This window comes from Rana temporaria, chromosome 4 (genome assembly GCF_905171775.1).
Source record: "Rana temporaria chromosome 4, aRanTem1.1, whole genome shotgun sequence".
Taxonomy (NCBI): Eukaryota; Metazoa; Chordata; class Amphibia; order Anura; family Ranidae; genus Rana; species Rana temporaria.
Genome location: NC_053492.1, coordinates 85,684,777 through 85,756,865, shown reverse-complemented (window position 1 = coordinate 85,756,865; position 72,089 = coordinate 85,684,777). Strand labels below are relative to the sequence as shown.

Below are 72,089 nucleotides of genomic sequence, written 5' to 3'. Positions count from 1 at the left end.
CCCCCACATAATGCAGCCATGTCCTCCACATTCCAGCCATGTCCCCCACATAATGCAGCCATGTCCTCCACATTCCAGCCATGTCCCCCACATAATGCAGCCATGTCCTCCACATTCCAGCCATGTCCCCCACATAATGCAGCCATGTCCTCCACATTCCAGCCATGTCCCCCACATTCCAGCCATGTCCCCCACATTCCAGCCATGTCCCCCACATTCCAGCCATGTCCCCCACATTCCAGCCATGTCCTCCACATTCCAGCCATGTCCCCCACATGCAGGGAACAGCTTTCGTTTGAATAGCTGTATCCCCGCCGCGTATAGACACTCCCCCTTGCGCGGGATTGGACAGATCATCCGTCCAATCCCGCGCAAGGGGGAGTGTCTATACACGGCGGGGATACAGTTATTCAAACGAAAGCTGTTCCCCGCACGCTGATTAACAGCGGCGGCGGCTTTGCGGTTTGCGGCGGCGGGGGAGGGAGGAGAACAAGTATTCTATTTTAGTATCGGGGGTATTTGCGGGAGTACGAGTACTCCCGCAAATACTCGGTATCGGTATCGGTATCGGGACAACCCTATTTAGAACACATGACACCTGTCACATATATACCCTTCCCCAGCATGCCTTGCGAGGAGAAACTTCTCTAATTGGCTGCTGGGGAAAATTTTCTCTGCCAGAACCCCTCTGGTGCCAACTGCTGGCCAGGGATGATATTGCATCCCTGGACCACAGACTGACCCAGTGGACATTTCTGGAATGACAGAAGTCCCAAATTTAAACACATAGTGAATGGGAGCAAGGTAACTCTCCCATTCCCCGCTAACTTTAGCGTAGTGCCCATACTGAAAGTAAGGGGGCGCTACATACTCCCCCCACTTTAATTACACTGTCCCCAGTGTCCTAAAGCATTCGAGCCCGAATGCTGACCTGATACCGGCTAAAAAAAATAGAAAAGGAGGAAAAGAAGGAAGGACAGAATTCACACATGGTAATACAAATCCTTAAAATGGCCTAAGACATACAACATACACAACCCTGCTATCTATCTGCCCATTCTCCGCAGTGTTTGATAGTAGGTGGGCCCAGAAGAAATCCTGAATAGGAAAAAAAACACAAGAAAACATACAAAATGTACAATATACTTTCCAATATATATAACTTCTGAGGTTGGGATTTGAAACTGTAAGCCCACGTCTGGGACGCAAAGTTTCCTTCCCTAAAAAGTTCTAGATTGCAAATGCTGTAAGAAGAAATATTTTGTGCAAGAAATATCAAAGTTCAAAAGTCAATAGCATTATCCTGCAAAGGAACGGTGCAGAACACTGCCCCTAGTGGTCAGTGCGCTGGTACTGCAACAGTCACAAATTCAAAAGTGCAAAAATAGCAGCAAAGGGAAGTGAACGAGGAAAAAAAAATTGAAAAAAAATAGTACTTTCCAAAGCTGCATAAAGAAGTTGGCAAGGTCCCCACTCTAACTGACTGAACCCAACACCCCCAAGAGTTCTACACAAAAGTTTATGTGGTTCTGGAGGAGCCAGGGGGAATGGGGAAACCGGGAAAAAGACAAATTCAAAGGGAGTGGGGGCATACTTGTCCGTAACCTTCCCCTATTTGGGTGAGTGCCCAGGTCAGACAACTCATCCGATCACACACACGAGACCCGACAACGGGAACATTAGTCACCCCGAACGGGACCGCATGTCTCAGGTTGGAGGAGCGATGAGTCTAACAGGAAACATCACACAATGGACTCACCCGCTCCTCACGGTAGACATGGGCCACTTGGCCCGCAAGGTGCACTCTGGGTAAGGGTGCTTCTGCGGACGGGTACATCTTCCCCAGGCGGGTCGGAGTCCGGTACCATCTAGTGAGAAATTTATAGGACATCCCTTGTATATAAGAACTAATTGAGGAATGGTGTGTTGTCTCCATCAATCTATCCACTTGTTCTGTCGTAAAATTATGGCCCAATTCCTTTTCCCACTCACGAATGTAGTAGGGAGTTGTATGACCGTAAGCACTCAACACCAACTTATAAATTTCAGATAACATATAGCCCAGCTCTGATAAATTAACACACCACTCCTCAAAGGTGTTCAATGGATTTGCGTGTCTCATCTGATGTTTCCATTTATTAAACCAGTCCCTCAACTGACCGTATTTGCATTCCGCCATTACTACCTCCCCCATATTCTTTACTAAATCCCCCAATGGAAGAAGTTTCCCTTGTGGTGCCACTCCTGCACAGTTACCTTTCCCCTCCCCACCCCAGCACCCTAAACTACCTCTTTCCTCCCCCGGAGGAAACCAGGGAAAACCCTCCAGGGGTGTCAAGGGTGATATCGGGGGAGCAAATCTTCCTGTCTTATTCATTCTATCCCATACTGTAAGTGGTGCTTTGGTCAGAGGTGATACATATTCCGACAATCCCCTATGAACGGCCGGTATCCATGGTGCTCCTGCCAAATTCCTTCCTGCCAGCGTTTTCTCCACTAATACCCATCCTTTACTATCTGTATCATGGCACCAGTTCATAATACGAACCAGGGCCATGGCTCTGTAGTAGATCCCTATATCCGGGAGGCCTACCCTTCCCTCCCCCTTTGGTCTCCTCAGCATCACATATGCCAGTCTGGGGTGTTTATCTCCCCATACAAAAGTCGTAAGGGCACTCTTTATTTGCTTGAAAAAATTCTGTGGCAGAGTTATCGGAATGGCATGCAAGACATAGATAAACCTAGGGCAGGCCCGTCGCAACCCGACAGGCAAACCAAGCATTTGATTGGGGCCCCGAGCTGGCCTGGGGCCCCCAAGCAGGGCCCTTGCCTAGGGTGACCAGGCCCGGACTGGCCATAGAGGGCACACTGGGCAAATGTCCGGTGGGCCGGGAGCTGACAGGCTGAACTTTCTGGCCTGGAGAGGGTTAACACAGGCCGTTGTGGAGGCTCACCTCCTGCTGTGCGGCCGTGCCTGTGTCTCCTTTCCAGGCACTCATGCCCTGCCAACAATGTCATCTATCAGCAGAGCAGGGGCGGGAGGAGCCGGAGATCTGTACACTGACCAAGTGCAGGGATCCATGGTTGCTATGCAGCAGGTCGGATCCAATCAGAGCAAAGATTGCTGTCCGTGCACGCGTTCTGCTGCTGTAGCTAGGCAATGGGGACGCTGCCAGGGCTTGGGCCGATGTTGTCATGGTAACATATGACGTGTGGAGACCCCACCCACCAAGGGAAATTACGTCCATTCAAAAAACCAGGGGAGTGAAGGAGACACGTGAAATGTAAGTGCATAGAGACTGAGAAGTGAAGACATCACATCGGGAGACAAGGGAAGAGACACAGAAGGAAAACAGGTAATCAAGAAACGGCAGACTATGGAGTAATGGAGGACACAGGGAAGTGTAAATAGATAAAGCTGAATGGTGGCAAAAAAGAGATAAGAAAGGGGGGAGAAGAGGGGAAGGAGGCAAGAAGAACAGATAGAAAAAAAGGGGAATATATAAAGACAAAAAAAGGAAAACAGAAAAAGGAGAGGAGAGGAAAATAAGAGAAAATAAAAGGATAAGGTGCGTGCAACTGAGAAAAATGTATGAAAGTAAACTTAAAAAAACAAGTAAAGAAAATTACCTAAGTAAGAAATAAATAAAGTGTGAAAAATGTATATAAAAATAATAAAACAAATATAAATATAAATAATAAAAATAAAAGAAGAAATAAAAATAAAAAATAAAGGATAAAAGAAAAAGAACACTAAGAATAAAAAAACGGAAAAAAAGAAAAATGGGAAAACCTAAAGTATTATAGGTGAAAAACGAAGAGAACAAAGCACTGTAATGGGGGGCTGTGATTGGTAGGGGCACTGTGATATAAAGGGTACTGCACTGTAAAGGGGAACTATAATCATTACAGTTTCCTTTACAGTGCAGTTCCCTTTATATCACAGTGCCCCTACCAATCACAGCCCCCCATTACACTACAGTGCGGAGGACCGACTCTGTGATTATCCCGTCACCACCCGTCCTCGCGAACTGGCGGTTGCTGGAAAATTGGCTGTTCAGTTTAAATTGCCTGGGCCTATTTTTTGTCCCAGTCCGGGCCTGAGGCAGGAAACTGAATCTCCTGCCACGTGGTAAGGTAGAGGGGCTGTAAAAAAAACATGGGGAGGGGGCTTTGCGTGAGGAAAGGGCCTCCATGTCCATTTTGCTTGGGGCCCCCAAATTCCTTCAAACGGCCCTGACCTAGGGATTATATTCATTTTAAGCGCATTTACCCTCCCAAACCACGTCAGAGTGTGGCCTCTCCATTTCTTCAAGTCTTGTATTATCGAAGCAACCAATGGACCATAATTTAGATCGTATAACCGTTTTTTATCTGGAGTTATATAGGTCCCAAGATACAATAGGGCGTCTGTACGGGGAAAGGGGAAAGCTCTCTGTAACTTTTTTCTCATCCTCAGGGATACATGAATTGGATACCGACTTTTCAATATTTATTTTGAAATTTGATAAAAAAACGAATTTCTCTATCTCCTTCATTAATTTCATCATGGATTAATGAGGTGAGGAGAGGTACAGTAATAAATCATCTGTGTAGGCTGATATCTTATGTTCCGTAGATCCTATTACTATCCCCTTGATCTTCTTATTTCCCCTAATTGTACATAAAAAGGGCTCCAGCACCAGAGCAAATAACAGTGGGGACAGGGGGCACCCCTGCCTAGTCCCATTCCGTATCTCAAAATAATCTGATAATCTTCCGTTTACTTTTACTCTTGCTCTGGGATTTGCATATAATGCCATCACCCATCCCATCATCCTTTCTTTCGGACCCATCGCCCTCAGAACTCTGACCATGAACCCCCAGCCCACTCTATCGAAAGCTTTTTCCGCATCCATTGAGATTACTACACTCGAGTCTTTTTACTAAACAGGTTTGAAGAATTGCAGGTAATAATGAATTCAGCGTGTTGTACGTGTCATGCTGTTTTTGTCATTGACCTGCTACAATTCAAGGGACATCATTTCTTGTCATAAACTCCTGTAAGTTTCTCTGTAGAAAAATATATTCGCATTCGCGCTTAAAAATTTGCCACACAAACCAGCGTGCCCTTCAGCTTCTGACCTGGAAATTACATCATCGTGTTCACCCGGAAGTAATTATGCTGATCTGGATAACCAGATAGGTGAACATGGCAAGGCCCCTCTTTAGCAAAGAGGAGATGCAGTTCATTTGCTTGGTAAGTGCAGGATATATACGTGTGCTTACTCAGTGTGGGGGAAGATATGGTAGTTATATTTGGTGTGGGTGTGGTGAGGTATTTGATGCGTTAATTTGGCATCACCACACATCACTTCCTGTTAACAGGCACATTACACTTCCTGCATTTGTACATGCTGTTGTAAATCAGTGAGGAGTGTGCATGTATATATAATTCACAATTTTACTTGTGAAACATGCAACATACTGCTATTTGCTTGCAGTCTTCCTTGGTATGTACACTGAGCTGCGAAAGCGCCTGTGTGCCATGATGACTGCACCGCTGCATATGCGCAGGAGTGACATCATCTCACGCCAGACAAAGACGGCCACAGCGTTGCATGATAATGACATAATGTCATTTTTCACATGGCAAAAAACGGTCGTGTGTACGCGGCACAAGTGTTTACACAGCTGGATGTTCAGATTTAAAATATCTTTAAAAGAGGATTAAGCATCTCACCTTTTTCAGTTGCTGTTCATTTTATTGTTTTATTGGATTACAATTAAGTGCACCACCATACAATTCAAGACCACTAAGCTAGCTGAACAAAAGAGACTGGAACAAGATAACACTGCCATCAATTTATGGTTCACTAGGCCGCATAATTCATAGCCCAGGTCACATTAAACTGCACTCTAGGGGGAGCCATTTAGTAACCTAAGGTGGAAACATATGTTCTAATCAGAGGCGTAGCTTGAAGCTTGTGGGCCCAGAAGCAAATGTTGACCTGCCCCCCCCCCTCCACTTTCAGAGCGTGCAGATACACCCACCGCACAGCAAGATACTCAAAGTGGCTTAAGAGTTTTGCATTCCCAGAGATCCTCTTTACATCAGAGGATAGGGATAACCGCTGGAGAATCAGAGGACAGGGATCACCGCTGGAGAATCAGAGGTCAGGGACCCCTGGCAGGTCACTGGGCAGAGCTCCTTTCCCATCCCAGCACTGTATACAGCTCCCCCACACTACTCCTTTCCCATCCCAGCACTGTATACAGCTCCCCCACACTACACAGGGCTGAAATCACATTCCTTTATACACAGTCTGTCAGAAGTTACTGGGTGTATCTGGCTTTTATATTGCCGTTCTGACCTGTGAAATTCTCTGTTTGGGACGGCAGTGTAGTTGCAGTAGGCAGATACACCCTGTGCAGATGGTGGCTGACTGGCTGTGTTGTAAAGGAATGTGATTTTAGCCCTGCGGAGGAGGAGCAGTATAGCGTGCTGTAATGGGAAAGGAGCTCAGCAGCTAGGCATACCATCCAGGTTGGAGGGTGTGATCGGGGGCAACTTATCTGGGGGGGCAAAGCCATGTGACACAAAGTCTGGAGCCTGCAGCCCCTCAGGAGGTGTTAACGGAATTTGTTTTAGCAATTTCTGAAGGTATCTTTGTCAGTGTTGGCAGGTGCTGGAGGAAGGTCACCTTCCGGAGGTGTGGTCAGGGAAGTGGGGTAAGTGGACATCCCAGCTGGTGACTAGGAGCTGGACTTTGTGGAGGATATGATAATATGACACAGAAGCTGCAGGGTCCCCCTGGAGCTAGGAGAGGGGTTGCGATTGAGACCCCTGCAACCCCTTATGCTACGCCCATGGTTCTAATTATTGTATTCATTGCTGTTTATTGATTTGTGCGCTTGGCTCATTTGTGGGGAGGTGGTCCAGTACAATTACAGAAGTAGTGGGGGACCAGTTCCACTTTGTCCTGGTCCACATATCCTTTGCCTAGTTGTTTCAGGGTAAAGTGATAGCCATTGCAAGCTTGAATATACCTTTAATTTTATGCTAATTAATGCTAATAATTCATTTTCATTTTCCATTGAATGTATATTACGTTTTAATTTTTTTTTTTTTTGCTCCAGTAAAGTTCTTTGTGTGATTCAGAAATCTTGATTGAGTCTATTCTAATTACTGTGATACAATTACAATGGAACCCAAGGTGTCAGAGGTAAGAAAGAATCTGCAGAGTCGGGATAGCCTTTGGGGTATAGAGTCAATCAGCAGCCCCCACGGGGGTACCGCTACAGTTGCATGTTTCACAAGTAAAATTGTAGCAAAAGCACACTTCTGATTTTACAAATGAAACCCTGTGTATACACAATACCTTAAACACATTAACCAAGTCCAATACTGGTACCTAATGCATGCAATTGTTGCACACCACACACTGTAACCTATAAGGCCCCTTTCATGTGTGCACAGAGCATGATGGGACTGTGACGTCATAAGAGGCCTATATAAATGGGTGCGAGTCGCGCACACGGCATTACAGCGGGAGGAAGCGACATGTCAACATCGAAGAAGAGAAGAGAGGCAGAAGGCGACCGAAGCCCGGGAGGGGGCCGCTGTAAAAGAGCTAAAGAAGAAAGCGCCCCCCGACGGAAGAGAACCAGATGGCGGTGAAGACCGGGAACCCCGCAGAAGACATCAAAGAAGCCCCCCCCCCTCGTAAAAGAGCTAAAGAAGAGAGGGGGGGCCCCGGAGCTGACTAATAAATTACTTTAAAAACTCTGTGTAGTGTGTTTTTTTACTTTTTTTTTTTCGCCAGGTGAATGGGTAGGGGTACGATGTACCCCATACTCATTCACCTAGGGTGGGGGGCCGGGATCTGGGGGCCCCCTTATTAAAGGGGGCTCCCAGATTCCGATAAGCTCCCCTCCCGCATACCCCGACAACCAACGGCCAGGGTTGTCGGGAAGAGGCCCTGTCATCGTCAACATGGGGACAGGTGCTTTGGGGTGGGGGGGCCACAGGGCGCCCCCCTGCCCCAAAGCACCTACCCCCCATGTTGAGGGCATGCGGCCTGGCACGGTTAAGGAGGGGGGGCGCTCGTCCCCGACCCCCTTTACTGACCGGCCGTGCTGCTGCTCGGATACGGGTCTGCTATGGAATTTGGGGGAACCCCACGCCGTTTTTTCGGCATGTTCCCCTTAAAATCCATAGCAGACTTAAGGGCCTGGTATGCTCCTGTAGGGGGAACCCGTGCCTTTTTTTATTTTAAATTTGGCGTGGAGTTCCCCCTCAAGATTCATACCAGACACAGTGCTTGGTATTGGCAGGGATCCAAGTCGGATCCCCGTTCAATATCGTGCCGCAGCTAAACGCAACCGCAGCTAAAAGCACTGTACAAATGCAGCTAATCGCTGTGCCTGGAGTCTTGAATTCCAGCAAAACATAAACATGCTTTTATCTGCGGCAAAACAGCCGCCCGTGTGAAAGGCGCCTAACTGTGACATTTTTGAAAGGCATGTAAACCCATAGCCTTGAGTCAGCACATAGTTTTTTACATAATTGACTATGTAAAACAGGTTAGTCTACTATTGCATAAACTACAAATGCTTTGAGTGGTGGTAAACCCTGTTACACCAATTTAACCTTTAGGTAAGCCTATAATAAGGCTTACCTGTAGGTACCGTGAATATCTCCTAAACTTGCACAGTTCAGGAGATATTCACTGTATCCGCATGTGCCGACATCATCGGCACATGCACACTAAAGAAACGCACAACTTATCATGCGCGCGGAAGTGACTTCATCGCGGCTCTAGCCAATCACAGTGCCAGAACCCACAAACCCGGAAATAACTTCTGGAAGACATGTCGCTGGCCACATCGGTGCACGGGGACCGCTGCAACAGCTTTGTTCTAAGGTAAGTATTTCATAATGAGCTAGTATGTGATGTTCAAGTGCATCTTCCCATTACCCATTTTTCCAAAATATCGAATTATACACAAACTAGCCAATCAGATTGCATAGTGCATGACCATCTTAAGTCCTACATTTGTAATGCAGATGTACCATGACCCACTTGTATGTTCCAAACAATATTTTTTGCACATGCAGCACTTTTGGGCAATGGTGGAAACATTGCCACAACCGGTGGCAGACATTCCGGACAATGTTCCACTTGCCAGCATTGGTTTTGTGGCCATCGTAGTTCTTCCGAAGAAGGATCTGTGGGGGGGGGGCGGAAGTGACGTGATCACGATCCAACTTCCGTGTTTCGTCATCAGACGTCATCAAAATCAGTGCTATCTTGGTACACCTAACATCTCTTTATACAGTATGCAGGAATCGCTAAGCCAGCCCCATAGGTTGTCTGAAATGCTCAAAAGCACAGCGGATTGGGGGGGAATTTATCATTGAACGAGCACTGAGAGTTCTCACAGCATTATTCCATCTAATTGCTTGGTTAGAATAACATGATCCACATAAGGACTAAGTAAATGTCGTGCCCCAGTGGACAAAGTCTGAAACTTCCAGACACAGCCGCATACTATACCACATCAAGATATTACCTTGTAAAACTATAAAAATATATATATATTTATAAAAATATACAATAGAATCTGAGGGAAGGACAAAAGGACTTCTATTCTCATAGATTCAGATTCTCAAAGTTTTACAAGATAGTATCTTAATGTGATATAGTTTCTGGACGTGTTTGGAAGTTCTCCACTTTGACCACTGGGGGCACGGACGTTCATGATTCGTGGATCATGTTATTATATTTATAATTAGTTAGATGGAATAATTCTCCGAAAGTGAATACGTACACAGGAAGTAGGTGTGTGTGTTTTGAGCCAAAATCATTTATACATGCACACATAACCCACACAAATACCACCCCATGTAAAAAAAAAACTAACTTACTTTGCAAATCAGGGTCAGCTCTTCCAGAGAGAAAAGGGAGGGGCGTGATGTAATTCCTGTGTGCCGCTCCTGGGAAACAGATATGCACCACAGGTACATACATATGCGCACACATCGGTCGCATATCTAGCTGCAGGACCAGAAGTTTATTGGCGAATAATAAGAAAGCAGATGCAGATTTCCATGACTGGAATAACAAATGTTTCTATTGAAAGGCAAATGAAGTTTTCTATTGAACAAGGTCTAAATGGGCCATTGACATGCATGTGTCTTTGCAAAGTCAAAATAAATTGAATGTTTTATTTTTGGTTGGGGATAGAGTGCAGAAGTATTTAAGGCTTGGCAGTTTTTGGGGATGTCTGCACCCCTAATAGGGAGAAGACCTCACATATTTAAAGGTTACTCCTTAACCACTTCCCGACCTCCTCATGTACATTTACGTCGGCAGAATGGCACGGACAGGCACATCAACGTACCTGTACGTGCCTGCCTAGACGTGGGTGGGGGGTCCGATCGGGACCCCCCCCCGGTACATGCGGAGGTCGGGTCCGCTCGGGGAGCGATCCGGGACGACGGCGTGGCTATTTGTGATCCCTTTTATAGGGGAGACTCGATCGATGATGTCAATCCTACAGCCACACCCCCCTACACTAGTAAACACATACACAGTGATCCCTAAATGTTACAGCGCCCCCTGTGTTTAACTCCCAAACTGCAACTGTCATTTTCACAATAAACAATGCAATTTAAATGCATTTTTTGCTGTGAAAATGACAATGGTCCCAAAAATGTGTCAAAATTGTCCGAAGTGTCCGCCATAATGTCGCAGTCACGAAAAAAATCGCTGATCGCCGCCATTACTAGTAAAAAAAAAAAAAAAAAAAAACTATCCCCTATTTTATAAACGCTATAAATTTTGCGCAATCCAACCGATAAACGATTATTGCGATTTTTTTTACCAAAAATAGGTAGAAGAATACGTATCGGCCTAAACTGAGGAAAAAAAAAATTTTAGATATGTTTTTGGGGGATATTTATTACAGCAAAAAGTAAAAAATATTGCATTTTTTTCAAAATTGTCGCTCTATTTTTGTTTATAGCGCAAAAAATAAAAACCGCAGAGGTGATCAAATACCACCAAAAGAAAGCTCTATTTGTGGGGAAAAAAGAATGCCAATTTTGTTTGGGAGCCACGTCGCACGACCGCGCAATTGTCTGTTAAAGCGACGCAGTCCCGAACTGTAAAAACCCCTTGGGTCTTTAGCCAGCATATTGGTCCGGGGCTTAAGTGGTTAAAATTGATTGACAAAGTCCAAGATACCTAATAATTTGGTGTGTGCAAAGTGCTAGAGTGCAATTTGCCAAATGGTTGACCTGTGTGTCCCCAAGGAAAGACAATGGTAGGGTTTTTTTTTTTTTTATATAATCTTTATTTTGAAATTTTCAGAGAAAAAATACATACATACATACAGTCAGCCAACATGGCTCATAAAAAGGAATAAGACAAATACACTGCATGTCACAACGGATCCTGTATCGGGCATTCAAGTGCAACACAGTGGCAGAAAACATTCAGAGGGTGTGCCTATACCTGGGAATACGTCAGGGGGAGTAATTAGCAACATATGAATGTCACATTATAAACCTGCTCCATCGTGGATCGCCCCCAACAATGGTAGGGTTTTACCCTCACTTCCTGTTTGGCTATGTGACAGGAAGTGGAGCTAATTTTCAGACACAAAGCCCAACCTAAAAAGACAAACAGGGGTTCTAACATTCACTTGGTTTCACTTAAATGCCCACAATTAGAATAGGATTGTTGAGCTCTTTTTGAGCTAGATTTTATTTAGTTCAGTGCTATAAAGCAACTTCATTTTAGACAAATCGCACCTTTTTTGTTTTGCCATGCCAATCAGCCTATTTAAGCTGCAACTGGGAAATCTGGTCCAGGAAAATTACTTGGATTGAACATGCATGTGCAAAACAAATAAATCCCAAAACACATAAAACACAACATTTACCGGTAGTTAAAAAATGTATTGGTAAACAAGACAGGACCTGGAAAAGAGATTGTAAATGCAGAAACACATGTATGTTAATTCTTGGCAACAGAATATGGTTTTGAGGTCTGACCATTTTTCACAGGAAATTAACAGGAGTTAAAAGGACTGCTCCTACAAGCTGACAGTTTAACCCCTTCCTGACCAGCCCGCCGATCCTAGTTCTCTCAGGGGTGAGGAGACAGATTGTGTGTTCATACTAAGTATGAACACCTCATACTAAGTATGAACACCGATCTCTCTCTTTCTCCTAGTCACTCTCACCCCCCCCCCCCCACAGTTAGAATACACCTAGGGGACACAGTTATCCCCTTGATCACCCCCTAGTGTCAATTTCTTCCCCGCCAGTGACATTTTTACAGTAATCAGTGCATTTGTATAGCACTGGTCGCTGTATGATTGTCACTGGTCCCAAAAATGTGTCTGCCGCAATATTGAAGTCCCGATAAAAGTTGCTGATCACCGCCATTACTAGTAAAAAAAAAAAAATCCATAAACCTATCCCCTATTTTGTAGACGCTATAACTTTTGCGCAAACCAATATAGGCTTATTGAAGTTTTTTACCAAAAATATGTAGAAGAATACATATCAGGCTTTTTTTTTAAATTGGGATATTTATTATAGCAAAAAATAAAAGATAGTGTTTTTTTTTTTTTTTTCTAAATTTATGCTTTTTTTTTTTAGTGCAAAAAATAAAAAAAACGCAGAGGTGATCAAATGCCACCAAAAGAAATGCTATTTGCAAGCTTTATATAACATAGGTTTGTGTGCTAATGAGGCAATTCAAAACACATGCACAGTCCATTAAACACACAAAATGCAAGATCACCCAGTGTTGAGACATTACTTCAAAGTGGGTACACCTGTTAAGAATGTCCTTAAATTACTAACCCAAAAAACACACTCTCTGAGCATGCACAGAACAACTCAAATGCAGTTCACACACCAAAAAAACAAAGTCCAGGAGCATGACCAGAACAATACAAGTGCAGCTAGCACAAAAAAAAGCCACCCCCACCCCCAGTCAAAAATTAAGCACATCATCCAGTATGCTACAAAATTACAGATGGGACAAACACCCCACGGTCTGGGGTGCAAACAAATAGCCTAACATGGGCATGTTATGGGCATGGGCAAAAGTTATACAACAAACACCATTGCAGTCTATGGGAACTGACCTGTTAATTTTGTTAGTCCCCACTTGGCTGGCTTATATTCTAGTTATTGGCCTTAAAATGGGTACCCTGAGGGACATACATCAACATCACCAATTTTGACAACCCCAAAAACGAAACAAGGAGACGTGCCTTTAAAAATGCCAAATTGTTTTAAAGCTAGTAACTTGGGAGGGGGGCTGTACTCTGCCTGTAAAGTGGTGCATCTGTAGCATGTATCTAAAATGTTGCTTCAAAGATGTACGGCTATAATAAACTTCAAAGTCGACATTACAGCTGTAACAAAAAAAAAATGGCATGCCAGGCCATGTGGGTCTGTTAAGGCTTTATATGAGAATACCACAAATGAAAAAAAAAGCCCCAAGCCAAACACACAGCAAGCCAGCCCATGAAAGGGGGTGGATGCTTGGAGGCAAGAGGGGCTCGGTCACCCCAAAGGTCAACCACCTTATTCCCATATTTAGGGGGACAAGGGACTCTTCCACATAACCCTTGGCTGCAGACAGGGGGCATTGTGAAATGTGGAAAGCCCTTTTAAGCTAGTGGGTAAAGGTGCTCTGTGGTTGGTATTGGGCTGAGCCCAACATGCCCCAAAGCCAGACAGCTATGTTGAGTGCATGTGGCCTTATATGATTCAGGATGGGTTTGGGCACTCGCTCTTCTCACCCCTTTCCTAGCTGGCCCTGTTGCATGCTCTGGAAAAGGATGTGGTTTGGATTGGTGAAGGCAGTCCACGGCCTTTTGAGAATGGAGTAGTGTGAAGTTTCCCTTTAAAAGCAACAGCTAGGTGGGAGGCAAGAGCATTGGAGAATGTAGTGGAGTGTGGAGTTCCCCCTTTAATAGCAACAGCTAGCCCAAAAAATCATATGGATTAGAGGGAGGAGACAAGCATTGGAGAATGTAGTGGAGTGTGGAGCAACAGCACAGAAACAGAAACAAAATGACAAGCAACAGCACAGAAACAGAAGTGGGGGGCTGAAGATTGATGTGTATCACATTGTCTAAGCGCTCAATCAAAGCCAGAATGTTTTGTGAGCTGGGTTGGCCCCTGTATTGAAAGAGAGTATGTGAGGTATATAGTGGTCAACCGACCATTGGTTGTTTTGTGCTAACTATAATTACTAACATTAAATACTCTGGATAATGACAACTACATAACACAAGCAATGGAATTCAGCTCGATTCTATTCTTTGCGACACAGGAAACATGGACATCACTCAGCTCTGGCACCTCAGGAACAATACCATGTTCTTGGATAGTATGCATTAATTTCCTATGAGGAAAGAAGACATTTTCAAATTTATATTCCCATACCAGCTTTTCTCTAATAGTCTCTTTAGAGCGTGACTTTTCTTACCAGTGTGCTCTTGACATAACGTAAGAGAGAGTTGGTCGCTGAAATCCATTGAATGCAGAAGAGCAAACCACGGTGTAGGCACCCATGTTCTCAAACAGTATCCAGTCCCCCACCTGCAGCTCCGGTAGGTCACTTTGTTCAATAATCAGATCCTGCCCATCACAAGTTGGACCCCAAATGCTGCTAGAATAGAGTCTCTCGTCTGATTTGGATTTCTGCAATTAAAAAAAGGGAGAGGTCTCTGGGCTTATGCAGGAATCTGGATATCCAATCTTAATTCCTCTACCATGTATAGTTTTACATTTAACTGGACTAAAGGGTTGTAGGCAGATGCATTTTACTGTCTCTACTGCATGTGAACTCAACAGATACTGCTTCATCATCAGCTGTTGGAAAAAAGCCCTAGATGGTTGTTAGCCACCAGCCCTGAAGATTATGGAATCATTGAAGCCATTGACCACCATATTCATACAGGGGACACCCCCTCCCCCCCCCAATCTGGGAGCGGTACCTCCACATCCCCCAGCTTTGTGCCAAGAGTTTAAGGACTTACTCAATTTGCTACATTTACTACACAAATTGTCTTAAACAGGGACTACTGGTAAATTTAGCTGTGCTGGGTGGTAACTAATCTGACTGATTTGTAGTCTTTGTAATCATTTGGTTTTTTCCTAAGCCTGTGTAGCAAGGCATCACTCTATATGTGCTTCAGAGACTACCATTTGCAGGTATAGAAGGAACTCAGCTCCCTCCGGTGGCCAATTGTTGGATAGCCACATTCTATTTAGTTTTGCACTGATACCACAAGGGAGGTTGGGAAACAAAGTACAGGGAGAAAGAGACTCCATTGCCCTGGTCAATCTATAGACTACACTACCCAAAGAGCAACTGTGCAATCCCAGAATGATTGGTACTCCGCACAGCCTGCTGGGGGAGATAATTTAAGGAGGAGGACATGTTTGGCGCGCTCTCTCTGGACCGCCTCTTCAACCCAGGAGGACGCCTGTGTGAGGTATCTCCCTTGAGGCCCATTCACGTCTGTGCGGATCACCATCAGACGGAGAGAGGATTCCTGAGGAAGTGATCGGACGGTGTCCCAGTGCAACGGTGACCTGTTGGGGACGTGGAAGGTGTCGGAAGGATCGTGGATCGGAGTTTCCAAGCGGAGCCATCCGGAAGCACAAAGCCTAACTTGGTTGGGTGAGACCACCTTCCCTATTATACTGACTGTATTGCAGGAGGGTGGATCGTTAGACTTGCCGGTGCAGTTTGATTACCTGGTTAATCTCCTCAGTTGTTTGTTCCCGTTTGGATTACAAATTAACCATAGTGCACCAACGCATGCAACTAAAACACGTGTGAACAGTTAAGAACGATCATAAACGTTTGGTCTGATCAACCAAACTACCTTAGTGAAGTATAGTATTTAAAGACTGCCGGATAGGTAAAATAGACTGTTAAAATCTATTTATTCACTTTTTGACTAAGCGATTGATTATATTAAGCTGTACAGTATTGTTATCAGAGAGCTGTGTGAGGCCTGGCTGAGGGGTGCTTCAGTGTGATCATCTTGCTGAAGGAATCTTTTTGCTGTGTATTTACACAGATCCTCATAATTAAAGCGTAACCTGCGTTTAATTGATAATAATATTTCTGACTCTTACAGGGACCTGTAAGCAGTCCACTGTTGTCTCATCTTTGTCCCTTTTGCTTTTACGCTTATCCAGTAAAGTTCCATTGGTTAAGTTTAATCTGTGTGCAGTTCATCTGTCTTACTGGGAGACCAGTGCAACCCAAGGTAACAATTTCTTTGCATATTTATTGTGGTGTGATATAATATTGTGCTTCCCAACAACCATTGGGTTCCACAATCCTTACTAATACTAGTTGTGCCAAGGGGGGTTCAAGCCAGTTTCAGGGGTTTATAGCCAGAGCGTAGACCAAAATCAAACCAGCACCTCTTTCGGGGATAGTTCTACACCTGGTTTAACTGTGGTTCCACCCTTCTGTCAATAGGTGGCACTGGTGCCTTTTGCATTAGTATGATGAGCTGCAGTGAGACTGAGTTATGAATATGAATATCTCTTTCATCCAATCCGTAGTTGTTCCAGGCAACTAAACATGCTGGAAGAGACTATATACTTGGAGGAAGTCAGTCGATCGAAGCCTTGGTCTGGAGTGTATGTGTGAGGAACAGCTGCGTTGGGTGAGGCCGGGAGTCTAAGGCCTGGCCATGTGCTTGAGGCTCTGCCAGAGATAGCCTGTTTGCAGCCTGGAGACATGGGAGAGGTTCTGCAGCCTGGGGCATGGTAGAGGTTCTACCAGGGAGAGCCTGGGGGCATGGGAGAGGTTCTACCAGGGAGAGCTTGTTTGCTGCCTGGGGGCATGGGAGAGGTTCTGCCAGAGAGCAAGACCCTCATGTTGCCTGGAGGCAAGAGGAAAAGGATGGAGTTCGGAGATGACGTACCAGAGGTTACTCTTCATGAGCCGTGGACTGTGGGGAGACTGGGAAAGTGTCAAGTGGGACTCTTGGGCCATTGTTCTGCATTGATCTGTCTACCTACCGTCCTAGTGTGATCTGTGCCCTAACCCTCTTTTTCTATATTTTATTATTGTGAGCAATAAACTCACTTTTTTTTTCATTCAAAAAGTGACTAGCGTCCATTTTTTCTGCAACTTTCCACACCCATCATGGCGAAGAATCAGAACCCTGAGGTGAAATGTCAGCCGTCCCTGATGCCCGGGGTCAGGGGGGTGCTACACTTCTATAAGCATACCTTTTTTCTGACTATGCACATTTCCATCTTAAACCTTGAGATTATGTTGAAGGAGCCATGGATGCCATCATTTACATAGTACATGAGGTTTTTTTTGGAAGCATCATCTTCATCTAAGAATAAAAAAATGTATCTGTTAACATGAGCATGGGTGACGGCAAGTAAGACTTAAAGCATGCTCAGGATGACACCAGCAAGTTGTATCCATGTGCACTACATACCATCAGAGCCCGTCTGTTCAGTCAGCGTGACTTTCTTGGCGATAATATTGACAGCCAGTGTAAATGCGGATGCCACATAGTATCTCCCAGGCTCTGCAATAATTTGCACACCCGAGCTAGCAGGGAAATATTTATCCAATGCTGGATTTATCACTGATGTCACCTAAAGAGAATTAAATACAATGAGCACTGCGTTTATACATCCCCCTGCATTAAGGTAAAAAAAAATCCCAGTGGTTGTATGTCTCCCCCATACCCCCCACCTTTCTATATACTTTCCTATCCTGGTCCAGCACTGCACCTTTCTGCAGCAGCAGACAAATCCTGTGAGGAGGGAGTGGGGCCAAGCCCTGCTGTGTGTGTCTATGGATGCACACAGCCAGACTAGGAAATTAACCTGCAGGTGTGCCCCCATAGCAAGTAGCACAGAGCAGGTAAGCATAACTTGTTTATTATTTTGATTGAACAAATGTATCCTTTATAGATGCTTTAAGTTTCTTAAGAGGCAATTAAAAGTAAATATAACCATACTAATATAGAAGCAATTTCTTCAACACGATAAAAACTACTCCATGCAAAATGCAGAAACCCCTCTAACTGACTCTTTCCAAACGCCATTTAGTTAACACAAGGATTTGCTACATATATTTTAAATTAGACACACGGGGGCCAGATTCATGAAACACTTACACCGTTTTTTTGGTAGATGCGCGGCGTAAGTGCAGATTTGCGCCGGCGGATCGCTGCGCTGTACCCAGAGAACCAGATTACGCCTCCAAATAGACTTCATCGCCTCGGTGTAACCTTTCCACGCCGGCGCGGCGTTGGCGCAGATTTACGCTGGTCGGATCTGGCGCGGCCATGGTTTTTGTGTTTTAAATATGCAAATTAGGTTTTTGGGCCGATTCATCAACTTAAGCTTGACCGGCGCAGGCTACTCCCGATGCGCGGAGCTGAAATTTCCAGCGCCAAGTTACACCTCATAAAAGCAGGGGTAACTTTGCACCAAACTGCTGGAGAGCAGCTAAAGCAGCAGCGTTACAAACGAGCTGAGCAACAACACTTGCTGGACAACACATCTGTGTGCCAACATGCCAGGGGCAGCCACTCTGTGGCCCATAGAGGCGGTCCCCATGTTGGGAGAGGCCCTCAATAATTACAGCCCTCTCCTCTGGGCTGAAATTGGTCATCCGCCCACCTGAGGATTCCTCATCAGCCATAACTGCCCCACCACAATGCAAACAACCTAGCTTGGAAAAAAAAAAGCTTCAGTACATTTGCACCTGCAGGGCGGAAGTCTGGGCTGATTTATGGACTGGGCGTTGGTAGTGGGCCGGCGTAGCTCAGGGGTCACGCCAGGGCGCAGTTCTGAGCATGTGCAGATTGGGGCATTTACCCCTGGATGTCACTGAGCATGTGCGGTCTAAGATGCGCCCCGGCGTGACCCCTGCGCCACGGTCGGCACTTAATTAGCATAGGGTGACTCCCATTTGGCCTTACCCCGCCTTACGCCGTCTAAAATCCGCCCCGCTGGGGCATCGTAGACAAAAAAAGTTTCTTGAATCACCTAACTGCCGCTCCGCGCTGGACCAATCTGCACCATTGTACATGAATCTGGCCCACTGGGAAAGTTGATGTCCTCATCCTGCTGGCAGGAGAAGGAGCATTCTAGGTAGACTAGAGGAATAGGCATAAGATGGTGCCATACAGATCAAAAGAGCAACCATTGCGCATACATAAACAACTTAATCGTCATTTTACATATTATAGAAGGTTGCAACTTTAAGGTCCATCAAGACAAAATATTCTTTGTTTATTACAATCTTAAAGCGGAGTTCCACCCAAAAGTGGAACTTCCGCTTTAAGCACTCCTCACCCCCTTACATGCCACATTTGACATGTAATTTTTTTTGGGGGGGGGGGGGGCTTCGGTAGGAGTGGGACTTCCCGTCTCACTTCCTCCTTCCGCCCAGGGACCGTCTTGGCGACTTGTGACCTTAGGCGATCTCCAGGGACACGTGACAGGTCCCAGGAGATCCCATGTCCATTCATAGAGAGCAGCGCGACTCGCGCATGCGCAGTGAGTGCCCGGCCGTGAAGCTGAAAGCTGTCACGGCCAGGTGCCCACACTATGCATGGAGGCGCCGGCCGGAGAGGGGGGGGGGGAGCAGAGCTCCAGGTGGCTGCACCGCGGAGCAGGTAAGTGTCTGTTTATTAAAAGTCAGCAGCTACACTTTTTGTAGCTGCTGACTTTTAATAAACACTAAAAGGCTAGAACTCCCATTTAAGCTAAGCAGGGAGGTAGGAAGCAGTCTACTTGATGGCACAAAATAGACTGATCACTCCAGCTCACTTTCCTAAAATTGGAGTGCATTATATTTCCAATTACACCAAATGTATGACCTTAATCCCAAATCACAAACATAAAAGATGAAATCCTGTGGTTTAGCAGTTTGCGCACCAAACTTTTGTACTTTATGTTTTCCCAATGTGCTTATGTTTTTAGTTTAATAAGGACACACCGTAATGTTACTAAACTCATAGTCCCCAAGTATTCAGATGAATGACTACATAGTTCTCCCTTTTGCACATATGAGGTTAGGTAATAGCGCAGACCACAGAATTACAACATATATGGAACAAAATAAGAAGATGGTTCATATCTATGTAGACTTTAATTACTTTAGCATATGTAGAGCGGCACTGGTAGATTAAAGTCAAAGAGGTAGTAAGAATTATAAAAATATATCATTTTAAAACAATCTGTACATATACAAAACATCAAGTGAAAATGGTGTGAGACAACCATACATGAATATTGGAAAGATTAGATACAGACCCTAACGCATTTTGGGACTCCTTCTTCAGAGGTGTCTTCAGTATACAATACATACAACTTTCCAATTTTTTGAGTGATAAATCATATTGTGAAGCTTAAGAACATGCATCAGCGGGCCATGCGTTGGTTATTCCCTGACACCCAGCCCGGTGTGAACACTCGGAACAGGCCCACAGAAATTCCCCTAGGATGCGGTTTGAAGAGACGGGGACTGTGTGATGATAGAAGATGGATGTAACCCCAAATGGGAACTTGGATCAGTGGGACCACTGTATAGTGCAGAAAATCACTGCACCGACATAGTCCAAACTGAAGATAGTCCTGAGGCAGTTGTTTGTTAATGAAGCCAGGTGGTATGATGAATCCCGCTGATGCATGTTTTTAAGCTTCACAATATGATTTATCACTCAAAAAATTGGAAAGTTGTATGTATTGTATATTGAAGACACCTCTGAAGAAGGGGTCCCAAAACGGGTTAGTGTCTGTATCTAATCTTTCCAATTTTCATGGTTGTCATACACCATTTTCACTTGATGTTTTGTATTTGTACAGATTGTAACAAAATTAGATATTTTCTTACTACCTCTTCGACTTTAATCTACCAGTGCCGCTATCGTCCCACCCCTTGAAGGATTTCTCAGTTTCCCTTAATTACTTTAGTAAAGCCTGTAATCTGCTAGAAGTTTCTAAGTTCCAAACATATACTTAGCCATTTAGCTGTCATTAATAATAATATCAGTCCATGTTGCCCCTAGCTAACTATCACAATAAAGAACATTTTTACCTCTTCAAACTTAAGCATGAAATTATTGGATCCAGGGAAGCCGCCACCAATGTCAAGTAAGTGCATGTTGAAGCCAAGTTCAGCTCCCATATCAAAGACACAGCGAGCATCAGATATAGCTTGTACAAATGTTTGTGGATCTCTGCTGCCACTGCCAACATGGAAGCTAAATAAAGAAAAGGGATATCATAAGACAGGTGCTGCTAAATGGTGGATCGTGGTCCAGTAGCGGAGCGAGTGTCAGTCCTGTCAGGGCCGCTGCTGTACCACTTAGCAGCCATAGTGGACTTCTTTCCTGTGTATCCTTACCTGCCTGCCGCTGCTGCTGTTAAACCCGCAGCAGGGAAAAGGGGGGAAGATACAGAAGGTCTACACGTAGAGCGGGAGCTGCCCAATCTTTAAAACTAACACGTGGGTTAATGGTTGCTAGGAAGCAAGAAGAGTTGGGCAGCTTCCACCCTCAGTGCAGACCTTCCATATTTCTCACCATCTGCCCTGCTGCAAGTTTAATACCAGCAGCAGCGACAGCAGGTAGGCAAGTACATACAGAAGAGGAGTCCACCCTGCTGTGCCTTCCACCCTGTGCCCTGTTTTTTATTTAAGGTAGGACTGTGTAGGGGAAGACCTGTAACTGCACTGGGGACTGTGGTTTAAAGGGGTTGTAAAAAAGGTGGAGTTACAGGCAGAACAGGAAGTGAAGATTTCTTCTGAGAAATCCTCACTTCCTGTTCTGCCTGTAACTCCACACAGTAATGCGAGGCTTTCTCACTGGTGTGGAGTGTCGTGCTCGCCCCTCCCTTGAACTACAGGAGAGTCACGACGCCCACTAACATTCAGCTCCTTTCACTATCTGCAACATAGACAGAAACCTGACTCTCCTGTAGTCCAAGGGAGGGGGCGAGCATGACACTCCACACCAGGGAGAAAGCCTTGCAAAACTGTGTGGAGTTACAGACAGAAGAACAGGAAGTGAGGATTTCTCAGAAGAAATAAAGACATTTATAAGCAAAATCGAAGGATGAGGTAAGTGAAGGAGGACTGCACTAAGGTAAAGGAAGCTATTTAGGGGAATTTTTTTTTACCTTTTTTACAACCCCTTTAAATCACAGTCCCCAGTGCAGTTACAGCTCTTTGCCTACACAGTCCTACCTTAAACAAAAAACAGGGCACAGGGTGAAAGGCACAGCAGGGTGGACTCCTCTTCTGTATGTACTTGCCTATCCGCTGTCACCGCTGCTGGTATTAAACTTGCAGCAGGACAGATGGTGAGAAATATGGAAGGTCTGCACTGAGGGTGGAAGCTGCCCAACTCTTCTTGCTAACAAGTGAGTGATTGGTTGCTAGGAGCGACTAGCTTCCTAGCAACCCTTAACCCACTTGTTAGTTTTAAAGATTGGGCAGCTCCCGCTCTACGTGTAGACCTTCTGTATCTTTTTGTACCTTTACAACCCCTTTAATGGGGTGCTGTCATAGTAAGGGGGATGTGTTTGGGGGAGTCTGTGATGTGAGAGAGGGAATCTATGATAAGAGGAGTGGAAGTTGTGATTGCAAGAGGAATTGTGATGTGTGAAGGAGGGCTGTGATGTGAGTCAGTGATGTAAAGGGGGGGGCTGTTAAGTGAGGAGGGGGGTCTGTGATGTGAAAGAGGGGGCTGTGGGCACCGATGTAAAAGGGGATGTGATGTAAAGGAGGGCGTGACGGTGCTCTGCTGTGATGTGAGGGGGGTCTGTGGTTGCAAGTGGGGGCTGTGATGTGAAAGAGGTACTGAAGACACTGATGCAGAGGGGGCTGTCATGTAAAGGGGGGGAGGGACTGTGATGTGAAGGATCTGAGTTATAGAACAAAAATAGGATCTGGACACCTGCAGGAAGAAAAATATACTGACCGGACCACTGTAAATTTTAATTCAGTACCCCCGTCATAAGAATTTGAATTCATAATACTCCAGACCAATCTGTACAACATCTGATACAGTGTAAAAAAAGCTATTAGCTATTCATCAAACAGATTGTGATTTAGACTACATGTAAATTATTACGCACCATCACTCCTGAGAGCTTTCAACTATTACACCATGAGCAAATATATTCATTCCTTCCTCCTTCCTTCTCCATAAAATGTCCTAAAGTATTATCAGACCTTAACATTTTATATTAACAGCTTAAGTTTTTTTTATCTGTGTGTTGTTAAATTTAAAGAGGGACGTTCTAAAATATCCATACCTTACGCCAATGACATCAATGTTCAATTCTTTAGCACGCTCCAGAAGCAACCTGCTTGTTTTAAGAGTGGCACCAAACTTCATACTGAGCTGACATACAGCCTTGGAGTCATCTGTTGCTATACGCAAAACAAGCCTGAAAAACAAAAAGGCAGAGAACTTTTCTTCTTCCATTATAGCCACAGAAAACCTGTTAAACATCCTACTGTTAAGCTTTTGAGCCAAATAAAATAAAATTGACTTGTTATGGTACAACATAAATTCTTCTAGAATTTATTAGTATTTCTCCAGCCATTTGCCAACATAACAGCTCTAGCATACCACAGGAGATCAGGCCTATGCCAAATAAGTATATACATTGACATTCCCAAAGCAACTACTGCAAAATGTAATAAAAATCATTAGAAAGCAATAGAGCTGCACGATTAATCGTTAAGAATCGTTATCGCAGAAATCACGGGGGCCACACGCTAGGATGGCGTGCACGAGCACGTGAGGAGGCGGCGCGCTCTCAGGTGGGGGGAGTAAACAGCAGGGAGATTGCCGGGGATGAGGACGGACCACGCTAGAGGAGAATGGTGACGACAGCCCCCAGCCGTATGCCACACACTGCACACCGCCTTCCGGAGGCAACCTCTCAAGCAGCACTGCGGTGAATCGGGGGAGACGGATCGCTGCATGGACCGGCACAGCGCCTATCACAACGCGCTGTATGACCGCTCCGGAGCTCACAGCAGTTAAAGACCTGGAGACGGACGGGAGAGGAGGGAAGAGTGCATGCAGCTGGAGGTCTGTATCGGCTTTGATCGAATGGAAGGACGGTAATTTACACCCACACACCCACCATCACAGGAGATAAGGTTGGCTCTTACCTTTTTAGTTTTTTTCTTTCTCCTCTTCTTGCCCTCCCCAAAAGCACTCAGAGGAAGTGAGATACGTGGAGGCAAAGTATAAAATATCTCCAGAGGGAGATGACAAGGAGGTGGTGAAAATGATGTTAACGCTGTAAAAAGTAGTTAAAGGTCTGGTCTTACTCAAGTAAAATTGGCTGCTGTTTATTCATATGGAAGTAAAGACATGCTAAGATACTGCTAAGGTGCTAAGGTGTTCTCAGGATATGATAAAATCCAACCATAAAACACTAACTGACAATCTCTTAAATGAGCAAACGGGTCTGCATTGTTTAATAGACTTGGTGCATTGGGGTACGGTGCGAACGTAAAGGTCTCTTAAGGGAAGAGAACCAAGTACCTAGGGGGGCAAGGCGGTAAAAAGCAACTAAATTAAAAAAAAAAAAAAAAAAAAAAAAAAAGTGAGTTGCATTGCTGCCATTAAATCATCAGGAGAAGCAATATCTGCACAAAATGCCCCCTGTACCAATGACAAGCGACAATAAATAACCCGCTACCCGTTACCCGTTACCTTATCAAGAGAGACTGTCTTACCTAAGGTATATCACAAAACTGGTCAAAGGGGACTTATATTATTATATTACTTGTAGTTCTCTTCTTAAAGAGATACCCCCCCTCTGCATACAGAAGCACCTCAAATGGTACTCATATGGTTCAGATAGGGGGACCTAACGAAGCCCCCCTCCCCCTCTTTCCCGGCGGTCTTACATTATATTTGGCTGGACCGGGTCCTGCAGCAGTTAAAGAGCAGTAAACGGAGGGGTGAGGTAGATTACGCGGTAGGAAAGTTTGAACTGGTCTGGATCACATGAAGGGACGGTAAAATTTGGATATCGGTATAAATTCATATTTTCAGGAGTTAAGCTCGGATTTCTCCCCACAATCCCTTACTTGCTTGGAATTATTTCCCGGGAAGTGGGACCGGCAGAAGCCAGGCTGAAGTAACGTCTAGAGGGCCCCGGGAAAACCGTAGCTGGAGGTGCGGCCCAGGGTCTGTACAGGGACTGGCAGAAACTTGATATAGGACAAGATACCAAATACCCAGAGGACCCCCCCAAATCTCCTAGGTTGAAGTAGACAACTATACATACAACAACGTCTCGCCCTGCCTCCCTCAGGGTGGGGGGTAAAATTTTCACTTGGTTTAACCCTTATTATATCAGTACCTAAAGTACCTTATCCATAGTACCTGAGGGACATTTCGAAAACCTTGAAAACCAGGAAGTGTTTAAAAAGGGAACAGGTATCTCACCTAGTATTTTCCCCTCGCCATCTGGAAGGAAGGGGGGGACTTGGTGGAAACAGTGAGGGGACTGGGGGGATAGGAAAGGAGGTAGCAGAAGGTCAAACTGGGGAAAAGAATCAGGAAAAGGGCGAATAACATGAGCAGAATGACGAGCAGGTCGACAAGGGGGGGACCCCCGACAACTCCGAGTAATATATCAACAACAACAAGTTCTATTAGACCTTTCATGACCAAAGGAGCAAGCCCACAAACACAAGGGGCCCAGGGAGGAACAAAGCAACAACAATCTAACAAAGATCAAAAGTCTGTAAACAAGAAACCCCAGGGAAGAAATATCAGTGACACATCAATAGAGTCAAGAGAAGAAAGTAGTACAGAGCATGGGCCTGAAGGTAGTGGGAATCAACCAGATATGCAGCCCCCATTAAACGGAGAAATCGCAGAGATGCTGCGAAGGATGGAAAAGGCGATCAAGGAGGAAATTAAAGGGGAAATACAGAACCTACGTATGGACCTGGGACACTTTATATCCAGAATTGAAACAATAGAAGAACGAACAAAGACGGCAGAACAAGAAGTAAAAGTAATAAAAGACCAAATTGACCAGACACAAAGACAACAGAGACTTATCCTCTACAAAATAGAAGACCAAGAAAATAGAAGCCGTAGACAAAACCTGAGGATAAGGTCAATTCCAGAGGAAAGGGGAGAAGACCTCAGGAAAATAATGCGGAGGATATTTAATCCCCTCCTGGAAAAACCAATAGAAGATCCCGTCAGGATTGAAAGGGTCCATAGAGTAGGAAACCCACAAAGAGCCAGCTTAGAGCGAACAAGAGACGTTATAATCAGGTTCCGGCTCTATGAGGACAAAGAAATAGTATGGAAAAAACTGAGGGGTCAACCCCCGATAGTCCTCGATGGGATAGAGCTACAGATATTCTCGGACCTATCGGTTGAGACCTTGGCAAGGCGACGAGCACTGAAACCCCTTCTAAAGCAGATGATAGATCTAAACATTAAATACACTTGGGGGCACCCGGCAAGTCTAATTGGTACAAAAGACGGAAGATCGGCAACACTTAGATTCCCGGAGGACCTAGAAGAATTCTGTAAAAAATTGGATATTCAGATCCCCGATTTACCAGGATGGGAATAGAGGAACTGGAGATGGGGGAGGAGAAAGAGGAATTAATTCACAAGGAGCTAATTTCCAGAAAATCTGTCTTTTTCCAGCCTTACTCTCTGTGGTGATGTTCGGCAAGATGGGGGATTTATCCATCCCCCCTCTCCCCCGCTCTAGGATTAGAGCGGAGGGGAGGCAATCCCGGGACCCCACCTAGAGGAAACTGGACCAGATATGGAAGATGGTTCAGAGGCCAATAATTGGCCAAAAGGGGAGGGAGGGGGGAGGGGGGGAGAGTGGGGAGGAGGTGGGAGGGGAGGGGGGAGAGGGGGCGGGGAAGGGAGGGAGGGAGGGAAGGGGGAGGAGGGGATCTATCTCACCAAAATAATCAGAAAAAAGGGAAAGACCAAAGATGCCACAAATCAAATGTATATCTTATAATGTGAAAGGTCTCAATAGCCCAACTAAGAGACATAAGGTGCTCAAGGAATTGAAGAGATATAAAGCAGACATCTCCTTCTTACAGGAAACTCATATCACACTAGGTTCGAATATTAGATTATACGCCCCAGACTTTCCCACTTGGTACTATGGGGATACGATCTCCAAAAGAGCTAGAGGGATAGCTATTGGAATCTCAAAAAGGGTACGGTTTGAATTAACCGATAGACTGACAGACCCAGAGGGGAGATTCCTTTTTCTGAGAGGAAAATTGGAAGGACTAGAATGTACTCTAGTAAATGTCTATGCCCCAAATGATCTACCGATAAAATTCCTTCTGGGAATACTAGGGAAATTAACAGACTTTAGGAGAGGAAGAGTAATCATGGGAGGGGATTTTAACTTATGCTTAAATCCAAATATAGATAAGACAACCCAAACATTGAGGGATCGGGGTGTACAGTTAAGAAAACTCAGGGACGCCCTATTTAGGAGCCAATTGATCGATGCTTGGAGAGTCTTCAACCCTGACCAACGGGATTATACATTTTTCTCCCCGGTCCATGGGACTTACTCAAGGATCGACCATATATTGGTGGATCACAGGACCTTAGATATTGTGGTAGAGACAAAAATAGAAATCATGACGATTTCCGATCATGCACCAGTAAGTGTCATAATAGACATCTCAGGAAATCAGAGACCTGAACAAAACTGGAGATTAGACGAAAATTTGTTGATAGATGAGACCAGTTTAACAAGGGTTAAAAAAGAGCTGGAAGAGTATTTTACGTTAAACGAGATGGAGGAAGTTTCGGGGACAATACTATGGGATGCCCATAAGGCTGTGATAAGAGGAACCTTGATCTCGGAAGAAGCAAGGAAAAAAAGAGAAAAAAATAGGAAAAAAGAAGAATTAATAGAAGAGATCCTCCACTTAGAACAGGAACATAAAAAAACAGGGAAAAAATGTGATCTGTACCTAAAACTGATCAATAAACGCAACGAACTGAAAGATGTTATGGACCAAGAAACCCGAAAGGAATTTAACTCAATTGCCAGGGAAAGATATATGTGGGGGAATAAAACTAACAAACATTTAGCAAGAATGGTGCAGAAAAAGAAATAAAAAAACTATATAGAAAAAATCAAGAACGAAAAAGGAGAGACGATGCATACAACAAAAGATATTGCGGAGACCTTCAGGCAATATTATGAGAGACTCTACTCGGTAGAACAAAAGAATGGGCTGGAGGGAGAAAAAATAAATAAAACTGTAAATTTCTTGAGGGAAGCAGGACTACCAAAAATAAGTAGAAGCGAGGCATCAGTTATGGATAGACCAATATCGGAAAAAGAGATAAATATCGCATTAGCCGGTACAGCATCAGGCAAAAGCCCGGGGCCCGACGGCTTCACCATTTTGTATTACAAAAAGTGTAGGGAGATCCTTCTACCAAAAATATGCCAATATTTTAATGGATTGGGCAAAGACTTTAAACTGAGCCGGGAGGCCTCAGAGGCCACTATAACAGTCATTCCCAAGGAGGGTAAGGATAAAGGAGATTGCTCAGGATATCGACCAATATCTCTGCTAAACACAGACGTAAAACTGTTTGCAAAGGTCTTGGCCGAGAGAGTAAAACAAGAAATGGCAAAGATGGTACACCCAGACCAGACAGGATTCATCCAGGGAAGAGAGGGGAGGGACAATGGAGTCAGAACATTATTGATAATGCAAAAAATGAAAATGACCAGGGCCCCCAGTCTGCTCTTGTCGATAGATGCGGAAAAGGCATTTGACAGAGTAGACTGGGGGTTCATGTTAAGTACCCTGGAGGAAATGGGGTTTGGACAAAGGATGAGGGAGTGGATAACAACTCTCTATCAGGAACCAAGGGCAAAAATAAAAATAAATGGTAGCCTATCCCAAGAACTGATAATGAAAAACGGAACTAGGCAGGGATGTCCCCTGTCCCCACTCCTGTTTGTACTCTCTTTGGAGCCCCTATTGGCCAGGATACGCAAGTGCTCCGACATAAGAGGAGTCAAAATAGGAGAGGACGAACACAAACTCTCTGCATTTGCAGATGACGTTCTCTTCTATCTGTCGGACCCTAGAACCTCAATCCCTAAATTATTAGAACTATGCACACGATATGGAGAAATATCAAACTTTAAAATCAATGTGGCCAAAACCGAGATTTTGAGTATTAATGTTAACGGACGGGACAAAAGAGAGTTAAAACTGAAATACCGCTTCTCCTGGGTAAAAGCACTCAAGTACCTTGGTATTTTTCTTGTAAAATCAAATAAAAAAATGTATGTTAAAAACTTTATTCCCCTGCTAAATGAAATTAGGGAAGAAATAGGGAGGATAAAAAACAGACCAATATCCTGGATAGGACGAATAAATTATTGTAAAATGGTAATCTTACCAAAGATTACCTATAAGTTCCAGATGATACCCATAAGTTTGCCTGGAATACTCTTCACAGCTCTTAAAAAACAGATTATGAACTTCATATGGAGAAACAAGAAACACAGAATAGCCTTCCAGACCCTAAGACAACCCAAAATTAAGGGGGGACTAGCAGTACCAGACATTAAAACATATTACGAGGCGGTGGTATTGTCTAGGGTGGTGGAGTGGGCTAGAGTCAGCAAGGAAAAGAGGTGGGTGAACATTGAAAATGAAATGTCAAAGGCACGCCGGGACAAGATTATATGGAACCCACCCCAATATAGGACACTTGATGAGAATACACATGAGATAACTTAAAATGCACTAAAAATTTGGGACACTATGTATAAAAAAATAGAAAAGGAATTGAATTCACCACTATTGGCACTAAAAAACAATGATTACTTTGCACCGGGCAAATCACAGATTGGAGGAAATTGGATAAAAAAAGACACGACCCAATTAAGGGACGTAATAAAAGACGGGCACATTGCAACACTGCAAGAATTAAGGGGAAAAAATTGTTTTTTGAAAATTGACGAGTGGAGATACCACCAGCTAGCCCACTTTATACAAAAATTGCCGCACCCATTGAGGTCAGGGGAGCAATTATCCGATTTAGAAAAACTATGTACATCGGAAAAGGTCAAGGGAACTATTTCAAAACTATATAAGATCCTGTTAAAAGTGGACGAGCGGATGGTCCCTCCTTTCGTCAAAAAATGGGAGAGGGAACTTGGATCTAAAAGAGATAGGACCACAATAGAAAAAATGCTGACACTGGCCCACTCCTCGGCAGTAGATAGCCGTACAGCCGAGATGAGCTATAAATGTCTGACTGGATGGTACATGACCCCGGACAAACTATCCAAGTTTGACGATGGTCAAACGGGAGAGTGTTGGAGGGGATGTGGGTCCCCTGGTACCATGGCTCATCTGTGGTGGAAATGCCCTAAAGTAGAGGAATTCTGGAAAAAAATTCTGGGGTGCATAGAAGAGATTACAAAAAGCAAAATTAAGTTGGACCCCTGGGTAGTATTGTTCCATGGGGGAGAGGATGAAATTAAAAAATATAAGAAAACCCTTGTCCCACATCTATTAAATGCTGCTAAAAGGACAATACCGAGAAAATGGCAGGAGGAGGAATGTCCCTCAATTTGGGAATGGATAGACTCAGTGGAAGAGACCTATAAAATGGAAGAACTGAGAGAAGGGGTGGAAGGTAATAATATAGCCCAGGATAAGAAATGGGATAACTGGAGGGCCTTTAAGAAATCGTGGAGTTATGTTGAAAAACTCAGAGTTGAGACCTAAAGACAAATTAAAAACAGATTTGAAGGCATCAGGAGGTACTTGGGATTGTTTATGGTGAGATAGAGGGAGGGGGGGTGGGAGAGGGAGGGAAGGGAGGAATTGGGATAAGGCGAAGGAATCGAAAAATCTTTTTTGTTGAGATTACTAACAAAATTATAAAAAAAAAAAAAAAAATATATATATATATATATATACGGCAAGAAAAAAGAAATCTAAGAAAAAACCACACTAATGATGCGAAACCTGATTAGAGACGCTAAGGGCTGGCAAACGGAACATGAGCGTATAAACGCATACTCTATGAGGTTGAAGTCTGAAGTAAGAAAAAAAAAAAAAAAAAAAGAATCGTTATCGCGATTTTTTTTCCCCCTTTGCGATCTTGACAAAGTATTTCCTGATTCTTTCTATGCAGAGAAGTCTCTCTGCTCTGCTGAAGCCGACAGGCCTCAAAAGAAAAAAAAAATGGGCAGCCTGCCAAGTATCACAACATTATTTAGCAGTGGAAGCAAGTATAAACATTGTAACGATTTGTCCTTTAGTTCAAAGGAAGGCCCCTTCCACACGGGGCGGATCCGCTTGCAGCGGTCCGCCAGCTTAGCGGGAGATCTTTCCGTGGATCTCTGCTGAGCCGGCGGATGACAGGTCCCTCTCTGCTCACTGAGCGGGGAGGGGCTTGTCCAGCGCCGTTGTCTCCTATGGGAAGATCGAACGAAAACGGACAGCATGTATGTTTTCATCAGATCTCACCCGATCCGCCATGGACAGATGGCGAAGTATCGGCATCCGTCTGATTTTAGCAGATCGGATCGGATGTCGGCGGACATGTCACTGCTGACATCCGATGCTCCATAGAGAAGAATGGAGCGGCCGTTCAGGTCCGCCGAAAAAACTGACAGGCAGACCTGAACAGTCCGGCAGTGTAAAAAGGGGCCGAAGACTTTGGTGTGTAAATTAGGAACGTTTAGTCACATAAACACTAAGGCCCAGATTCACAAAGCGAGTGCTTTGTGAATCCAGTGCTTGCCTCTGTGCGCTGCGCCGACGTAGCGTAAAAGAGATACGCTACGCCGGCATAAATATGCGCCGATGTACGTGAATCCGGGCCCAACACTTTTTCTGACATTTGTTGGTTTCAAGCTAAAATAATTTTATTTTTTTGTCAGAAAATACTTAGAACTTCCAAACATATTATATATTTTAGTAGAGACCCTAGAGAATAAAATGGTGGTTGTTGCAATATTTTATCTTACACTGTATTTGCGCAGCAGTCTTTCAAATGCAATTTTTTTGGGGAAAATTACACTTTAATTAATTTAAAAAAAAAAACTAACCAGTAAAGTTAGCCCAATTTTTTTGGATAATGTGAAGGATTTTACGCCGCGAGAATCGTGATCTTTATTCTAAGCAAAAAAATTGTGATTCTCATTTTGGCCAGAATCGTACAGCGCTATAAAGCAAACATGATTGTCATTTTGGACAGGGCAGGGAAGTGTGTTCTGGTGACAGCTGTCTAAGAGGTTAATTACATCAGATATCCTCTCACTTCCAGATGGTCTACACAGGACAGGAGTTAAAGTGTAAGTTCACCTTTTTAGAAAAAAAAATGAAAGGTGAACAACATCCTACACCCTCCACAGCCCTGGTTCCTGTTGCACTTACCTTTGTGGGTGATTAGCTGTCACTGTCCACACAGCTGGTGTAGCAGTCCGAGGATTTGAAATCCCCCCTCTTCTTCCCCTCATTCAGTATGGTTTCTGGGACAGACAAGACCAACTCCAATTGGTCAAAGCGTTAACGTTCCAGCACTGACCAATTAGAATAACTCTAATCCATCCTGCAATCCCTAGGGGAAGGAAGAGTGGGGGATTTCATATCCCCAAACAACTATACAGGCTGTGTGGGCACTGACAAATAATCACCCACAAAGGTAAGTGCAGCGGGGACTGAGGGGTGTGGAGAATGTAAGGTGTTAGTTCACATTTTCATTCATTTTTCTGTTAAAAAGGGAACTTTAATGGGTTATAAAGGCTCGTTTTTTTATTTTCTAAATAGGTTCCTTTAAGCTAGTGCATTGTTGGTTCACTTACCTTTTCCTTCAATTTCCCTTCTAAATGTTTTTTTTCTTTGTCTGAATTTCTCACTTCCTGTTCCTCCTCAGTAAGCTGTTCTAAATGAGTTTCCACCGCTAGGATGATGGATGAAAGCTTACTGAGGAGAAACAGGAAGTGAGAAATTCAAACAAAGAAAAATAACATTTAGAAGGGGAATTGAAGGAAAAGGTAAGTGAACCAACAATGCAGTAGCTTAAAGGAACCTATTTAGAAAATAAAAGACGAACCTTTACAACCCCTTTAATACTTTAAGGTAAATCTCTCTAAACACAATGGGCCAGATTCTTAAAGACTTAAGACGGCGTATCTCCAGATACGCCGTCGTAAGTCCGAATGGCCGCCGTCGTATCTATGCGCCTGATTCATACAATCAGTTACGCATAGATTTGGCCAAGATACGAGCGGCGTAAGTCTCCTACGTCGTCGTATCTTGGGGTGCAATATTTACGCTGGCCGCTAGGTGGCGCTTCCGTTGATTTCCGCGTCGAATATGTAAATGAGCAAGATACGCCGATTCACGAACGTACGTATGCCCATCACAATTAGTTACGCCGTTTACGTAAGACATACGCCGGCGTAAAGTTAAAGCTGGTCTCTAGGTGGCGCAGCCCATGCAAGGTATGGACGTCGGAACAAGTGTATCTTTTTACGTCGTTTACGTAAGTCGTACTTGAATGGAGCTGTGCGTAGGTTACGTTTACATCACAGGCATTGAGCCGGCGTATCTTTGGGCGTAAATACGACGTGATACTGAGCATGCGCGCGCATGCGCCGTTCGTTCGGCCATGCATCTACATGGGGTCAAGCCTCATTTAAATTCAACACGCCCACGACCTGCCTACTTTGAAATACGCGCGCTTACGCCGGCCCATTTACGCTACGCCGCCGTAAATTAGGACGCAAGCGCTTTGTGAATACAGCACTTGCCTCTCTAAGTTGCGGCGGCGTAGCGTAAATAAGATACGCTACGCCCGCACAACGTAAAGCGGCCCTACGTGAATCTAGGCCAATACGTAGTTGCATGGGTTCTAAACATTTCATATGCTAAAGACAAAACTTTAGGTTTTCCCTAGATTATGCTGTCATTTATTTGTATTTATATCTTACAGGTATATATAAAATGTTTTTTTTAAGCATTTATATCATTTAGTTCCTTACTTGGCATTGGGGTGATTCTTGGCCACTTTCATTAGTTCCCCTTCGCTATCAAATGTCATCTTCTCAACACCACAGCTTGCTGCGTATTTTATCTCTGAAATTTGTTTACATGGGTTGGCATAAATGATTCTCTCTGGTTGGACACCAATGTTCTGGATAAGTTGAATTTCAGCCTGAGGAAAAATGGAAACATTAGAACACATATGGCATTTATAAAAGAAAACTGTAGATAGATTTTTCTCTTGGCTCGTGTTCTATTACACACCTTGCTGGCACAATCAAATCCTGCCCCCAAATTGGCTATTGTCTTCACAATGGCTTTGCCGTCGTTACATTTAACAGCATAAAATGGAGTTACACGTGGAAGTGCTTTAAGCCACCGGATATGTTTCTTTACAATGTCACCAAGATCAGCTACATAAAAAGCCTCCTTGTCATCCTGGAAAAATGCAAGAAATTTACTAAGGTTAGACATTTCAACAGTCATTACATCTGCAACCAAGCCTCTATAAAACATTACTTGAGATACTTACAGACAAGGAAACTTCATTGATTTTCTGTTCCAGGATGTCCCGGGCAGTGAATCCTTCCTCAAGGAAGCTAAAGTCAAAGCTATTCATTCTATCGGAGTCACAAGCCCAATTAATGAAGAATGCCACAAACTGTAAAAGAGAAGACAGGCATGGAAGAGATGGTGTTTCATGCAAAGAGGGCCTCAGCTTTGCTCCCAAGGTGGTTGTTTGATGATAAAGAAGCCCCTCAGATAGCACAAGATGTACTTCCAACAAAATAGCTATTGTTCTTTGTTGCTGGGCTGATGGTGTTCTGTATGATAAAGCCACCAAAATGCAATAAATTCCATCAACATTGCAAGAACCAGCATGTCATAATATGCAGCAGAAAACAAATATATTTCAACCAGCCAACAATATATCTTACTGTATATTACCAATCCTAGGAGGTGAACACTTCTTAATATCTCCCTCTTTCTGTGATTGCTCTCTACAGGTATCTGGCCTCCATGTCTTTAAACAAGTTACTCCCATTCACCATCATGAGGAATGTATAATTGGTCCAGAGCACAATGGTACCTTTCTCACAAAAGTGATTGGATGTAACGGAAACTTCTCTGATGTTCTAACATGGGTTTACACAGCAATAGATACTGGGTGTTGGTATCCTGTAAAACAAGAATAACCAGATATGTATGTATCTGTAGTGAGATGACCAGACTCAGTTCGCACCAGAACATGCGAATAGACAAATAATTTGTGCGAACATGCACACCCTATTAAAGTCAATGGGACACGAACATGAAAAATTAAATTGTAAATTTTAATTAAATTGTAATTGTAAAGGCTTACATGCAAGTTATTGGCATAAAACGTGTACGGGGACCCAGGTACTGCCCCAGGGGACATGTATCAATGCAAAAAAAAAGTTTTTAAAATTATAGTTTTTTTCAGGACCAGTAATTTTGATAATGCTTAAAGTGAAACAATTAAAAATATATATATATTCCTTTAAATATCGTGCCTGGGGGGTCCCCTTATTCTGCCTGTAAAGTGGTGCATCTGTCTTAAATTAAAAATTAAATTTCTAAAGGAAAAAATGTCATTTGAAATTGCTTGCGGCTGTAATGTATTGCCGGATCCCAGCAATATAGACAAAAATCAATGAAAAAAATCGGTGTGGGTTCCCTCCCCCAGTCCATACCAGGCCCTTCGGGTCTGGTATGAATATTAAAGGGAAAATCCACGCCAAAATGAAAAAAAAAAAAAAACAGCATTGGGTCCTCCCAAAATCCATACCAGGCAGGCCAGGATGGGGGGGGACGAGCGAGTGCCCCCCCTCCTGAACCATACCAGGCTATTTGCCCTCAACATGGGGAGGGTGCTTTGGGGTCCCCCCCAAAGCACCTTGTCCCCATGTTTATGGGGACAAGGGCCTTGTCCCCACAACCCTGGTCATTGGTTGTAGGGGTCTTTCCAGTCGGGGGGCTTATCGGATCCTGGAAGCCCCCTTTAATAAGGGGGCCCCCGGGTACCTGCCCCCCCATGTGAATGGGTATGGGGTACATTGTTCAGGTCCGTCGGGTGGCGTGATTGAAGATGGATGGATCTTTTATTTTTTAATAAAGTAATTGTCAAAAACTGTGTATTGTGTTTTTTTTTTTTTGACACTTTTTTGGTGAATGGGTAGGGGTACAAAGTACCCCATACCCATTCACATAGGGGGGCTGAATCTGGGGGCCCCCTTATTAAAGGGGGCTTCCAAATTCCGATAAGACCCCCATCCGCAGACCCCCACAACCACCGGGCCAGGGTTGTGGGGATGAGGCTCTTGTCCCCATCAACAAGGTGCTTTGGCGGAACCCCAAAGCACTCTCCCCATTTTGAGGGCAAGCGGCCTCATATGGTTCAGGAGGGGGCCCTTGCTTGTCCCCCCCCCCCATCCTGGCCTGCCAGGCTGCTTGCTTGGATAAGGGTCTGGTATGGATTTTGGGGGGATCCCACACCAATTTTTTTTTACATTTTGGTATGAAGTTCCCCTTAAAATTTATGCCAAACCCAAAGGGCCCAGTATGGATTTTGGGGGGTCCCCACACTGTTTAAAAAAAATTGGGTGTGTAGTTTCCCTTAAAATCTATACCCTTTGGGTCTGGTATGGACAGGCGGGGGTGAACCCAATGCACTTTAATGAACAAGCACAGATGAGCATATAGACAATTCATTGGACTTCATGGCTTGGTTTGTGCTCTAACATGCACTGTTAACTGTGGGAACTTATATAGACAGGTGTGTGCCTTCCAAATCATGTCCAATTGATTGAATTTACCACAGGTAGACTCCAATCAAGTTGTAGAAAAATCTCAAGGATGATCAGTGGAAACAGGATCCACCTGAGCTCAATTTTGAGTGTCATTGCAAAGGCTCTATATACTGTACTTATGTACATGTGATATTTTTCGTTTTCTATTTGTAAAAAAAATTGCAAAGATTGCAAAAACACTTCTTTCATGTTATCATTAGGGGAATTGTTTGTAGAATTTTGAGGAAAATAATGAATTTAATCCCTTTTGAAATAAGGCTGTACCATAACAAAATGTGGAAAAAGTGAAACGCTGTGAATACTTTCCGGATGCACTGTATATTCCTTCAGTCATTAGCAGGTAATAGTAAGGCATTCCTAAAAGATAATAGGGATGTTCTTTTTTTTTTCACAATTATTGCTTTTTGCACAATGACTGCACTTTAACCACTTGAGATCCGCGCTGTAGCCGTCATTCAGCTATAGCGCGGATCTCAAGTGGTTAAAGTGAAGTCATTGTGCAAAAAGCAATAATTGTGAAAAAATAGAAAGAAGAACATCCCTATTATCTGAATTGCAGGGAGGCCGTCAGGGCCCATCACTGTTACCTATCAGTGTCACTTCTCAGTGCCCACCAGTGCCACCTATCAATGCCCTTCAGTGCCACCTCTGAGTGTCACCTCTCAGTGCACACCAGTGCCGTCTTATCGGTGCCCATCATTGCAGCTTATCTGTGCCCATAGGTGCAGCCTATCGGTGCCCATCAGTGCAGCCTCATCAGCATACATCAATGAAAAACGTACTTCCAACAAAATAGCTATTGTTCTTTGTTGCTGGGCTGTTGGTGTTCTGCATGATAAAGCCATCAAAATGCAATAAATTCCATCAACATAGCAAGAACCAGCATTTTATAATATGCAGCAGAAAACAAATATATTTCAGACAGCCAACAATATATCTTACTGTATATTACCAACCCTAGGAGGTGAACACTTCTTAATATCTCCCTCTTTCTGTGATTGCTCTCTACAGGTATCTGGCCTCCATGTATTTAAACAAGTTACTCCCATTCACCATCATGAGGAATGTATAATTGGTCAAGAGCACAATCAATCCTTCTCACAAAAGTAATTGGATGTAAAGGAAACTTCTCTGATGTTCTAACATGGGTTTACACAGCAATGTTGTCTGTCTGGATACTGGGTGTTGGTATCCTGTAAAACAAGCATGACCAGATATCTATGGATCTGCAGTGAGATGCAGATTCGCATGAGATGACCATGCGAATAGTCAAAAAAATTGTGCAAACATGCACACCCTATTAAAGTCAATGGGACACGAAAATAAAAATTTCCTGTTTGCAAAATTTTAGAACAAAATATAAAAATATATAAAAAAATAAAAAATAAATCTGTCTTTTTAAAAAATGTTTTACAAAAAATAAAAACCACTGAGGTGATCAAATACCACCAAAAGAAAGCTCTATTTGTGAGAAAAAAATTATAACAATTTCAATGCAATTTTTTGTATGAAACTTATTTTTGTGTTTGCTTTATTGCACATTAATCACATAGAATTGCATATAATTGCATGTTTGGTACTGTTCTAATCTTTTGGTACGGATCTTTTGACAGATTTAAGCAATGATATAGTGGGGTGGTAGTTTATGTGGGATGTGGTTGGGAAGGGAGGTGGGATTATTAGGGTGAGAGGGAGTGAAGGGGGAGAGGGAGGAGGGAGCAGGGATGAAAAAAAAAGAAAAAGAGAGAACTTTTTTTTATATATATCTTGGGATTGTGTCTTTTTGTTTGTTTGTTTGTTTTGTTTGGGGGTGATCTACTTTTCCTGTTTTTTTTTTCTTGTTTTTTTTCTTGTGGTAAGGGATATATAGATATTTAAAAAAGTTAAACAGGCTGGGCACTTTACGAATTGCCTGCATTATTGGTAATGCCATATGCAGACAGTGGGCCTGATTTACTATGCTCTGTGCGCTGCGCTGGTTCATGCCTTAATTAGTGTGCCGGGTGAAGCCTTAATTGGGCGCATGAACCAGCGTAGCAGCCGGCGCATTGAAAGTAATATGTAAAGCCTCGCAGAACTCCCTATAGAAGTCTATGGGAGAAATCAAAAGTGTTCATTTTAAAGGCTAATCTGCAAGTTTTGTCCTAAAAAGTGTTTGGGGACCTCAGTCCTGTCCCAGGGAACATGTATCAATGCTTTTTTTATTTTTTAAAACGGACGTTTTTTCGGGAGCAGTGAAATTAATAATTCTTAAAGTGAAACAATAAAAGTGAAATATTCCTTTAAATTTCGTACCTAGGGGGGGTGTAATGTCAGCATGTGAAATAGCGCATTTTTCCCGCACTTAGAACTCCCCCTGCACAAAATGACATTCAGAAGGAAAAAAGTCATTTAAAAATTCACACGCGGCTATAATGAATTGTCGGCTCTGACAATTCTAAAGGGATTCATTCATAAAACAAACAAAAAAAATGTGTAGGGGTTCCCCCAAATTAAATTACCAGGCCCTTCAGGTCTGGAATGGATATTAAGGGGAACCCCGCCGTAAAAAACAAAAAAAAAAAAGACGTGCGGTTCCCGGCAAATATCCATTCCAGGCCCTTCAGGTCTGGTGTGGATTTTAAGGGGAACTCCACCCCAAATTGAAAAAAAAAATGGCGTGGAGTCCCCCTAAAAATCCACACCAGACCCTTATCCGAGCACGTTGACCTGGCCGGCCGCAGAAAAGAGGGGGGGACAGAGTGCGCCCCCCCCCCTCTCCTGAACCGCACCAGGCCACATGCCCTCAACATGGGGAGGATGTCCCCATGTTGATGGGGACAAGGGCCTCATCCCCACAACCCTTGCCCGGTGGTTGTGGGGGTCTGCGGGCGGGGGGCTTATCAGAATCTGGAAGACCCCTTTAACAAAGGGGACCCCCAGATCCTGGCCCCCCCCCTATGTGAAATGGTAATGGGGTACATTGTACCTCTACCATTTCACCCCAAAAAAAATGTCAAAGTGTTAAAAATGACAGTAGCCGGTTTTTGACAAATCTTTTAATAAAATCTTCTTTTCTTCTTTCCTTCGGGTTTCTTCCGCTGCTTCTTTCTTGGGTCTTCTCGTCCACATCTTGCCCGACGTGTTCTTCTATCTTCTCCGTCCGTCCTTCAGCCTTCTGGTCCCGCATCTTGCCCGTTGTCTTGTCCTGTCTTCTTCTCCGTCCGTCCGCCAGCCTCCTCGTCCGCATCTTGTGTCTTCTCCGTGCTTCTTCTCGGTCCGCCAGCCTTCTCGTCCCCGGACCCAGCGTTTGAATTTGATTTGGCCGCCGTGTTCCCGCTCCTGGGACCCGCCCCCCTCTGACGCCACAAGTAAACTCCTTAGAAGGTCATGTGCGTCAGAGGGGGGCGGGGTCACAGAGCGTCACACAGCGGGGGAATTCAATTTCAATCGCGCCGCCCGGAGAAGAAGTTCCCGCCGTGTCACACTCATGTGACCCCGCCCCCCTCTGACGCACATATGCCACACACGGACTTTCATATGAGTTTACTTGTGGCGTCAGAGGGGGCGGGTCCCAGGAGCGGGAACACGGCGGCCAAATCAAATTCAAACGCTGGGTCCGGAGAAGACACAAGATGCGGACGAGGAGGCTGGCGGACGGACGGAGAAGAAGACAGGACAAGACAACGGGCAAGATGCGGGACCAGAAGGCTGAAGGACGGACAGAGAAGATAGAAGAACACGTCGGGCAAGATGTGGACGAGAAGACCCAAGAAAGAAGCAGCGGAAGAAACCCGAAGGAAAGAAGAAAAGAAGATTTTATTAAAAGATTTGTCAAAAACCGGCTACTGTCATTTTTAACACTTTGACATTTTTTTTGGGGTGAAATGGTAGAGGTACAATGTACCCCATTACCATTTCACATAGGGGGGGGGCAGGATCTGGGGGTCCCCTTTGTTAAAGGGGTCTTCCAGATTCTGATAAGCCCCCCGCCCGCAGACCCCCACAACCACCGGGCAAGAGAAAATGTGATACTGCGCTAGACTAACTAAATAAACAACAAATATAAATATGTGTAAATAAATAAGCTGCAACAAAAATTGTGATATACACACAATACAAGATCAAAAACAAAACAAATACGTTGCGCTAAATAGGGGGGGATAGGGGGCACCCCTGCCTCGTCCCATTACTGATGTTGAACCACCGGGCAAGGGTTGTGGGGATGAGGCCCTTGTCCCCATCAACATGGGGACATCCTCCCCATGTTGAGGGCATGTGGCCTGGTGCGGTTCAGGAGAGGGGGGGGCCGCACTCTGTCCCCCCCTCTTTTCTGCGGCCGGCCAGGTCAACGTGCTCGGATAAGGGTCTGGTGTGGATTTTTAGGGGGACTCCACGCCATTTTTTTTTTCAATTTGGGGTGGAGTTCCCCTTAAAATCCACACCAGACCTGAAGGGCCTGGTATGGATATTTGGGGGGACCCCACGCCATTTTTTGGGGGGGTTTTTACGGCGGGGTTCCCCTTAATATCCATTCCAGACCTGAAGGGCCTGGTAATTTAATTTGGAGGGACCCCCTTTTTTTTTTTTTTTTTTTTTTTTTTAATGAGCAATGACTGTATTCTTTATAGCCATGAGTACTTTAAACTTCCTTTTTTTTGTTTCACTTCAGAAATAACATCTTGTACAGGGACAGTTCTAAGCACGGGAAACATGCGTGTACCCCCCCTCCCCCCCTGTATGAAATTTAAAGGAATATTTCACTTTTATTATTTCACTTTAACCACTTCCATACCGCGCCTATTCTGGCACTTCTCTCCTTCATGTAAAAATTATATTTTGTTCCTGGGAAATTAATCAGGACCCCCAAACATTATATATAATTTTTTAGCAGACACCCTAGGGAATAAAGTTAGCGGTCATTTTTTATTTGATTTCCAACGGTATTTGCGCAATAATTTTTCAAACGCCTTTTTTTTGGCCCAAAAAAAAAACACGGTTCATGAATTAAAAAAAAAAAAAAAGTAAAGTTAGCCCAATTTTTATGGATAATGTTAAAGATGATGTTACACCGAGTAAATAGATACCTAACTTGTCACGCTTTAATATTGTACACACTCATGGAATGGCGCCAAACTTCGGGACATAAAAATATCCATAGGCGATGCTTGTTTTTTTTTTTACAGGTGACCAGTTCAGAGTTACAGAGGAGGTCTAGGGCAAGAATTATTGCTCTCACTCTAACGCACGCGTCAATACCTCACATGTGTGGTTTGAATGGTGTTTACATATGTGGGCGGGACTTACATGCATATTTTCTTCTGAGTGTGAGCTTCTAGGGACAGGGGCGTTATTTTATTTATTTGTTTTTTTTTTTACCTCATATTTTTATTCTTGCACTTTTTTGACACTTTTTTTGATTTTGGATCACTTTTCTTCCTATTACAAGGAATGTAAACATCCCTTGTAATAGGACTAGTGTGTGACAGGTCCTCTTTATGGAGAGAGGCGGGGTCAATAAGGCTGGAAAGCATGGTATTGAAAAAAAAAAAAAAAGTTCTCATGCTTTCAGCTGCAATCATGTTCGTTCAGCACAGTGGTGTAGTGTATAGCACTTTGACCTAGCAGCAAAAGAGTCGTTGGTTCGAATCCCGCCCGTGACAGCATCTGCATAGAGTTTGCATGTTCTCCCTGTGCCTGCGTGGGTTTCCTCCCACAATATAAAAACACGCTGTAAATCGGATCCGGTCTAAATAAGCCCTAATATGCAGTAGTATATTTAGGTTTTGTTCTGCCCTAGGCCTGACTACATATCTGCACCTCCTAATAGAAAAATGACCCACCCCTTCCTGTCAAGGTCACACCCTGTTTTTGTATGACCCGCCCAGTAATTTTCAGGGGACCCACACACTAGTTCTGGGGGGGCACTGGATTCCCTTAACCACTTCCATACCAGGCACTTACGCACCTTCCCGCCCAAGCCAATTTTCAGCTTTCAACACTGTCGCACTTTGAATGGCAATTGCGCGGTCATACAACACTGTACCCAAACAAAATTGGCGTCCTTTTTCCCCCACAAATAGAGCTTTCTTTTGTTGTTATTTGATCACCTCTGCGATTTTTTTTTTGCGCAATAACTAAAAAAAGACTGCAAATTTTGAAACAAAAAAACGTTTTTATTTTTTTAGGTTAATTTTTTTGTAAATAAGTTTTTCTCTTTCAATTATGGGCACTGATATGGTGGCACTGATGGGCACCGATGAGACGGCACTGATGGACATCGATGAGGTAGTACTGACGGGCACAGATGAGGTGGCATTGATTGGCGGCGCTGCTATGCGGCACTGATGGGCACTCATAGGCAGCACTGATGGGCACTCATGGGCGGCACAGATGGGCACTCATGGGCGGCAGTTATGGGTGGCACTGATGGATACTTATGGGCGGCACTTATGGGTGGCACTGATGGATACTTATGGGTGGCACAGGTGGGCACTGATAGGTGGGCACTGTGCATGGATGGGCACTGTGGGGTGGCACTGATGGACACTGTGGGGTGGCACTGATGGACACTGTGGGGTGGCACTGATATTCCCAGGTTGCCAGTCAGTGCCCATTTGTGGGCACTGATTGGCATATTTTTTCTTTTTTTTTAATGCTTTTTGTTTATTTTTTTCTATTTTTTTTTTTTTGCACACTCTGGTGGTCCAGGGTGAGCATCCCTGGTGGTCCAGTGTGGTGATCCGAGGGGGGCTGCGCTGATAAACAATCAGCGCGAACGCCCCCTGTCAGGAGAGCCGCCGATCGGCTCTCCTATACTCGCGTCTGTCTGATTGGACACGGCTGATCACGTGGTAAAGAGTCTCCGTCTCCGTGAGAGACTCTTTACCGAGATCGGAGATGCAGGGTGTCAGACTGACACCCCGCATCACCGATCGCCGCGCTGCGTGCCCCCACAGGCGCGCGCGGCATGAAATCCTGCAGGACGTCCTGTCAGGATTGTGTAACCACTTCCCGGACGTAAATCGGCCATAGGCTGGGCGGGAAGTGGTTAATTTGCATAGTTTTTCTCTCACTTCCTGTTTGGCTATGGGGCAGGAAGTGAAGGCAAATCTCCCCAATTGGACACAGATAATACAAAATAAACTGACAGGGCCTATAACCCTCCCTCACTCTATCCAAAATTAAAGAAAATAAAAAGTGTTGATTATAGTTCTAGTCAGGGGCGGACTGACCATTGAGTCACTCGGGCACTGCCCGAGGGCCCCATGCCACTAGGTGGCCCCATCCGGGTTGCCAAGCTCAGTAAAACCAGGGACAGTATGTAAAAATCTGTGTTTTTTTTAGATCTGTCCCTGATATGTCCGAAAATGACATGCTTTTAATGTGAATATCCCAAGATTTTAGCTGCCCGCCTCTGCACTACCTCCTGGCGTGGTGGTCATCTGTAAGCCAGAGGGGCCCCATAATCTTCTATTGCCCAGGGGCCCCATGAGTTGTCAGTCCGCCCCTGGTTCTAGTTTAAGCACAAATTTCTTAGAGTTTTATTGAGAGCCCTAAGAAAATATAACCATGCCAATAGGCCAGGATACAGCGTTGCTAATATGTAGGAATGTGTGTGTTAGAGCACCCCACCCAATGTTAACTAAAAAATTATTAATTTGCAAATAAGTATTATCTGCTCATTTTTTTGGGGATGTCTGCACCCCTGATAGTGACAACATTTGTGAGGTGTCTTCACCCTTTCTAATTCATTCACTTCCTGTCACATAGCCAAACAGGAAGTGAGGGTAAAACCTTACTAATATCTTTTCTTGGGGACACAGAGATCAATCCAAATAGTTTCCCATTATGTAAATTGCACTCTAGCATTTTGCTGTGTACACCCCAAATTATTAGGGATCTTGGACTTTGGGGTCCATTTACTAAAGGCAAATCCACTCCTACAAGTGCAAAGCAAGGAAGAAAACAAAACAACTTTGCTTCTACAGGATTGGATGTTAAAACCATCAGTGCTTCCTCTCTGATTTTCAGCAACTATGCTTGTACTGCAGAGTGGCTTTGCCTTTACTAAACCCCAAACTAAATAATCATTTGGGGCAGGGATCCTCAAACTACGGCCCTCCAGCTGTTGTAGAACTACACATCCCATGAGGCCTTGTAATGCACTGACATTCACAGACATGACTAGGCATGATGGGAATTGTAGTTCCTGAACAACTGGAGGGCCGTAGTTTGAAGACCCATGATTTGGGGTGTACACAGCAGTGCAGGAGTGCAATTTGCTTAATGGGGACACTAGTTAGATTGACCTGTGTCCCCAAGAAAGGACACTGGTAGGGTTTTAACCTCACTTCCTGTTCAGCTGTGTGACAGGAAGTGAAGCCAATTTTAAGAAAAGGGACACAAAGCTCAACACAAAAATAAAAAAACACAAAGCAGGGGTTCGAACACTCACTTGGCTTCCCTCAAACACCCACAATTTGAATAGGATTGCCTTGCGCTAGATTTAAGCACAGTGCTGTAAATCAGCACGTCAAGCCTGTCCACCAATAGCAAAAGTCTTGCGTAAGTCCCGCCCACATATGTAAAAATTATTTTTACTTTTTGCTATAATAAATATCCCCAAAAATATATATTCTAAAAAATAAAAAAACCCTCAGTTTAGGCCGATACGTATTCTACATCTTTTTGGTTCCAAAAAATCGCAAATAGCGTTTAGTGTTTGGTTTTGGCAAAAGTTATAGCGTCTACAAAATATTTTTTTTGTTTGTTTTAACTAGTTATTGGGGCGATCAGCGATTTTTATCGGTACTGCGAAATTATGGCGGACACATCGAACACTTTTTTGGAACCATTGGCATTTTTCTAGCGATCAGTGCTGTAAAAATGCATTGCTTACTCTAAAAATGCCACTGGCAGGGAAGGGGTTAACACTAGGTGCGAGGGAGGGGTTAAATATGTTCCCTGGGTGTGTTCTAACTGTAGGGGGGGTGGGACTGACATGTGTAAATGACAGATCGCTGTTCATGAAGGGGAACTCCAGACCCCCAAAAAAAAAATAAGGTGGGTTCCCTCCAGGTGCATACCAGGCTCTTAGGCTTGGTCTGGAACATAAGGGGTTAAACCCGCGCAAAAAAAAATAGCGTGGGGTCCCCCCCAAGATCCAAACCAAGCCCTTATCCCAGGCACGCAGTCTGGTCAGACAGGAATGGGGGTGGGGACGAGCGAACGCCCCCCTCCCTCCTGAGCCATACCAGACCACATGCCCTCAACATGGGGGAGTGTGTGCTGTGGGGGAGGGGGGCACTGCCCCCCACCCCAAAGCACTCTTGTCCCCATGTCGATAGGGACAAGAGCCTCTTCCCGACAACCCTGGCCCAGGGCTTGTCTCCGCTGTCTTCTCCCTTCTCTTCCATTCGATGTTGACACGACGAGGTCCGGCGCTGGAATGCCGTCTGAGCAGTGGGCATGGACTTATATAGGGCAATGCCACCATGTGACCTCAACCCATGTGACATCACATTCCCATCATGCCCAGGGAATGTGATGTCACATGGGTTGAGGTCACATGGTGGCATTACCCTATATAAGTCCATGCCCGCCGCTGACACGGCATGTCAGCGCGGAACCTCGTCGTGTCAACATCCAATGGAAGAGAAGGAAGAAGACAGCGGAGACAAGCCCTGGGCTCCCGGAGGAGACAGGCAGAAGAAGGAAGAGAGAAGAAAGAAGACGGAAGAAAGCCCTGGCTCCGCGGGGGAGCCAGGCAGAAGAGGGAGCAGAGAAAAGACCGGGGAGTTGGCGCACCCCCGGCAGAAGACCAGGAAGACCGGAACCCTGGCGGAAGGCACCGGAAAGACCGGGGGATAGGCGCCATCCCCCGGCAGAAGACCCCGAAGTCCGGATGCCCCTCCCTAATGAAAAAGAGCTTAAATGGGGTGGGGGCATCCGGCGGAAGGCTCCGGAGAGGACCGAGGGATGGCGCCCTCCCCCGGCAGAAATCACCGAAGCCCAGGGTCCCGGTGGAAGATCGGGAGAGAAGAAACCCCCCCTTCTAAGAGAGCTAATGAAGAAAGGGGGGGCTCCGGAGCAGATTAATAAAATATTTTATTCTGTGTGGTGTTTTATTTTACTTTACATTTCCCCCATGTGAATGGGTAGAGGTACGATGTACCCCATACTCATTCACATAGGGTGGGGGGCCGGCATCTGGGGGCCCCCTTATTAAAGGGAGCTCGCAGATTCCGATTAGCCCCGCCCGCATACCCCGACAACCAATGGCAAGGGTTGTCGGGAAGAGGCTCTTGTCCCTATCGACATGGGGGCAAGAGTGCTGTGGGGTGGGGGGGCAGTGCCCCCCTCCCCCACAGCACACACTCCCCCATGTTGAGGGCATGCGGTCTGGTACGGCTCAGGAGGGGGGGGGGGGCGCTCGCTCGTCCCCGCCCCCATTCCTGTCCGGGCCAGACTGCATGCTTGGGATGAGGGCTTGGTTTGGATCTGGGGGGGACCCCCGCGCCGAATCGGCGCGGGTTTAACCCCTCACGTTCCGGACCAAGCCTAAGAGCCTAATGTAGCCCTGGAGGGGGACCCGCGCCGATTTCAAGTTTGAAATTTGGCGTGGAGTTCCCCTTCAGGGCTGAAAACAGCTCGGAGATTCCCGTGCGCCGCGTCACGCAGCGCATTCACGGGTACGCCGCTTGGTATTTACCAAGATTTTCACGGCGTACTGACAAGGCGCACGGGAATCCCTGACTTTTCTCTCTGCGCATGCCCAGTATGCAAATGAACCTCCCGAGGTTCAGGCGCACTGTGCAAGCGTACGGGGATCTGTTTTCAAAAAACACTTTCCCTTTCAATTCGGCCCGCCAAACACTTCAAAACACATGTCACTTCACTTCCCCTGCATCCCCCCACCTCCCCCCCTAATAAACTCCCGCCCGAACCCCCGCAATTTACAGTTTAATGTGCCGTGCGCCAGGTCTGTACTGGTGCACAATGCACCCTCTCCTGGGCGCACGGAGCACATTAGTAACTAGGGAAATACACTGCACTAGCAGCGTATTTCTTTAGTAAATGGCCAAACGGCTGCTACTCCTGCTTTTACTCCATGAGTCATGGAGTAAAGGCTTGGTAAATCAGGCCCAATATCTCTCTTTTTTTTTTTTACACCTTGATTTATTAGGGTATTTTCTAATTTATATGGGGTAAGAGGTTTAGAATGGATTTAAAATTGTTACTACAGTGACACTCCCTTATATGATGTGGATAAATGTAGTGAAAGATAGGATGCTAAGTGGTGATGGCCCCTATTTATTAATTATAAGAGACATGAGTGAACAATTTACTTGTATATCATGCAATGCAGTGGCGGTGCGTCCATAGTGGGTGCAGGAGTGCCACCCCCTCTCTCCTGCACCTGTCACTCAACAATACATTGATTCATGCATTGCATGTATCTATGTATTGTCGCCGCTGTCCACTATTCAGGAGGCCATCCCCCTGTTGAGCGCTGGCCATCAGAATAACAGCGGTGGGTGTGTTTTGGATAGTGTCTATCAGAACCAGTGGCTCTGATAGGCTTCCAGATTACAGCCTGTGGGCTGTAAACTTTTTCCAAATGGTTAACCATAGTGCGCACAGGGTGTGCTTTCCCTGGTTAACATTGACACGCGTCTCAGCCAATCAGGTTCACCGGGTCTGGTTACCGGTCACCTGATTGGCTGAAGGGTCATCGAGGGTGGAAGAAGACATCGAGGGAGCCTGGAGGAGGATGGCTGACCCGAGAAAGGTAAGTACGGGCCTGGGGGGGAAATCTGGCGGTATTTCAGTATTTTGGGGCAATCTAGCGGTATTTTGTGGCAAACTGGTGGTATTTTACAGGGCAAACTGGTGGTCTTTGAGGGGGCAAACTGGCGGCAATTGATGCGCATTGTGCCGACAATTGATAGCACAGTGGCTGTGTTTGATGGCACAGTGGCGACAATAATGGCACCGTGGCTGCGTTTGGCACAGTGGCGACAATTGATGGCACAGTGGCTGCATTTGATGGCACAGTGGCGACAATTAATGGCACAGTTGCGACAATTAATGGCACAGTGGCTGCGTTTGATGGCACAGTAGCGACAATTTTGTGGCAAACTGGTGGTATTTGAGGGGGCAAACTGGCGGCAATTGATGGGCATTGTGCCGACAATTGATGGCACAGTGGTGACAATTAATGACACAGTGGCTGCGTTTGGCACAGTGGCGACAATTGATGGCACAGTGGCTGCGTTTGATGGCACAGTGGCGACAATTAATGGCACAGTGGTGACAATTAATGGCACAGTGGCGACAATTATTGGCACAGTGGCGACAATTAATGGCACAGTGGCTGCGTTTGATGGCACAGTGGCTGCGATTGATGGCACAGTGGCGACAATTGATGGACACAGTGAGGCTGCAATTGATGGGTTTTTTTTTAGTTTGTTTGCGCCCCCACGAAAATTTTGAGCACCAGACGCCGCTAATGCAATGTAAGAGGATTGGGTACAAACACTAAAGAGTAAGTCAGGTATTTGCACTCATTGGACAGACTAAGGCAAATTATTTGAACAAATCATGGGTTAATCATATCTGTCACTCATATCACACATCCAACTCAAGGGGAGTGTCAATGCTGATACACCGCTCGGTACCATGGGAGTGTATTAGCTATAAATGTGACTCTGAGGGTAGATATGTATTTATATATGCAATATTATATTCTTTGCCATTTGTTCTTTACGGTGGATGGAGGCCACTGTGCTCAATGGGGCCTTCAATGCTGCAAAAAAAATTCTCCAGATCTGTGCCTCGATACAATCCTGTCTCTGAGGTCTACAGACAATTTCTTTATATATGCAATATTATATTCTTTGCCATTTTTACTCATGGGAATTTATAACCCACCACATGCAGGTATACAGATAGTAAAGGATGCAGTGTTTATGGCCTAATACCCTGATGCCTAGATATGTGCATTCCCGTTCGTACGAATGTTATTTTCGTACGAAAATGTTCATTTTCGTACCCGCAGAATAGTGTGTACATACGAAAAAATTAAAGCACCAAAATACGAAAACGACAGGATTACGAATGAGCCGCATAACGAACAACCGCAAATACGAACGAACGATCTGACGATCTGCTCGTATCCTCAGCCGTATGTTCACACAACATCCACAACAAAAGATTTGCATTCTGTATCCTGTTTGAATCCCTTCTCTGTTCGCACCCTCAGTCGTATGCTCACACGACATCCACAACAAAAGATTTGCACTCTGTATCCTGTTTGAATCCCTTCTCTGTTCGCACCCTCAGTCGTATGCTCACACGACATCCACAACAAAAGATTTGCACTCTGTATCTTGTTTGAATCCCTTCTCTGTTCGCACCCTCAGTCGTATGCTCATATGACATCCACAACAAAAGATTTGCACTCTGTATCTTGTTTGAATCCCTTCTCTGTTCGCACCCTCAGTCGTATGCTCATATGACATCCACAACAAAAGACCCGCACCCTGTATTTTTAATTCCTTTTTTCTGTTCGTATTTTGGATTCAACAGAATGCAAATCTTTTGCCACAGATGTCACACGAACACACGACCGAAAATACCAAAAGAAAAAGGACCCAAAACACAGAATGCAAATCCCTTGCCACAGATGTAATTTTCGTTTTTTTGAATGGGCAGTGAGTGTAGTTAGTGAAGCAGCTTCTCTTTTGTGCTGAGTAGTACAGTAAAGCCAAATACACTTTTCTGTGGATTTTCATCTGAAGGGAGATCAGTTGGCTAGACTTATGAACCCAAAAATGGTTTAAAAATTTTCTGAGAACGAACGGAAAACGATCGTTTTTATGTTTGTTGTTAAAAAAGTCTGACCAAGTGTATGGGGCTTAACAATCGTTAATATGGATGAGCCGCGTGTTGAAAGTTCCGCGAATCCCGCGATATATTTACGAAAGTACAAAATGACGAAAATCCTTTTTCTGTTCGTATCTTCAGTCGCATGCCCACATGACATCCACAACAAATTGTCATAGATGTCACATGAACACACGACCGAAAACACGAACAGAAAAAGGAATCCAAAACACAGAATGCAAATCATTGACGAAAATTCACGAAAATTATTGTCTAACAAGTAACGAACATGAATTAAACAGAATAACGAACCATCCCGCATGTACGAAAATAAAACGTAACGAAAATACGAAACAATCGGAATACGAAAAAATCTCGTCGTACGAAAAACGAACGGGAACTAACAGGAAAACGGGCGTCTTACGAAAAACGAACGGAAACGAACCTACGGAACGATACGAAACAGAACAAAAAAAAAACGAAAAAAAATTCTGTGCACATGTCTACGTGATGCCTATGTGATCTGTATGGGGGATTTCAATATGCTATTGGACCCAGCTCTAGACAGGTGTGGAGGTGTATCCCAAAATCGATTGAATAGAAGGCATATGCTAAAAAGACTCTTTGTTGAGATAGGCTGTTCTGATCTATGGAGAATTGGAAACCCACAAACTATGATGTACTCATGGTCAGCTCCAGGAGGAAGGTGTTTATCCCGAATAGATATGGTATGTGGGAATGGAAAAGTACAACCACTGGTGCAGTCATATTGTGAGAAAAACAATCGGTGCCACAATGGTAATAAATTACTCCCTGTACTGACCAGCCAAATTCCTACAATGACCACTACACTAACCTCTACACTGACCTACATGATTCCTAGACTGATCACTACACTTACCTAACTGTCCACCGCACTGACCTACCCGATTCCAGTGCTGACCACTACACTGACTAACCTGATTCCTATACTGACCACTACACTGACCTACCTGTCCACTACATTAACCACTACACTAAACTGTCTACTACAATAGACACTACACTGACCACACTACACTGTCCACTGACCACTACAATACACACTACACCACACACTACACTGACCACTGCAACACAGACTACACTACATTGACCACTGCAACACAAAGACTACACTACACTGACCACTGCAACACACACTACACTACACTGACCACTGCAAACACACACTACAATGACCACTGCAACACACACTACACTGACCACTTCAACACACACTACACTACACTGACCAATGCAACACACACTACACTACACTGACCACTGCAACACACACTACACTACACTGACCAATGCAACACACACTACACTGACCACTGCAACACACACTACACTACACTACACTGACCAATGCAACACACACTACACTGACCACTGCAACACAGACTACACTACACAGACCAGTGTAGTGTAGTCTGTGTTGCAGAGGTCAGTGTAGTGTAGTCTGTGTTGCAGTGGTCAGTGTAGTGTAGTCTGTGTTGCAGTGGTCAGTATAGTGGGTGTGTGTTGCAGTGGTCAGTGTAGTGTAGTCTGTGTTGCAGTGGTCAGTGTAGTGTGTGTTGCAGTGGTCAGTGTAGTGTGTTACAGTGGTCAGTGTAGTGTGTGCTGCAGTGGTCAGTGTAGTGTGTGTTGCAGTGGTCAGTGTAGTGTGTGTTGCAGTGGTCAGTGTAGTGTGTGTTTGCAGTGGTCAGTGTAGTGTAGTCTGTGTTGCAGTGGTCAGTGTAGTGTCTGTGTTGCAGTGGTCAGTGTAGTGTAGTCTGTGTTGCAGTGGTCAGTGTAGTGTAGTCTGTGTTGCAGTGGTCAGTGTAGTGTCTGTGTTGCAGTGGTCAGTGTAGTGTAGTGTAGTCTGTGTTGCAGTAGTCAGTGTAGTGTAGTCTGTGTTGCAGTGGTCAGTGTAGTGTCTGTGTTGCAGTGGTCAGTGTAGTGTAGTCTGTGTTGCAGTGGTCAGTGTAGTGTAGTCTGTGTTTCAGTGGTCAGTGTAGTGTGTGTGTTGCAGTGGTCAGTGTAGTGTCTGTGTTGCAGTGGTCAGTGTAGTGTAGTCTGTGTTGCAGTGGTCAGTGTAGTGTAGTCTGTGTTGCAGTGGTCAGTGTCGTGTAGTCTGTGTTGCAGTGGTCAGTGTAGTGTCTGTGTTGCAGTGGTCAGTGTAGTGTAGTCTGTGTTGCAGTTGTCAGTATAGTGTGTGTGTTGCAGTTGTCAGTATAGTGTAGTGTGTGTTGCAGTGGTCAGTGTAGTCTGGGTTGCAGTGGTCAGTGTAGTGTAGTGTAGTGTGTGTATTGCAGTGGTCAGTGTAGTGTGTGTGTTGCAGTGGTCAGTGTAGTGTAGTCTGTGTTGCAGTGACCACTGCAACACAGACTACACTGACCACTGCAACACAGACTACACTACACTGACCACTGCAACACACACTACACTGACCACTGCAACACACACTACACTACACTGACCACTGCAACACAGACTACACATCCCCTGATGAAGTCACGTGGTGTGACGACACGCATCGGGATTGGAGCACTAGAACCAAGCATTATCTGACAGCAAGCAGTCGAGCGCGGCGCTCGTTTATGTCGGTGCCTGTATATCCGATGCTTATGTGTTTTTTATTATTTTATCAATAAATGTGTTTTGGGGATTACGCAATGTGCCTTCTTCCCCTTCCTTCTCTTTAACATATCGCCACTCTCTGAGCCCCAACCGCGGTACATTGCATAATATCGTATAAGCAGAAGAGCTAAGAGGACCCAATAGGAGGATTGTGAGCTCGGCGCTCGTGGGGATATGCCCACCTTTTACTTCATTAATGTGAGTGCATAAGCGTGCGTTCTATGTGTGCCTACCCGTGGCTTACAGAATCACACTATTATTGCCTTGCCATCTCTTTACATATTATCCTCCGAGACTGAAAGTGCTAGCTGTTCCTAAGTTCACCTTAGTCTGCCTTGTTACGTTTTGTCAGGCTGTCAGTGCAACAGTCTTTGAGGTAAGCTGCTAGATACCACCAGAGGTGTGTGCACATTGTAGCCCCCATCTTTTTGACACTTGTGCTGGGTTCCTGTCATCATCACTCTGAGACTCTTCCCTATATCTGCCGGTCTGTGAGTCCATCGGCATTTGCTGGGCTATTTATCTATCGACTGTGAGCAGGGCCGATCCTAGGGTCACAGGCGCCTGGGTGCAGAAATATTTCTGGCGCCCCCACATGGGCGTGGTCATTTTATTAACTCCTCCCCTTTACAAATGTTTCTATGGCAATAACTCAACCACAGAGATGCTCCCCCACGAAATCTTCATTACCCTGTGATCCTTACATGATCTCTTAACAATAAACAAAATACAGGAAGAGAAGCAGAGTACTTTATTGGGACCTGGAGGGGGTCTCTCTGATGGACACAAAGAGGGCTTCTGTTAGAAAGACCCCCAGACATACTACAGACATGATACAGGAGACGGTCAGAGACTGCAGACATTGTACAGGAGACGGTCAGAGACTGCAGACATGGTAAAGGAGATGGTCAGAGACTACAGACATAGTACAGGAGACGGTTAGAGACTGCAGACATGGTAAAGGAGATGGTCAGAGACTGCAGACATAGTACAGGAGATGGTCAGAGACACATCAGTTCTGGACGGACACACACCTATGCTCAGAACACTAGTTCTGGACGGACACAAACAAGGAGAGAAGGAAGGAGGGGAGAACTCTGCTACTTCGGCGTCCCCACCTCTGCAGGCGCCTGGGTGCAAAGCACCCCATGCACCCTGCCTAGGATCGGCCCTGACTGTGAGGTAAGAGGCTAGACATCACAAGAGGTGGCTTGTCACTGAAGCCTTCTATCTTTCAACACTTCGCTTGGTTGTTGGGACTACCTAGTAGAGACTTTCTTCCACACAGATTATGTTTTCAACATTTTTGAATTTTTCATTTATATTGTGTACTCGTGTTGTATTAGTGTCTTGGATTTCACTTTATTATTATTATTTATTTATATGCAGTGTATGCTTATATCATTGTTTTCCACGTATATATTTAACCTACCTTAGTGTAGCGCTACCCCCGAAAGAGCCGCTGATTAGTTTGGGATCGGCATATTGAGTTACCTTCTTGGCTTGGTCTAGGGGTGACATCCGTGAGTGTAGATGAAGAGCAAGTGTCCAGACACAAAATGAGTTTAAAATGCTTTATTCCAAGGCCCAACATGGCCAACATCAACATGGCACACAATAGAGAAAGGTTGATGAGCGTAGAGAAACTTTAGTATCAGGCCTTGGATATGAAAAAGAGCAAGCCTGCTCTCAGCAATAGTGTAACTCAATTTTTCGCCACCCCGATCAGGGAGGGTAAAGTGCCCCCGGATAGGCAACTATCACATGCCTGGCAGCCGGAGCGCCACTTAAAGATCACTGGGAGGAACAGGCCTCTACCACCGGCCTGACTCAGGGCCTCCGATACAGGCTTTGTCAATTGGAGATATGTGAGATCAGGATAAGTGAATCCTCCCAGTCAATTCAGATTTTTGTGTCACCAACTGACAGCTTAAGCATACCTATCATGCGGTGTGGTGACCGGATCCCCGATGGTTCGTCTAGGCCTCCTGGACAACCTCTAGTTCTAGGTTCTCCTCGAGTCGATCCCCCATCGCACAGCTCCCAGCTTAGGATCCTTTCAGCAGAAGGTTGGGACCCAGCAAGTCGCTGGGGCCCCTCTCAATATTAGGGTGAGGCTCTGCATGGTGCGTAACCTAAGTGAAGCAGGCCACGGTGGCGGGGCCCATGGATGCGCGTACCCTGAAGGTGGATACCGCACCTGGAACTGGGGCCCCGCACAGAACAGAGAACAATGGCGGTTGCCACAGATATATCCCCCCCCCCCCCAGAATGCCCAACAAGTGCAGAACTCCTCTGATTGGCTGCTGGTGAAGGTGGGTCTGTCAGAACCCCTCTAGCGCCCAAGGACCGCAGACTGACCTACAGGACAGATTCTGAAATTGGCAACAACCCAAATTTCCACAAATTATAAATAGGAGTAAACTAATCCTCCCATTCCCCACTAATTTTAGCGTAACGCCCATACTGAAAGTAAGGGGGCGCTACATTAGTTTGCCGTGTAGTTGGTTTATTACACATTTTGATGTTCACCATTTTAAGTGTGTCACATTTTGCTACATTCACTTAGAGTACCCATATCTCCTTCCTTCCCCCCACTTCTTGCCTCTCCTGGCCACGCAGCGCAGACACTATTACTTTTTTCACTTGACCCAATTGTTTATTAGGATAGACTCACAGGTGACTGCAGCAGTGCCCCCCCCCCCCCCAGCCCATCCCACTGACAGCGCAGGAGTACTTTTTTCTATACAGACTACACTACACTGACCACTGCAACACAGACTACACTACACTGACTACTGCAACACAGACACTACACTGACCACTGCAACACAGACTACACTACACTGACCACTGCAACACACACTACACTACACTGACCAATGCAACACACACTTCACTACACTGACCACTGCAACACACACTACACTGACGAATGCACCACACACTACACTACACTGACCACTGCAACACAGACTACACTACACAGACCAGTTTAGTGTAATCTGTGTTGCAGTGATCAGTGTAGTGTAGTCTGTGTTGCAGTGGTCAGTGTAGTGTAGTGTGTGTTGCAGTGGTCAGTGTAGTGTAGTCTGTGTTGCAGTGGTCAGTATAGTGTGTGTGTTGCAGTGGTCAGTGTAGTGTCTGTGTTGCAGTGGTCAGTGTAGTGTGTGTGTTGCAGTGGTCAGTGTAGTGTCTGTGTTGCAGTGGTCAGTGTAGTGTAGTCTGTGTTGCAGTGGTCAGTGTAGTGTCTGTGTTGCAGTGGTCAGTGTAGTGTAGTCTGTGTTGCAGTGGTCAGTGTAGTGTAGTCTGTGTTGCAGTGGTCAGCGTAGTGTAGTCTGTGTTGCAGTGGTCAGCGTAGTGTAGTCTGTGTTGCAGTCAGTGGCGGAACTACCGCCATAGCAACCCACGCGGGCGCTATGGGGCCCGCAGCCGAGTGGGGCCCGGTGAGCAGGGCAAGGCAATGAGGTTTCTTTTTTTTCACCGCCACCGCCGCCGCCGCCGAGTGTCTAGTGCGGCTCTTTTGTACGGCTTTGCTGAGTGCGGCAGCGGAGGAAAAGAGCGTGCCGCGCTGTGATAAATGTCCCGCCCTCCTCCTCCTAGAGAAGACTAGCTCGTGTGATAGAGCCAGTGTGCTGTCTGTCACACAAACTGGTCTAGAGGAGGAGGGCGGGACATTTATCAGCGCGCCAGAACCCAGTGGGGGAGCATCGTGACAGATGACCGCCGTGAGACGTGAGTAACAGCACAGGCTGATTGAGGGGGACCTGATGTTTTTTTGATAATGATGGAGGGGGGGGGGGGCTGGCTTGGCTTGCAATTTTTTTTTAATGATGATGGGGGGGGGGGGGGGGGGGGGGGCTGGGTTGCAAGCATACGACTTCACTCCCTGAACAAGGGCGCCCGAACGTCCCTGCTACCAGCTGCTTGTGATGACCTTACACACAGCCCTAATGCTGTGATGCCACCTACTGTCTGCTGTCATCATGCTTCTCGTCATCCCCCTGTTCCTGGCATCCCAGTGGGATGCCAGGAACAGGGGGGTGACGAGGAGCACGATGATCCCACCATCCTACCTCTGAGGCTGTCATACATGTTATCACCCCTGTCATCTCCATCCTCCCTGTCTTCTTCCTGCCACCCACCCTTGTCAGCTTCCTACCACCCACACTTGTCAGCTCCCTACCACCCACCCCTGTCATCTCCATCCTCCCCGTCACCTCCCTACCACCCACCCCTGTCATCTCCATCCTCCCCGTCACCTCCCTACCACCCACCCCTGTCATCTCCATCCTCCCCGTCACCTCCCTACCACCCACCCCTGTCATCTCCATCCTCCCCGTCACCTCCCTACCACCCACCCCTGTCATCTCCATCCTCCCCGTCACCTCCCTACCACCCACCCCTGTCATCTCCATCCTCCCCGTCACCTCCCTACCACCCACCCCTGTCATCTCCATCCTCCCTGTCTTCTTCCTGCCACCCACCCTTGTCAGCTTCCTACCACCCACACTTGTCAGCTCCCTACCACCCACCCCTGTCATCTCCATCCTCCCCGTCACCTCCCTACCACCCACCCCTGTCATCTCCATCCTCCCCGTCACCTCCCTACCACCCACCCCTGTCATCTCCATCCTCCCCGTCACCTCCCTACCACCCACCCCTGTCATCTCCATCCTCCCCATCACCTCCCTACCACCCACCCCTGTCATCTCCATCCTCCATGTCTTCTTCCTGCCACCCACCCTTGTCAGCTTCCTACCACCCACACTTGTCAGCTCCCTACCACCCACCCCTGTCATCTTCCTACCACCCCCTGTAATCTTCATACCACCCCACCCCCTTAAATTTACTGGTGCACATTACATATGATGGATGCAGGGACATTTTCTTTGGGGGGGGACGCACATAGCTGGTCTTGCCTAGGGCGCCAAATTGCCTAGCACCGGCCCTGCCTGCACTGAGGGGCAAATTTCCGCCAGCCCGCTCCACTGTGAGACAAATTGTTGCCAGCCCGTTCTGCCCGCCCCGCGCTCCACTGTGAGGCAAATTGACGCCCACCTGCCAGCCAGCCCGCTCCACCTGTTCTGCCAGCACGCTCCATTCACCTGGGCGTTGCGGGCAGAACAGGAGAACAGTCAGCGGGTGAGCGGGCTTTCTTGCCAATCAGCGGGCGGGGGAGCAGAGAGATGACATCATCTGCATCATTGCAGATCTGTCCCCACTGTGCGGGCAGCAGAGAGATTACATTATCTCTCTGCTGCCTGTCTTTACTCTGGGACACAGCAAGTGGCAATCCGCAATGTGTGGCAGGTGATGTGGCAAGTGACAATCTGCTACGTGTGGCAGGTGACGTTGTGGCAAGTGACAATGTGTGACAGGTGGCGTCGTGGCAAGTGACAATCTGTATTGTGTGGAAGGTGGCAAGTGACAATCCTCAATGTGTGACATTGTGGCAAGTAACAATCTGCAATGTGTGGCAGGTGGCAAGTGACAATCCTCAATGTGTGACATCGTGGCAAGTAACAATCTGCAATGTGTGGCAGGTGACAACCCGCATCTGGTGACGCAGCAAGTGACAATCCGCATCTGAAGGCAGGTGACGTTGGCAAGTGACACGCTCGGGGCTCCTACTGATTCTGCAATATGGTGAGTTGAACTATTTTATATAACAATGTAATAATAGAAATTATGCACTTCAAGCATTTTTATTATTATTATTTTTTTTTTACTAGTAATGGCAGTGATCTGTTTTTTTTTTGTGAGACTGCGACATTGCGGTGGACAGGTCAGAAACTTTTGACACATTTTTGGGACCATTCACATTTATACAGCGATCTGTGCTATTAAAATGCACTGATTAATGTGTAAATGTCACTGTCAGGGAAGGGATTAAATGTGTTCCCTGGGAGGTGTTTCTAACTGGGGGGGTGGGACTGACTGGAGGAGGAGAGAGATCTCTCTTCCTAATCACTAGGATAGAGCCATGACAGGTCCGCTTTATACTCCTACATACATGTATAGAGCCATGACAGGTCCTCATTATACTTCTATATACACGTATAATGCCATGACAGGTCCTCTTTATACTCCTATACATGTATAGAGCCATGACAGGTCCTCTTTAGTTATAATGATATCAAATAAAGGATGTGGGGCATTTTGGTGGGCGTGATTTTTTTTTCTGGGGGGGGGGGGGCCCCATACAACATTTTGCTATGGGGCCCTGTGATTTCTAGTTACGCCCCTGGTTGCAGTGGTCAGCGTAGTGTAGTCTGTGTTGCAGTGGTCAGTGTAGTGTAGTCTGTGTTGCAGTGGTCCGTGTAGTGTCTGTGTTGCAGTGGTCAGTGTAGTGTAGTCTGTGTTGCAGTCGTCAGTATAGTGTGTGTGCTGCAGTGGTCAGTATAGTGTAGTGTGTGTTGCAGTGGTCAGTGCAGTGTAGTGTGTGTTGCAGTGGTCAGTGTAGTGTAGTATGTGTTGCAGTGGTCAGTGTAGTGTGTGTTGCAGTTTTCAGTGTAGTGTGTGTTGCAGTGGTCAGTGTAGTGTGTGTTGCAGTGGTCAGTGTAGTGTAGTCTGTGTTGCAGTGGTCAGTGTAGTGTAGTCTGTGTTGCAGTGATCAGTGTAGTGTAGTGTGTGTTGCGGTGGTCAGTGTAGTGTAGTCTGTGTTGCAGTGTCCACTGCAACACAGACTACACTACACTGACCACTGCAACACACACTACACTGACCACTGCAACACACACTACACTGACCACTGCAACACACACTACACTACACTGACCACTGCAACACACACTACACTGACCACCGCAACACACACTACACTGACCACTGCAACACAGACTACACTACAATACACTGACCACTGCAACACAGACTACACTACACTGACCACTGCAACACACACTACAACGACCACTGCAACACAGACTACACTACACACTGGCAATGCTACATTCCCTGGCAATGCTGGCATCATCGTCTTCACTCACTCTGCACTGTTCAGTCACTCACTGCGGACAGTGCAGTGAGTGACTGAACAGCGCAGAGTGAGTGAAGACGATGATGCCGAAGACAAAGGGCCAGATTCACATAGAGATACGATGGTGTATCTCCTGATACACCGTCGTATCTCTGAGTTGTGCCGGTCGTATCTATGCGACTGATTCATAGAATCAGTTACGCATAGATATCCCTAAGATCCGACAGGTGTAACTGTGTTACACCGTCGGATCTTAGGATGCAATTCCAGGCCGGCCGCTAGGTGGCGCTTCCCTATCTTTTACGCGACAATTATGCTAATGAGCAGTTACGCCGATTCCGAAACGAACGACTGCCCGGCGCTTTTTTTTTTTTTACGTCAGTTGCGTTCGGCTTTTTCCGGCGTGGCAGTGGATCATAATGAAGACCACCATGGCAGTGGATCATAATGAAGACCACTCCTACCTGGGGGAAAAAAACACAACATTTAAAAAATTCACAAAACTTTGAAAACTTTTCAAAAATGTCTTCTTTCTTCTAACACCAGGAAAATATTATAAAAATATTGCGTAAGAAGTACATCTAAGTATACCATATCTAAGTTTGCCATATAAACATGTAGCACCCAGGCCCTAAACAGGGCTGCTAATAAATCTAGTTGTGCTGATTGATAGTTTTGACAGTGATTTCTGTCCTAAGTCTGAGTTTAATTGGTAGTCTCTCTCTTCTGTAAATAGATGGCACTGTAACCTTTGGCATTAGGATGATGGATTACAGTAAATTCAGGTAATGGGTAAATATGTTGTCTCAGCCAATCAGCAGGAGTTTTTTTTGACCGCCGTGTATGCTGGCATAGGCTATTTATTCGGGAGGAGTCAGGTGATCGGGGTTCTTCCTGCCCAGGGCTGTGTCAAACAGTTCCTGGCTGCTAGGCCTGAAGCCTGAGTACTATCCAGGAGTAGGGTTGCCACCTTTTCTTCAAGTCAAACCCCAACACTTTAGTGGCGCACAACAATTTTTTTCAAACATATATTTTACTAATAAATAATATTTATAATCATATGAAGTTAATAACAAGAGTCCCCGTTTATATCAGAGTCCACAGAGTTCCCCTTTTACATCCGTACTTGCAGAGTTCCCTTTCACTGTAAGGGGGGACTCTGCAGACTCTGATGTAAGGGAGAACTCTGGGGACTCTAACAAAAGGTATGCTCTGGGAACCCTAATGTAAGGGGGAACACTGAGAACTCTGATGTAAGGGGAACACTGTGGCCTCTGGTACAAAGGGGAACTCTGATGTAAGGAGTGCCCTGAGAACCCTGATATACCTTTAGTGTACTCACTCAGAGGCAGGGGAGAGAAGGGGGCAGACTTCAGTCACAGACAGGGATGGATGGTGAGCTCACTCACCTCTTGGCAGTCAGCACCTCTCATCCAGATGTATCTGAGGCTGCTGGACTTAAAATTTCCTTTTCCTTTACTTTTCTGGGGCACAGTCCTGGGGATTGGAGTATGGGCAGACACAGAAGGGTAGGGGCGGGAGGAAGAGGTGTAGATCGAGCCCTCTCTCCTGTCTGTATGTGTGTTTGGGGAGGGGGCGATTGTTAGTGCTGGCTTTGACCAGCATTAAAGAGAGTGTAATAGACACTCTCAACTTAGACAACTGCAGCCAGCAACCCTGCTGGGAAGCCATAGTCCAGTCTGAATATTGTGTCCGGGTTTCAGGCAGTCTGAAATCCGGATGCACGATTCCAAACCCAAACTGTCCGGGTGAATACCGGACAGGTGGCAACCCTATCAAGGAGTCCTAATGGTTGCTAGGTCTACGTGATGCAGGGCCGTCTAAATAGTATCATGGGCCCCTGGGCTAAGTAATGCACTGGGGCCCCTGCCAGCCTGCCCTATATTTACGCACCTATTTAAGAATTAAAGTATCAATAGTTGTTAGAATTAAACATATATATATATATATATTAGTACTTTCAATAAAATAGATTTTAAACAATAAGAAAACATGCCATAAATCAAAGACGAATTCAACACAAAGAGCACAGGGGGAGGCAGAAGGGTATCAGGAGGGCAAAGTACAAGTTCTGGGTTTCCGTCAGGACAAGGCCATCATCCTTGGAAAATGTAGTAAAATGCATATCTATCCTAGCAGATATGGGACAGTCGGCAAGTATGTGTGCCCAGGCATTAAGACAGCCCTGACGTGAGGCCTATCCAGTAGACGGAGAAGCAGCAAAAGTAAAGCCAGGGGTGGAACCATGGGGCTGATTTACCAAGCCTTTGCTCCATGACTCATGGAGCAAAAGCAGAAGTAGCAGCCGTTTTGACATTTAATAAAGAAATACGCTGCTAGTGCAGTGTATTTCCTTAGTTACTAAAGTGCTCAGTGCGCCCAGGAGAGGGCGCATTGTGCACCACTATAGACCTGGCGCACGGCATATTAAAATGTAAATATCGGGGATTTGGGCGGGAGTTTATTAGGGGGGGAGGTGGGGTGATGCAGGGGAAGTGTAGTGACATGTAGTGATTTTTGGAAACCGATCCCCGTACGCTTGCACAGTGCGCCTGAACCTCGGGAGGTTCATTTGCATACTGGGCATGCGTACAGAGAAATTTCGGAGCTTCCCGTGCGCCTTGTCAGTACGCCGAGAAAATCTTGGTAAATACCAAGCGGCGTACCCGTAATTGCGCTGCGTGAAGCGGCGCATGGGAATCTCCGACCTGTTTTCAGCCTGCGCTGACCATGAAGGGGAACTCCGCGCCAAATTTCAAACAAGAAACCGGCGCGAGTCCCCCTCCAGGGGTACATTAGGCTCTTAGGCTTGGTCTGGAACGTGAGGGGTTAAACCCGCGCCGAAAATCGGCGCGGGGTTCCCCCCTGGATCCAAACCAAGCCCTCATCCCAAGCACCCAGTCTGGCCGGACAGGAATGGGGGTGGGGACGAGCGAGCGCCCCCCCCCTCCCGAGTAATACCAGACCGCATGCCCTCAACATGGGGGAGTGTGTGCTGTGGGGGAGGGGGGCACTGCCCCCCCACCCCACAGCACTCTTGTCCCCATGTCGATAGGGACAAGAGCCTCTTCCCGACAACCCTTGCCATTGGTTGTCGGGGTATGCGGGCGGGGGCTAATCGGACCGCGTCGAGGGCATGCGGCCTGGTATGGCTCAGGAGTGGGGGGGCTGCTCGCTCGTCCCCACCCCCATTCCTGTCCGGCCAGACTGCGTGCTTGGGATAAGGGCTTGGTCTGGATCTGGGGGGGAACCCCGCGCTGGTTTTCGGTGCGGGTTTAACCCCTTATGTTCCAGACCAAGCCTAAGATCCTGGTATGCACCTGGAGGGGAACCCACGTTTTTTTTTGGTCTGGAGATTTTTATTTTTAAAACTACGACCATAAAAAAGTTAACAAATATACAAAATAAACAAGATAACACAAAACAAACAACACACACAAACCATCATACCACCCTCCAAGAAAATAACTGCAAAAAAAAAAAAAAAAAACACAACAACATTAGAACGGGTATTTACAACAGGCTCACTGGTACAAGAAAAAGTCTTTATAGTCTGTCAGAAAAAGCTTGTCCAGATCATTGCCAACAAAAAAAGAACAAAACCAACTTAAAACGGCTCACTGGTACAGTAGGGAAATATTAAAGTCCATAGAAACCACTACTGTCCAGATCATCGCCAACCCACAACACACCCCACCACCATAACAACAAATACCTACAACCCACGTATGAGCGAGAACATGATAATCAGACATGTCTATAGCCTTATTTTAAAAAAAAATACCATAAACAAAATCTAAGGGGGTGAAAAAGGATAGCTGTCCCTACCCGATGAGAGGGGCAGAGCCGTGGCCTAAGGGGGCTGGAAGAGGAACCCCCTCCATAAATGGGCACACCTCTCCAGCCCGACCCTGCTCCTTTCCAGATCCCGCACCTTCACCAACTCCCGAAAGATATCGCCCACCACCTCATGCACAGACAGGATTTTGTCCCTAGTGGACACCAAACACCGAGCGTGCCAAGTGTAGTAAAGCACAACTACGCTGACTAAATAAAGTGACGATAACTGAAAACCCCTGCGGACCCCGAAGTCACCATACACTCGCTCAGCATAGGTCAGGGCCGGAAGGCGGGGGTAGCCAATGGCACCCCCTACCCCCATAAGAACCTCCATGTTGAAGGGACATTGGACCAGAAAATGGTCCATGGTCTCCAATGTCCCTCCACATTCCCGTCGGGGACAGCCCCTGTCCCCTAGGTTCAGATACTTGAGATTTGCACGGACGTACAGTCGTCCATGGAACGACCTCCATGCAAGATCCCAAAATTTATTCGGAATTCTGGAAGAATTCAAGAGGGCTAACCCCTCCGTGAGGACCCTCTCAGGACAGTCCCTTAAAGACTGGGGCTTCAAAATGTCCGAGGCCATGACCCTCAGGTACAGCTCACGCCGACCCAGAGAGCCCACCTCAAGGGCAGTTATCCGCCACTGCCTCAGTACCTTCAATGCCAGGGGGACGTAGGATGGGAGATACCCATGCGATCTCCTCAGATCGCCGGGCCTCCCCCCTCCCCCCACCTCCTCAGGAACAGCAAGAGCCAGTCCTTGCATGAACATTCCCACCAGGAAGGCGCGTCCACAAAGATGGACTGCAAGTTGTACTTTACAAAAATTATGATGAAGAACACCACCGGGTTGACCATGTCCAACCCTCCTTGCCTTCGCTGGCGGTATGTGACCTCCCTCTTGATCAGGTTCAGTCTGTTTCCCCACAACAGCAGGAAGAACAGACCATAGACCCGAGCATAGAGAGATGCTGGCAAAAGACACACGTAGCTCACAAAGAGAAATTCAGGCAGTAAGTACGTCTTGACCAAGCATACCCTTTCCCTCAGGGAAAGTTTCCAACCTCTCCAGGCCTTCACCTTCCGAGTGGCACTCACCAGCCTGCGCTCCCAATTTAGCTTGGGATAATCACCCGGGCCGAAATGAATGCCAAGTACTCGAATCTCTGGTACGGGCGTGGGGAACACGTCCGGAAAGGGGAACTGCTCCCCCTCCTTCCCCATCCAGAAAACTTCACTCTTGTCCCAATTGACCAGCGAACCTGACGCCTCAGAGTAGCACCCGATCTGGGATTCCACATAATGGGCCTCCTCACGACCAGATACCACCACCGAGACGTCATCCGCGTAGGCCACGACCTTCACTGCCGAAACCAGACCCCCGACAGGTCCCACCGGAACCCCCACAAGACGCTCGCAGTCTAGCCTCCTTACGAAGGGGTCAACCGCAAAGCCGTACAGGAGGGGGCTCAACGGGCAGCCCTGCCGGACGCCAGAGTCCACAGCAAAGGCCCGACCCACCCAACCGTTGACAAGAGGGAAGCTCTCAGCTCCCCTATACAATACCTGTAGCCAATCAACAAATTGATCAGGCAGACCGTATCTCCTCAGAAGCAGCCAAAGGTACTCATGGTTCACCTGATCAAACGCCTTAGCCTGATCCAGTGCAAGCAGATACCGCTCGCTGCCATCAGCCCTGCACCTTTCCACAGCCTCCCGGACGTTCAGGACGGCACCAAAAGTGCCCCGGCCAGGAATTGTGCAGTGCTGAGAGGGAGACAGCATCCTGCCCGCCAAAGCAGACAGACGTGTAAACAAGATCTTTGCCAGTATCTTCCTATCTGTGGTAAGAAGGGCGATCGGACGCCAATTCTCCACCACAGACGGGTCTTTTCCCTTTGACAGAAGGATCAGAGCTGACCTTCTAATTGAGGGAGGCAGCAGGCCATAGGCCAAACATTCACGGTACACGTCCCTCAAATGAGGAGCCAAGAGGCTCTTAAAGGTTTTGTTAAAACTCTGCCGTGAGTCCATCGGGCCCAGGCGACTTTTTAGATGCTAAAGAGCTGATAGCCTGCTCGACTTCAGCTACCGAGATCTCTTCTGTCAGAGAGTTAGGAAGGTCAGACCCCACTTCCAGTGGGGTCTCATCAAGGAATACCCTGACTTTCTCCATGTCTAGAGGCCGCTTCTTCAGGAGGTCCGAAAAGTGGTCTCTGACGACACCCAGGATCCCCGATCTGGACCGGACCAGAGATCCCGAGGCATCCTTCAGGCCGTCTACGACCTTCAAACTCGCCGCCTCACCACAGCTCCTGTAGGGATCAGGAGAGATAAACTTCCCATAATCCCTCTCAAAAACCAGGGAGGCGAGACGGTCGTACTGACACTCCTTCATCTGCGCCTTCAGACCGGATATCTGTTCCCGAGAGCCCCCAGAGGACACCAGGCGGTCAAGCTGCCTGCGTAGTCTCTGGTAGGCCTGGTACTTGGAAGCTGCCCTGTACCCAGAGATTTCCCGGAAAAAGTCACCAGACCTCTTTTTAACTACTTCCCACCATTCAAGGCGGGAGCAGTTGCCCTCAAGGAGCGAGGTCTGGTCCAGGAAGAAAACCTCATAGGCTTCCCTAACCTCAGGATCCTCCAGTAGCGACCCATTCAGCGCCACAAACCCCTCCCTTTCTGAGGAGTGTCGGCGACATTCAGGGCTACAGATACCATACAGTGATCGGAGAACTCCACCGACTGCAGCTCTGGAGCCGAGCAAGCAGAGTCCCCCTTTAAAAAAAACATATCTAATCTACTCTTAGAACTACCTCGGGAAAATGTGAAACCAGTGAGGTTGGGGAGGTGACGAACGTGCACATCCACCAACCCGGCCTCCCTCACTACGCTATTCAAAAAAGTACTATCATATCCCAGAGGGTTGGCGGCACCTGCCCGGTCTTTGGGCCTAGTGATCATATTGAAGTCACCACCAAAGATCACCTGCTGGGATGTAAAAAGATAAGGCTTAACCGCCGTAAGGAGGCTCTTCCTCTCCCTCTTAGTTTGAGGCCCATAAAAATTAATGAGCCGGAGGAATTGCCCCCTCACGACAGCGTCCACCACCAGACATCTACCAATCTCCACTTCAATCACTCGCCGGCAAGCCACCGAACCAGTCTTAAAAAGGACTGCAACACCACTGCAGGGCTCGGCCGCAAGAGACCAGAGGGAGGGCCCACATCTCCACTCCCTCTTTGCTAGATGCATCTCTGCCACAGATGCCAGCCAGGTCTCCTGCAAAAACAAAATGTCAGCTTCAACACGGCTGAGAAAATCAAAGGCCATAAAACGAGCTCCTGCAGAACGAATACTTGCGACATTAATGGTCGCAAGCCGTATTGGAGAGGGTACCGCCATCAAAATGATTGAAAGGGTCACGTTCTCCTTCATACTACAAACACCAAAACATATTTACATATTTACACTCCCTCCTCCTCTGAGTCCGAGGAGGAGGAGGAGAGGACACCAAACGGGTTCCCCAGGGACACCCCACTCCGTGCCCCTGGGGGAACCCCACACTTCACAGGGGACCTCCCGCCCCCAGATTTTACAGCCTTCCCCCTCTTCCTGCGTCTCACCTGCTCCCACTCCTGCCATCTCTCTGAGGTGACTACGCCACCCCCCTCCTCGGACCCGCTGCTCGAGATTTCCCTCTTAGAGGAGGCTCGAGCAGCTTCCGTCTCCATGGCCACAAGGCCAGAGGAGACTTTGGGTCCAGAAGGGGGGGATGGGAGAGGCAGGAGGGGGGCCAGAGACAGGGGGGGGGACAGGAAGGGGATCAGACTTGGCAGAAGAAGGGGGAGGGGCGGGACGGGACTTGGGAGGGGGAGTCGAGGGGGGGGTACGGGGATGGGAAGATGAGGGGGGGCTGCATGGGGAGGCAGATCGAACAGGTGGAGGGGGAGGGCAATGGCGAGGAGGGGGAGGGGGAAGGGGGATGGGGATCGGCCCTGCAACAAAAGGAGGGGAAAGCCGGGGCCCCGGACCCTCAGGCCCGGGACCCCCAGGCCTCCCCGACTCCTCCCCACCGGCTTCGCCTTCCGGAGGATCGGGAGCCTCCTGGCCAACTGAGCCCGTATCTCCCGGGGGGGAGCCCCTCGCCCACGCCTGCTCCGCCTTCTTTGAGGCTGTGGGCCATTTGGTCCCTCCAGAGGGGCATTAGTGGCCCCAGGATCCCCACCCCCCCGACCATCACTCGCCAGGGGAGCTTCGGCCGCTCCCGGCCCGGGAGGTCTCCCCCCTGAGGAAGGACCTTGATATGCTTTGGGGCTCCTACTAAAAGGGTGCCCCATCTCGCCACACAAGTTACAGCATATCTTCCCACATGAGTCGGACTGGTGGCCAAACTCGAGACACCGGCCACATCTGACCACCGTACAGTCCGAGCTCAAGCATCGGCGGGGCTGGCCCGGGTAGAAAACCAGGATCCGGTCTCTGCCCAGGAAGGCACTGCCAGGGAGGTGGGCAACACTGTTGCCCTCCCTCTTGAGCCGGATCCTGGTCAACCAAGCCCCGGTCCAAACTCTGCGCTCATCAAGGTTCTTCCTCAGAGGGGCTTGCAATTGCCCGTACCTCCCGAGCCAGGTGGCTAAGTCCTCCGGAGGGAGCGACTCATTCCTCACCAGGATGGTGATGTTCTTTACCTCCTCCTGCCTGGAGATGGGAATGAGCCGGTACTTCTTCCAAGGGTCAACGCCCCTCACCAGCCCAAAGCTGGTGATGAAGCGTTCCATACACACGGGAGTGACAAAACTGATGTCAAACTCCTGTGTGTTGGTGGGGTGGATGACCGCAAAAAGGTCACCCACCCCAAAACCCAAGGAGAGCACCAGGCCCACCACCTCACCTCGGGCGGGGCAGGGGTCCGGACCCTCGTACCTGAGCTGGATAACATTCCTACGTCTCCTCTCTGGACCACCTGTACCCCTCGTCCACGCCGACCCCTGCGTCCTTTCCTGGTCAGCAGGGGGGGCGCGGAAATTCTGGGCGCCAAACCGGCTGTACAGGTGGTCCAGAGGGGCACGAGAGCCCGCCACCTGGGCGAAAGAGCGACCCCCCTTTAGGGCAGACAATAAGTTGGCCTCCGGAGACCCCCGAAATATGTTCTCCGGAAGCGGGGCACCCCCCTCAGCACCCCCAGAAGTGGGGGGGGACGGGGGGGCCCCCATCCCTGCCGGTGGTGTTGCACCCACCCCCGCTGACCCACCACCCTTGGCCTGACTACAGGCTCCTCCCCCCCAGGGGGCCACAGCAGAGGGGGGTACCTCCCCCACCAAACTCCCCCGCCCAGACCCCTCTGCGACTTCACCAGCCCCTTGGGACTCAACCTGTACTGGGGGGAGCCCCCCTGGGACCCCTCCAGCTGACGGATGAAATTGTACGCAGCACAGTCCTCCGGGAGGGGTCCTACCTGACACTCCCCCCACCCCGCCTGTCCCGCTGGAATCCCATCAGGGTCGGTGGTGTCCATGGGGACCTGGGGGGGTGATGATATACCGTCCTCAGCAACATAGATTTTACCGTCCTTAATACCGTCCTTTTTACCGTCCATGGACCGAGGGTGCCTGGAGGTACCCACAGCAACGTCCGGGACTAGGCACCCCCGCACCCCCGGCCTCTCATCCCCCAGGTCCGCCGCGCTGTGTCACTTGCGGTCGGGGCAGGGTCACTTCCGGTTTGTGGGCGGTCACTTCCGGGTCCCGAGAACTCTCAGCTCCTCCTCCTCCAGCAGCCGGCGCCATCTTGGCCACACTGCAAGCTGTTTACCTGAAGCTGACTTTACCATTACGCCTCCACCATGCACCTGCCTCTCTCCCGGTGTGACATAGCAGCTGCAGGAGCAGTCCCTGGCGCTTTCACTGCCAGATCATCCCGCTCTACTGCATGCTGAGGGGTCATGGAGGCCGGCACATGGTGGGCCCCAGCTGTGGCAGCGTGACCATCTTGAGGGAGCATGGGCACGCTGACCTGAAGACGCCGGGGGGTTACCTCCGGCGGCACTTGGGCCCGGCGGCCTCCTGGATCATTGGGCTCCCCAGACTTGGCCAACCCCCCAGTCCCTTTCACGGACCGAGGGATCGGCTCCCGGGAACCCTCCCCAGGTTTTATGGCCTTACTGGGCCCTGCACCACCGGCACTCACCCCCCCCACTGCACTCAGGCTCTCCTGCCTTCCCTGGCTGCTTGGGGGGTTGGGACCCCGACCGCCCACCGCTCCTCCTCACCGCCTGGCTTCCTTCCTCATTGGCCTGCTGGAGGGTCTTCCGGAGCTCCTCAAGGAAGCTCACCTCTCCAGCCCCACGCTCAAAAAAGCCCCCCAGGTAATCCCAAATCTCCTTTACTTCAAGTCTGTGGGTATTGATGGCCCCCCTAAACTCCGACCTCTTATTGCTAGAGCACCTGTCCCTCAGGCCTGCGAGAGTTGACATTTTTTCCAAGCAGGCCTGGGATATCCTCACCAGCAGGGATTTGATCTTATCCCGCCTCTTCCTAGTTTTAGCCTCCGTCTCACCTGGTTGGGGAGCGGTCCAATCCGATAGTCCTTCCTGGGTCCCTAGGAAGAGACGGTCCTCCCTGCTGATGGTGGTGGTGCTCTGGCTGGAGGGCAGGTGCTGCTGGTTCCTCCGGAGGCCGGAGGCAGGTCCTTCTCCTGGGCTGAGGGAGGCCATCCCTCCCCTCTTCCGGGGCCAGGGGCTGGGGCTGGAGGCTGGTCCTGGTGGCTGGTCTCTGGAACACAGGAGCTCTGGAAAACAGGTCTTCTCACTGCTCCAGCAGGAAGCAGAATGATCAAAGTAGGAGGAGCTGGAACCGGTTTGGTCTGGAGTTCCCCTTCATGAACAGCGCTCTGTCATTTTCCCATGTCAGTCCCACCCCCCCTTCAGTTAGAACACACCCAGGGAACATATTTAACCCCTCCCTCGCACCTAGTGTTAACCCCTTCCCTGCCAGTGGCATTTTTATAGTAAGCAATGCATTTTTATAGCACTGATCGCTAGAAAAATGCCAATGGTTCCAAAAAAGTGTCCGATGTGTCCGCCATAATGTCGCAGTACCGATAAAAATCGCTGATCGCCGCAATAACTAGTAAAAAAAAATAATTAACAAAAATGCCATAAAAATAACCCCTATTTTGTAGACGCTATAACTTTTGCCCAAACCAATCAATAAACGCTATTTGCGATTTTTTGGAACCAAAAAGATGTAGAATACGTATCGGCCTAAACTGAGGGATTTTTTTTTTATAATATATATTTTTGGGGATATTTATTATAGCAAAAAGTCAAAATTATTCTTTATTTTTTAAAATTGTCGCTCTATTTTTGGTTATAGCTCTAAAAAATAAAAAAACGCAGAGGTGATCAAATACCACCAAAATAAAGCTCTCTTTGTGGGAAAAAAAGGTTGCCAATTTTGTTTGGGGGCCACGTCGCACGACCGCGCAATTGTCAGTTAAAGTGACGCCGTGCCGAATCACAAAAACTGGCCCGGTCATTGACCAGCAATATGGTCCGGGGCTCAAGTGGTTAAAAAATAACAAAACACTAAAGTTAGCCCAATTTTTGGTGATAATGTGAAAGATGATGTTACACCAAGTAAATAGATACCTTACATGTCACGCTTTACTATTGCAAACACTCATGGAATGGCGCCAAACTTCAGTACTTTAAAATCCCCATAGGCGACCTTTTTTTTCAGGTTACCAGTTTATAGCTACAGAGAAGGTCTAGTG

The 72,089-nt window shown here is 46.8% G+C and overlaps 2 protein-coding genes across 2 annotated transcripts; both read right to left on the bottom strand.

Annotated features, from left to right (window-relative positions):
• Window positions 1-21,092: 21,092 nt before the first annotated feature.
• Window positions 21,093-25,457, bottom strand: LOC120935632 (ornithine decarboxylase 1-like). The gene is made up of 3 exons (XM_040347684.1): window positions 25,447-25,457; window positions 23,348-23,482; window positions 21,093-21,291 (listed from the first exon to the last, which is right to left on the bottom strand). The coding sequence occupies exons 1-3, from the start codon at window positions 25,455-25,457 to the stop codon at window positions 21,093-21,095; spliced, it is 345 nt and encodes a 114-aa protein (XP_040203618.1).
• An 8,656-nt stretch (window positions 25,458-34,113) lies between these two features.
• LOC120935631 (ornithine decarboxylase 1-like) lies at window positions 34,114-35,105 on the bottom strand. The gene is made up of 4 exons (XM_040347683.1): window positions 35,067-35,105; window positions 34,651-34,779; window positions 34,383-34,556; window positions 34,114-34,290 (listed from the first exon to the last, which is right to left on the bottom strand). Exons 2-4 carry the CDS (start codon window positions 34,735-34,737, stop codon window positions 34,114-34,116), a joined length of 438 nt encoding a protein of 145 aa, XP_040203617.1. The 5' UTR covers window positions 34,738-34,779; window positions 35,067-35,105.
• Window positions 35,106-72,089: the final 36,984 nt, after the last annotated feature.

What these genes read in the sequence shown, in the direction of transcription:
- LOC120935632 (XM_040347684.1), bottom strand. An exon ending in ATTGATGTCATTGGCGTAAG is followed by an intron (nt 21,292 to 23,347) that starts GTATGGATATTT and finishes TTCTTTATTTAG; the next exon opens with CTTCCATGTTGGCAGTGGCA.
- LOC120935631 (XM_040347683.1), bottom strand. Translation starts at nt 34,737, where the DNA reads ATGAATAGCTTTGACTTTAGCTTCCTTGAGGAAGGATTCACTGCCCGG. An exon ending in TCAATGAAGTTTCCTTGTCT is followed by an intron (nt 34,557 to 34,650) that starts GTAAGTATCTCA and finishes GCATTTTTCCAG; the next exon opens with GATGACAAGGAGGCTTTTTA. An exon ending in GATTTGATTGTGCCAGCAAG is followed by an intron (nt 34,291 to 34,382) that starts GTGTGTAATAGA and finishes ATTTTTCCTCAG; the next exon opens with GCTGAAATTCAACTTATCCA.